Source organism: Dasypus novemcinctus, chromosome 10 (genome assembly GCF_030445035.2).
Source record: "Dasypus novemcinctus isolate mDasNov1 chromosome 10, mDasNov1.1.hap2, whole genome shotgun sequence".
Classification (NCBI taxonomy): domain Eukaryota; kingdom Metazoa; phylum Chordata; class Mammalia; order Cingulata; family Dasypodidae; genus Dasypus; species Dasypus novemcinctus.
Window position 1 is genome coordinate 21,505,283 of NC_080682.1, and position 72,089 is coordinate 21,577,371.

Below are 72,089 nucleotides of genomic sequence, written 5' to 3' on the forward strand. Positions count from 1 at the left end.
CTTTGCATCTTACTTACCTCTATGAGATCATCAATCATCTCTCTCAGCCTGGGGCTGATCTAGGATTCTGAAACATGATTTAGAATCCAGGCTTTTCCACTTCCATAGCCTTCAGTTTCCTCATAGGTAAAACAGGTCTAATGTCAGCAGACAGTGCTGTCTACACAATGTGAAAAACACAAATGAAGGGATGTGCATGCATGGATACATTGAACTGTGAAGGGCTTAACACATGGAAAGGATTATCTTTTTTAGGATCCTCCAAATACGTGTTCCCCACCTTTGCTGCTACAGATGTTGTCATTGTCACATACTTCAACCAGAACCACAAATGAGGACCTATCCACATAATTAGTTAAGACATTCATTTGTCCTTCTAACTTGTTCCACTCTACACCTCACTTTGTTAACCCCATGGTGGCCATTAGCAGGAAGAAGTTCATAGGCTCTACCCTATTATTTGACACCATCTGTTCAGAGAGGATCTCATTTGTTTTTCTTGAACTCAGCTGCCAAGTGATGCTGTAGGATCAAAACCCTTCTCTCCTAAGGAGTGGATGCCCTGGCAAGGAGTCTGGTTGAAAACCAAAGCTTATCATAAATTCATATTTTCTTGCCTCTTCCTCTTACATTTGGTTATCCTCACTCTTTATATGCCCCATACTGTCTGCTCCAGACATATCCTTGGCTATACTGCTGCTCTTCAAAGGTATATCATTTCCTGGAATGCCTTCTAGAACACTCTACCTCCTGCTTCACTTTGCTTGCCCACCTTTTACTGCTTGCCAGGTTAATTCATACTCATAATTTTAGTTTTGTTTATGGAAACGTGCATCTAGTTCTTCCCCCATTCTTTTATGACTTAGAGCCTTCGCCCTTCTTTTTCATCTCCAATGGAGCTGGGTATAGAACTATTGTTTTCCCCTATGCGCTAATTACTAATATTAATCACTTGTTTACTTTGTATGGTGAGTTCCTTGAAGGCAAACAAACACTATTTTTTTGTGTAGTTCTTCCTTGTGAAGTGTTTGGACCTAATGTTCAGTCAGGTTTTCATGGAATCAATGAAGGAACAGATATGTATGAAAGAGGCCTAACAAAATACTTTTTTTTGGTTATCACTACTGAAAACACAAAACCAAAGCCAATATTAATTATGTTTCTTGTGGCTTGCCGTGTGTTTTAATTTCCTAGTCTGGTCAAAGCAGATGCCATGAAATGGTGTGGATTAAACAATGGGAATTTATTAGCTTGCAAGCTTACAGTTTTGAGACCATGAAAATGTCCGAATCACGGCATCATCAAGGCAATACTTTACTCCCAATGACCAGCTGCCAGAGATCCTTAACTCCTCTGCCAGGCAAGGCACATAGTAGCGTCTGTTGTTCTCTCCTTTCTCTTTAGCATTTCATTTCCTTTAGCTTATTGTACCCATGGCTTTTTCCTTCCTCTCTCTGTATTCATGCCATTTATAAAGGAATCCAATAATAGGATAAGACCCAGCCTGAATGAAGTGTATCACACCTTAGCTGAAGTAGTCTCCTCAATAGGTTTCCATTATCCACAGAAATGGTTTAAATTTAAAAACATGTTTTTCTGCAGTACACATAGCTTCAAATCACCACACTGTTTCAAGCAATGGGTTCACAGGTTTCACCTGCAATGTCTTCTTTAGTTTACACTATAGCTCTGTTGTGTGGACACTCTTGTTTTCCACATTTTACAGATAAAGGAGCTGAGAGTCAGAGAGGTGAAGGGATTTGGTCATGGCCACATTAATAGTATAAGAAGAAGCTGGGATTTAAATCGATTGATTTTTAAAAAATTAATTTATTGAAGTATATCACTCGTACATAAACATACATAAATGAGAAATGTATAATAATAGTTGTGAATTGACAAAACAAACATACATAACATCATACAGGACTCTTGTAACTCACCCTAACACCAATAACTTGGATTGTTGTTAAACCTTTTTAACTAAAGATTGAAGAGCATTGTCAAAATATTACTAGTAACCAAAGTATTTTTCCCCCAACCAACCCTAGTATTATTATCTTTATCAGTTATATATGAACATACATAAAACAATTAAGTGTATAGTAAAAGTTGTGAACTTACAAAGCAAACATGCATAACATCATACAGGGGTCCCATACATCAATCCTTCACCAACACCTTGCATTGTTGTTAGACGTTTGTTACAAATTATGAAAGAATATTTTCAAAATCTTACTACTAATCATGGTCCTTTTCTTACATTTGTCTTTTTCCCCCAAACCCACCCTATTATTATTTTTTAAATACATTTTTTTATGACAGAAGTTGTAAACTTATAAAACAATTATGCACATGTGCAGAATTCCCAAACAACACCCCTCCATCTACATACCACACTGTGGTGGAACATTTGCTACAGATAAGGTAACATCATCTGATTGTTACCATGCCCATAGTGTACAATTGCCTAACATTTTCTATATTGCCTCATTAGCAATACAATACTTCTTTTGCATAAGTGCAAGTGTATTATATAATTACTGCTAACCACAGTCCATAGGTCACTCCAGTTGTATTTTTCCCATGTTTCTGCGCATTCCCAACACCCTGTAGTACTGATGTACATTTGCTCTCACCACAAAGGACATTCTTGCATCTGTACCATCCGCCACAATTCTCATCCACCTCTTGGTTTACTGTGCTACTCAGTTCCTAGAGTATTCTCTAGCATTCAGTCAATTGCATTTACATACCGAGACTACCATTTTCAGCCACATCCCCATTTATAAACTAGCTGTTACTCGCTATGTGTTACCATCCACTTTATACATTTCCACTCTTTTGCATAAAGCTAATTAAAACTTATACATACAGTAACATCAGTAGCCCACCTCAGTCCTCTTCATTCCTTTAAGAATCCACCACCTACCACCAGGTCTTAAGATATTTTTCTACAATTTCTTCTAGAAGTTTTATGGTTCTTGCTTTTATTTTTAGGTTTTTGATCCATTTTAAGATAATTTTTGGATAAGGTGTGAGCTGTGTGGGTTTGACAGGCTAGTCAAAAATCATATCACTTGACCATACATGTGAAGGTCTCTTTCTGAACCATAAATTTGGTTCCATTGGTCTATGTGTCTGTCTTTATGCAAGTACCATGCTATTTTTACCCCTATAGCTAGGTAATAAAATTTAAAGTCTGGAGATGAGGGTTCACTTTTCATTTTTATGATGTTTCTGGGTATTCAGGATCCCTTACCCTTCCAAATAAATTTGGTGATCCTGTTTTTAATTTTTTTAATGCTGTTGGAATTTTTATTGGGATTGCATTGAATCTGTATATCAATTTGAGTAGAATTGACATCTTAATGATATTTAGTCTTCAAATCCATGAGCATGGAATGTTCTTCCAGTTATTTAGGGCTTTTTTGATTTCTTTTAATATTGAGTTGTAGTTTTCTGAATACGAGTGCTTCACATCATTGGTTAAGTTTATTCCTGATTATTTGAGTTTTATCTGTCATGTTTTATTTTCACCACTCTGTTGGCACTTTTAGTTACTTATGTTGATATAATCTTTATTTCTAGACTCTCTTCCAGGCTTTTCTCTCCTGTCTCTTCTTTTCATGCTCTAGCACATCCTTTAGTATTTCCTGAATACTGAGATGGTTGCTAGTGGCCTAGAGGGAGCATGCTTTGCCTGTTTTTTCTTTACTTTTTTCCTTTTCCTTCTTTTTTGCCTTTAGTTTCTTATTTCCTTTCTTTCATTTTTTTCCCTTCTTCCATTGTTTTTCTTTCATTCCACCTTATCTTGTTTGGTCTTCATTTTCTTTCTTCTCATCTTTCTGGCATTTCATTTTATTCTATTTTGTTCCTGTTTCTTTTTTATTCCACTTTTTTCTTCTTATTCCTTTTTATTTTTAAATTATTTTTCATTCTTATTACTTCCTTTTCCTCCTGGTTTGCTTATGATTCCTTTTCCAGCTTTAAAAAATATATTAATCTCTTTTTGCTTGTTCTTCTTTCCTTTTCTATGGCTTTAATATATTTATTTTGGGAGGGAACATGGACAACTACAAGAATATAGAATAAGTGGAACCAAGTGCCAACCCTTAATGCACACACAAATGAAATAAAACCCTAGACTAGAGAGAGAATCTTATAAATGGAATAAGCCCATCAAGATAAACAGATGCATAGACACCAGCAAAAAATTATAAGCTATTCTAAGAAACAAGAAGATATGACCCAATCTAATTAATGAACAAATTAAAAAACAAGAATTGACACAGAACATGGAGAAACTATTCAAAGATGTCCAAACAAATATCACGAATCAAATTAATGACATGAAGGAAGAGATAAAGAATATTAAGAAGAAATGGAGGAACACACAGAAGGAATCATAAATATACATAAAAAGATAACATCTGATGGTGATGAAGGCACAATGCAAGAAATTTTAAAAATATGCTGAAGCACATAACAGCAGATTTGAACAGGCAGAGGAAAGAATTAGTGATGTAGAAGACAGAACATCTGAAATTGCCAGATAGTAGAAGAAAAAATAGATTAAAAAGTAGATAAAAATATAAAAAATTCAGCAGGGACTCAAGTAATTGAATGACAATAAGAAATGCACAAAAATACACATTATAGGCATCCCAGAGGGAGAAGAGAAGGGAAAGTGGCAGAAGGAGTGTTGGGGGAAATAATGGCTGAAAATTTCCCCACTCTTCTGAGGGACATGGACATACATACCCAGGGAGTGTAGCATCCTCCAAACAATATAAATCCTACCCTGAGAGACACATACTTATCAAATTCTCAAATGCTCAAGACAGAGAGAATTTTGAAAGCAGCAAGAGGAAAGACCTCCATCACATAAGGGAAGATTGATAAGATTAAATACTTATTTCTCATCTGAAACCAAGGAGGTGAGAAGGCAGTGGTATGTCATAGTTATGTTGCTAAAAGAGAAAAAACTGCCATTGTGAATTCTGTATCCAGCAAAGCTGGAATTCAGAAATGAGGGATAGTGCAAAATATTCATGGGTAAACAGAAATTAAGAGTGTATACCAATAAGAAACCTGCCCTTCAAGAAATGCTAAAGGGAGTGCTGAAGGTTGAAAGAAAAAAACAGCAGAGAGAGTGTTGGAGGAGAGTGTAGAAAAGAAAATTACCTGAAAGGAAAAAGAGAAATAAAAACAAATTTTGACATATATAAACCTAAATAAAAAATGGCTGAGTACTGCCTTGACAGTAATGACATTGAACATTAATGAATTAAACTCTCCAATCAAAAGGCACAGATTGGCAGAATGGATAAAGAAATACAGCTTATCTATATGCTGTCTATAAGAAACTCACATTAGACCTAGGGACACAAGGAGGTTGCAAGCAAAAGGTTGGAAAATGATTTTATATGCAAACAATAATCAATAAAAAGGGTGGGAATAGTTATACTAATATTGAAATTTTAAGTGCAAAAGGCTCATAAGTAGTGGCATCATTATCAAGGGCCCACCAATGGACCATCCTTCTTCACTGGTAGTTGCCCTTGCACTTGGGGATTTGTTGCTGTTCCATTGGAGAACCCAGCACCACTTTTAAAATAAAGAAAACAAAACATTCCTTTCATCATGGAATTGATGTTTGAAAATGAATTGCCCTAAATTGATCTATTTTTTCACTCTTGTTTTGCTCCATTTGTCAATTTATCTATCCTTATAACAATAGTAGACTGGTTTAGTTACTGTAGATTTATGGTTAGACTTTAATCAGGTGGTGTAGATTGTCAAACTTTGGTCTTTTTTAAAAGTTTATTTTTGTTATTTTAGCTATTTTGTAGTTTCATTTTTAGAATCAGTTTCCCAATCCCTATGGAAAACTATTGGTATTTTGATTGGGATTTCATTTAAATGTGGAGAAAGCTGGCATTTAAACAGTATTCAGTTTTCCAATACATAAATTTAAAAATTCTTTCTCTTTGTAGTTTTCATTAAAATATAGTGTACATTTTTGGTTAAGTTTATTTCATGGTTTTTCATGCTATTGAAAATGATATTTAAATTTTTTCATTTCCATTTTTTCCCAGTATATAGAAATAAAATTGATTTTCTTCTATATTTTAATTTGTTATTTTTCTGTTTGAGGTAATTATTTGTGTACATTAATTTTTGTTTAGCTGCATTATTGAGTTATCCTATTGTTTATAATGGTTGATTTTGGGATATCCAGAAAAGTCATTTCATCTTCCAATAATAATTTTTTTTAAGGTACCAGGGACTGGGGATTGAATCCAAGGTCTCACATGTAGGATGCTTGTGTTCAACCACTGAGCCAATTTGGTTCCCCCAAGTTGACCCTTTTGTCCAAACTTGGGACCTCCCATGTGGGAAGCTAGTGCTCAACTCCTTGAGCCACATCCACTCTCCCCAATAATAATTTTGTCTCCTACTTTCTGATTTACATCCTTCTTAATCACTTCTATAGTCTAAGTGGTTTGGTTAGTAGCTCTAGAATAACAGAATAATTTTGAGTAAGGCCATCTTTTTTTTATTCCTGATTTTAAAAGGAATATTTAAGTTTATTCCCATAATTATTTCCCATGAAGTTTTAAGATTGAAGCATTTTTAGTTTTGTGGCAGTTTGAGATTACTTTATGAATCCCAAAAAGGGAAAGATTATGTTTATAAACTAATCTGTTCCTCTGTGTGTGATACCCTTTGATTGCATTAAATTCAGTTGAGGGGACTTTGATGAGATTACTTGATAAGATTGATTTAAGATTTTTGAATGGACTATGTCTGTGAGGTGCGACTCAGGTTGAGTCTCTACCCTCTTGCTGGGGATGATATAAATGGATATACAGAAAGACATAGTCACTGAGACACAGGAAAAGGAAGCCACAATGTTTGTGATCCTGGTATGTATAAGAGAGGACTAGAGGATTGCTTAAGCATGAAAACCCAAGAGGCTGGACCCATGGAGAAGCTCAAGAGGAGATGAATTCTGCTCTATGCCTGATAGCTTACAGCTGAACCTGGGAAGAAAGCAGAACAGGCAAGACTGATATAGAAGGCCTGGAAAAAGAGAAGTCCTCAGCTTCAGCTGAAGTCAAACCTGGCCCAGATCGGTGGCCATTTTGCTTAACAGATGACTTTGACAAGAAAGCACCTTTGATGGTGCCTTAATTTGGATATTTTGACTTTGTTGATTTTCTCTACTGTTATTTCTGCTCTAATCTTTGTTATTTCTTTCTTCTTGCTTTGGGGTGGTTTATTCTTTTTCTACTTTCTCCAGGTGTTTAGTTAAGTTTTTGGTTTTAGCTATTTCTTCTTTTTTAAAGTAGGCATCTAGGGCTGTACATTTCTCTCTCAACACTATTAGGCTATTGGTATGAAGTCTCCAACTATTATTGTAGTGACATCTATTTCTCCTTTCAGTTTTGCCAGAATTTGCCTCATGTATTTGGGGCACCATGGTTAGGTGCACAGATTTTTATGACTGTTACTCTCTCCTGGTGGGCTGTCCCTTTTATTTATATATAATGACCTTCTACATATCTCACAGTATTTTTGCCTTTAAAGTCTGTTTCTTCCTATATTAGCATAGCTACCCCTGCTCTTTTTGGTTACTGTTTGTGTGAAATATCTCTTTGCAACACTTTGACTTTCAGTCCATTTGTATCCTTGGGTCTAAGGTGAGTCTCCTGCAGAAGCATATGGATGGCTCATGGTTTCTATCCATTCTGTCAGTCTGTATCTTTTGATTGGGAATTTTAAACCATTGATATTTAAAATTATTACTGTGCAATTATTATTTATTTCTACCATTTTATCCTTTGGCTTTCATGTGTCATATCTTGTTTTTTTCTGTCTTTTTGCCTCCTTGGTTACTCTTTCTGATATTCTTCACTTCTATACACTCTTCTAACCTTCTCACTCTTGTCTTTTCTTTTTTGGCTTCAGAACTCTCATAGTCCTTCCTTTAGAGTTGGATTCTTCTTTATGAAATCTTTTAGTTTCTGTGTATCTGTGAATATTTAAAATTCACCTTTATATTTGAAGGTCAATTTTGCTGGATAAAGAATTCCTGACTGGCAGTTTTTCTTTTTTCATATCTTAATTATATCTTATCACTGTTTTCGTGCTTCCGTGGTTTCTGATGAGAAATCTACACTAAGTCTTACTGGGTGTCCCTTGCATGTGATGTTTCACTTCCCCCTTACTGTTTTTAGAATTTTATCTTTTGCATTTGACATTCTGAACAGTATGTGCCTTGGAGTATGTCCATTTGGGTTTATTCTGATTGCAGTCTGCTCTGCTCCTTTGATATGTATATTCATGTCTTTCATGAGTGTTGGTACATTTTCAGCCATTATTTCCTCTAATACTCTTTTTGTCCCTTCTCCCTTCTGTACTCCTCTGGAACTCCCATCTCATGCATGTTGTTGCACTTCATGCTATCATTCAAATCCCTGAATGCCTGCTCGATTTTCTCCATTGTTTTCTCTCAGTTCTTCTCTCTTAATTTCAGCTATTCTGTCTTCTATTTTCTGTGTTGCTGATTCTTTCTTCTATGACTTCAAATCGGTTGTTGCATGCCTCTCTTGTATTTTTAATCTCACCTATTGTGTCCGTCATTCCCATAACTCTTATTTTTCTATTCAGCTTTCACATATTTCTTTGTGTTGGCCTAGTGTCTTCTTGATGTCTTCATCTCTTTAGCCATGTTGACTTTCAACTCCTTGATTTGATTTAGGACATTTTTCTGAACATCACTGATTGCTCATTTCAAATCCTATCTTATCTGAAATTTTGATTTTTCCTTTGCCTGAGTCATATTTTCCTTTTTATTAGAATGGCTTTTAATTTTTTGCTGATGTCTAGGCATCTGATTTTGATGGTGAGTTTTCTACAATCATCAGTTTCTTTCACTTCCCTAGGGATTTTGTATTGCATGGGTGTATGTTCTTTGACTCTTGGTTCAACTTGTTCTAGGTCTTTAGGTCTGCCCCTGTTTAACCAATCAAACCAGGGTCATGGATCCAGTGATGTGGTGCAGACCAGTTTCAGGGGACTTGGAAGGGGCAGTAGGTACCAGAAAGACTCTTTTATTTATTTACTATTTCCTTCTTTGAGTGCACTTTCCTTGTCTGCCAGCAGAGGGTGCTCTTTGGTGGATCTCTCTGCTGAAACCCTAGAGGGAATGTGTTCACTGGAACCCTGGCCTGGTGGATAATGTAGAATTAATGTCCTAGAGAAATTCCTCTCAGGGTGGGCTATTCAGAACTAAGCCTCACAAATCAAACTTGCTCAGAAGCTACTCTATTCCCTAGGACACATGTACACTCCCTTTTTGCAGGGAGGAATTAGATTTTGACTCAGCAACCAGTCCAGGGCAGTATGGAGGATGTTTGAGAAGGCATGTTCTTTTTAATTCCCTTCTGGCTCTCAGGGAAAACCATGTTGTGGCCCCTTCCAGCCTGGAAGGGAGGGATCCATGGGATGCTGCAGACCAGGTTCACTGACAAAAAGCTGGATAGGCTATAGGTTAAGTCCCCTTTTCTAAGGAGGTATGTCCTTGTGACCCCTACAGTCTAGCCACCAGCCAGGGGCCAAAGTTCCCATGGTTGTCTGCTCTGAAGATAGGGGTATGGGCACCAGCAGCTTCAGCTACAGCTTTATTCACAAATCTTCCCTACTAAATTTCCTTTTCTTTGATCCTCTCTCCTCTGGGTGGTGTCCCACTTTCCTCTCATGTCCTGAGCCCAAGAACAGTTTTTTTGGATGGTTTCTGGCTGTCCTCTACCTATTTTTCTGGGAGAGAGGTGAGTTTTGTGCCTCTCTAATCCTCCATCTTCCTGGAATTCTCCTGTATCACTTTTTTTATGTTTTTAAATTAAATAACATTTAAAAATAATTATTACTTCCTTCACCTTTCCTTATGATTACTTTCACCTCTAAAATGTTTGCTTGATTAATTTGTCCTTATTATTTGCTCTTTATTAACATGGATATGAAAAGGGTTATGAATTTTCATTAGAACACCACTTAGTTGTAATTTTAGGTTATTTATGCAATTGTTTTTAGGATTTTTATATATTGGTTTGTAAAAAATTACTTTGTATTTATTTGACAATTTTGGCTTTTATTTCTTCTCTAACCAAAGAGTTATAAATTTAGACTTCTAGATTTCTCAGTGATAGGTTTTTAGTTGTTTTTACCTTCCAATTTTATTTCTAGTCCTACTTCATTGGATCAGTGAATGTTTCTTATACTCTTTCTGCCTTTTGAGTTTATTGTAATTTATAGAATTCTTCCATGGGCACATTGAAAAAGAGAATGATAGAAAGAAAAAGAAGAAGCAAATGCTTTCCTATTTTCCATTACTGGGAATATAAAACTCAGCTCTGCCAGTATTCAGATGTGCCCTTTCTAACATTATGTCAATGGTTGCTGAAAAAAACAAGTGTTTCTAACTGGGTCACAAGAAAACTATGAAAAGAATGCTGTTTTCTTGCCAATGACATTACCATTCTTACTGTATTCTTACCACCATGTGAGCAATTGCTGAACAGTCCCAGCTCCTTGACAGTATCCATATCTTAAAAGGATCCCTGTTCCTAACCCTTACTTGTTATTTTTCTGCAAGTCTCATATTTTATAAAAATACCTCTCCTCTTGGTGGTTTGAAGTTGTCTGTGCCTTAGAAAAACACATTCTTATATTTAATCCACTCCTGTGGATATGAACCCATTGTATGTAGGATCTTTAGATGAAGTTACTTCAGTTAAGGAGTGGCCCTGTCCCATTAGGATGGGTCTTAATCCTAATATTGGAATCCTTTAAAAGCAAAATGAAATTCAGACAGAGAGAGAGAGAGAGAGCCAGAAGCTGGACACTGACAAGAAGAAGCTGGGAGAGAAGGGAGATACTGGGAGATGCTACCATGTGCCTTGCCATGTGACAGAGGAGACAAGGACTACCAGTAGCCACCACCATAACACTGGTCTTTGGGAAGAATGCATCATCTTGATGATGCCTTGATTTAGACTTTATTTTAGCCTCAAAACTGTGAACAAATAAAATACAATTGTTTAACCTGACCCACTTCATGGTATTTACTTGAGCAGCCTAGGATACTAAAACACCACTTCTTACAGAGATGCCCATATCTTCTCTGAAGAAAGTATTTTCCTTATTGCAGTAAGCATGATGGACCTAAATTTTTGACTCCAGATGTGTTTCATTGATGTTTTTTTTTGTTTATTTTTAAAGATTTATTTATTTATTTAATTTCTCCCCCTCCCCCGGTTGTCTGTTCTCTGTGTCTATTTGCTGCATCTTGTTTCTTTGTCCGCTTCTGCTGTCGTCAGCAGCACAGGAAGTGTGGGTGGCGCCATTCCTGGGCAGGCTGCACTTTCTTTTCGCGCTGGGCGGCTCTCCTTACGGGGCACACTCCTTGCGCAAGGGGCTCCCCTACGTGGGAGACACCCATGCGTGGCAGGGCACTCCTTGCGCGCATCAGCACTGCACATGGGCCAGCTCCACACGGGTTAAGGAGGCCCGGGATTTGAACTGCGGACCTCCCATGTGGTAGACGGACACACTAACCACTGGGCCAAGTCTGTTTCCCCATTGATGGGTTTTAACAATGTAGAATTCCTATGTATGGATTCCACTCATCTTTTTAATTGTGTCAAATTAGCTCTCTTATAAATTTATTTATTTATTTTGAGGTACCCGGGATCAGGGATTGAATGTGGGACCTCATATGTGGGAAACTGGCACTCAACCACTGAGTTACCCTGGCTTCCCTTAGTTGAATTTTTTCATTTGTTTCGCTTGTTATTTGTTTTTGTTTTTTCAGGAGGCACCAGGAACCAAACCTGGGACTTCCTGTGTGGGAAGTGGGAGCTCATCCAGTTGAGTCACATCTGCCCCCTTATAACTTTATTTTTAATTTTTTGTCAACTTGATCTGTCATAGCCTGGAAGAGTTAAATTAACATTTACTACTACTATTGTGTTTATTTTGTCTATGTTTTTCATTTTTTTCATTTATGAATGTTAATGTCATATTGTTTGGCCCATAGATTAGCTATGAATATCTCACATTTCTGCACAGTACTACCCTTCTTAGCAAAGGCATTTACTGTAAATCGAAGAATGTTTATATAATGAGTGTTACCAAGATAGTAAAGCTTAAAGATAATTCACTTCCTAGACAAGGATGAAGATTTATCCTCCCCCTTTCTGGATATGATTTATTTATATACCAGAGTAAAGTTAAGGTTTTTCTCTCCAGATGGGAGGATGAACATGTTGCCAGCAATCATGACTAAGATCACTGATTCTTAATTTAAGGATTCCTCTCTGGTAATGCATTCTACTTCATATACAGGTACTATCTGTTTTCTTTTGGTATCAGTGGGTTGATTGTTTCCCTATTTTAGGGTTCCTTCCTCAATCCAGAGACTTGGAAATTTTGAAATGTTGGAAGACATTATGATGGCTCATCTTTAAATTCTCCCACTCATTTCTTCCTATGGGTTATCTTATTAATGAGACTGAGAGAAGAAATGGAGTGTATGAGCTCAGCCTCTTGTTTACCCTACCTGTACACAGGATGGAGGCTCAGTTTTGAGATCTGGAGGTAAGCCTGGAGTCTAGCAGCTCTCCCAAATTCTTGGAGATGGAGGGTTATTTGGCATCAATTTGGGGGTACATGAGTCTAATCTATGTCATCAAACCATGCATTGGATTTTGTTTTATTAAGATGTACACCTGCAAGGAGGTATAGCTGCAGTTTCAAGTTATATTTACCAATGCCACATCCTATTTGGTTAGGTATCTGATAGGATAGGGAGGGATTCATCCCTAATACCTCAGTATCTATGAAGATTCATTCAGTTGTCCTCATCTACTCTTCTTTTCTGTACATTTTTTTCCAAAGAAATTGATCTTTCAGAAATTTCTCTAAAACAACAAGTGAGCTTAGCTATAGAGAAGTGGTAAGTATAACAGTACCTACAAGGAAGGCCAAAAATGATTTTTGTCCTCTTGAGATTTTTTTTTTCCTCAGGTACCAGGATGGGGCATTGAATCTTGAATGTTGTATGTAGAAAGCTGCACTTAACCACTGAGCTACACTGGCTTCCCACCTGTTGAGATTTTATATTCTAGCTTTTGTGGTGACTCATACAAGATTGTGCCCTTCTCTTTTTGTTTATTTTTAATGACTACTATTTGATAAAAGGGCTCATAAAAAATGTACAAAAGTAAACTTGACAATCTTCTCAGATGTTTTTTCTTTAAAAAACACATGAATTATAACCTTATTTATGCACTTGAGAGATTTTTCACTATCTTTCAGATGCTGTTGATTTAATTAAAGAGCATCTCTGTAACTCACACATTTTTGCCACATTTTCTAAAGTTCAGTAATAATAGAGCACTGTTTGCCTGGTTGTTCAACTACACTAGAAGTTAGAATCAAGGTTCAAACTAGAAACACTTTCTTCCTATCCCTTTTACAGTTTCTTTCACATCTTGGTTTCTCAGGCTGTAGATAAGGGGTTTTAACATGGGAATCACAATTCCATAAAACACAGAAGCGGCCTTTTCCTGCTCTTCAGACCTATTGGTATCATGATGTAGGTACATGTAAGCTACTGTCCCATAGAAAATGGCGATGGCTGTCAGGTGGGAGGCACATGTAGAGAAAGCTTTTTTCCTCCCTGCAGTAGAAGATATCTTCAGGATGGCAGCCAGGATATATATGTAGGAAAGGATGACAACCGATACAGTGAACATCAAGTTGAAGCCCACAAAGATTGTCAGTAGCAGGATGTTGAAGTCAATGTTGGAGCATGAAAGGGCCAGAATTGGGGGTTCATCACAGAAAAAGTGGTTAATTGCCCTGGATTTGCAAAAGTTCAGTGAAAAAGTAAAACTTGTGTTCACAGAGCCATTTAGGAAGCCCATGAGATAAGAGCCAACTAAGAGTTGAATGCAGACTCTCCGGGACATGACTACTGGATAGTGTAGTGGGTTACAGATGGCCACATAACGGTCCACTGCCATAGCAGCCAGGATGTAGCAGTCACTGGTTGCGAAAGTACCATAAACTAGTAACTGTACCATGCATCCTATGAATGAGATGGAGTTTTCTGTCCCTACTAAGTTTTGCAGCATCTTGGGAGTGATAGCAGAGGCATAACAGAAATCAACAAAGGCCAAGTGTTGGAGGAAAAAGTACATCGGGGTGTACAGGCAAGAATTAATCTTGATGAGCAGGATCATCCCAATATTACACATGACGGTGGCCACATAGATGACTAGAAATGCTGTGAAGAGGATATACCAGAACTTGTCTTGACCAGCAAATCCCAGGAGAATGAATTCAGTCCCTTCAGTACCATTTTCTTGTTCCATGGCTAGCGAAAGTTAAATGTCAGCTAAAAAGTTGCAAAGAAAGAATAGTAGAGAAAGCTAAGATCCTTGTGAACTTTTACCAAACTGCAGGCCTGTAAATGGTTTAATATTTGGTTTCATGGTAGGATGAGATGATATTTTTAATGACATAATTGATTTGAGTCTTTTGTTAAAAAATTATTTATTTTTAAAAATTACTTTCAAAAAATATGAGGTCCCAATCAACCCCACCACCCCCACCCCCCACTCCCCCCACAGCAACACTCTCTCCCATCATCGTGACACATCCATTGCACCTGGTAAGTACATCTCTGAGCATCATTGCACCCCATAGTCAATGGTCCACATCATAGCCCACACTCTCCCACATTCTGATTTGAGTCTTAAAGCAAAGTTGCACATGTCTGAATCCTGACCCTTGACTTAGATAACTTCATTTTTTTGGATCTCTAGTGTTCTCGGGGTATACACTGATATGCCACTCATAAATGTATCAATTAAGAAACACATAAACATGGAGGTGAAGAAGGTCAACCACCACACCAGGGAGCCAAGAGTGCCTACAACTGAAAGCAGGAGAATTGCATCCAGCATCCATGTGGAATCTAAGCCTCCTCTTGAAATAGGTGTGGAGTGGACACAACCATTCCAAGGTCCACAGGTTGGAGGAATAGAGAATGGATTAGAGTGGACTTACTGATACTCTATTCATGAACTATTGTGATTAGTAATCGAAGAAAATGTGGCATTGGTGTGGAGAAAGTGGCCATGGTGGCTGCTGGGGGTAGGGAGTGGGAGGAAGAGATGTGATGTGGGGACATTTTTGGGACTTGGAACTGTCCTGGGTGGTGCTGCGGGGACAGGTACCAGATATTTTATGTCCTCCCATGGCCCACTGGGTGGACTGTGGGAGAGTGTGGGCTATGGTGTGAACCATTGACCATGAGGTGCAGTGGTGCTCAGAGATGTATTCACCAAATGCAATGAATGTCTCATGATGATGGAGGAGGTTGTTGTTATGGGGGGAGGAGTGGAGTGAGGGGGGTGTGGGGTATATGGGAGCTCATATTTTTTGAATGTAACATTAAAAAAATAAATAAAGACAAAAAAGAAACATATAAAAACCTCTTTTTATTTTATTTTGCTTTATATGCATTCTATATTTAATTAAAATATGCCAACCTTCATACGAATCATTACTATCTCAAAATCAACACACCTAGTGTGTTCTATATGATCTTGCTCCAATTTATGTCCCTAAACACATCTTTGATAACTCTCTGGTCTGGCCATCATGGTCTCATGGCCTTGCAGAATGCTTTAATGATAGTTTTTCTATGGTAAAAGACCAGTTTCTTTTTAAAAATTTCCAGTCTGTTGCAGAGAAATCCTTCTAAAAAGTACTAAAAAGTTCTCAGCACTGTTAAAATTCTGTAAAATCTGAAAAATATTCAATATCATTTTCTGTACTTATTTTGTCTTGTATTAGTAACAGCTGGTCCACGGTGCACACTTTAAGTATCACTGCTGTATGGCATCTATCCACCTTTATTTACCTATTTGTTCTCCTGGTGATTGTTACCATCGTGCCTGCAACTTGCCCCCACTACAAATGTGAATATTTCTCTAATGTATCTGACTAGGGATAAAATGGTTGACTCTGAGTGTATGCACAATTTAACTTGACCAAGAATTGCCAGATCACTTTTCAGAATGGATGCACCATTGCACGCTCCTACTAACTGTAAGTGGGAGTTACCATATCCTCACATCCTTGTTAGTAATGGCATTATTCTATTTTGTTTGTGGAGTCAGGAAAATAGATGTAAAGCACATCTAATTTTTATTTATTTTTCTATGATTACTAATGAATTTGATTATTCTTTAATATTCTTCTTGGAATTCTAGGATTCTACTGTTTTGTAAATTGCTTGTTTATATTTTTGACAATATATCTATTTAGCTTATTTATAGATGCTTTGTTTATACTAAAGTTTAGTCCCTTCTCAGTTTAACCTCACAAAGTTTTCTCACATTCTGCCATGTATTAATTTCTTCTATGACACCTTTACTGACTAGAAATCCTTCAATGGACTGTGTCCATCATTGAGTGTCATTTCAAATAATTTCATTGTCCCCCAAATGCCCCATGTTACACCTATTCTTCCCTCTCTCCCCCTCAGAAACTTTGGTGACTACTGCCTTTATATCAGTGTTACAAGTTCTTCCATTGCTATTAATGGAATAATAATAAGTCTATATTAATTATGGACAGGAACACTATGATGGCACGAACTATGAAGATACTTGTTGGAAGATACTCTGGAAAAAAGGAAAAGTAAGGCAATTAAAGGAAAATATCTCAGTCAATCTGATATTAAATAGATTTGTCAAGTGATGAATGAGGCTGAATCCATGGAAAAATTAAGCATGGTGTCTAGACTTCGCCATTTATAGCTGGGAGTTCAGCTATGGACATTAAGAATTAATGTCATACATGAACAAGAGACAAAATCAAATAGATATAGAAGTTATAGCTTCCAAACCAGAAACTGAAAAACGGGAATATAGAATTTTTTATTGCAACAGAAGGTAGGAAAAAGATGGGAGCAAAGTGAAAGGGTCGTAAGTAAAAACCCATATATAATAGAAATAATTAAAAAATATATCTGTATTCCTAACAAATGTAAATAAAGGGAAATAAAGATGAGTAGAAGTTAGTGAAATATAAAATAAACAACAAAGCAAAAAGTTGATTTATCGTAAGGTTGTTATAATTAATTAACTTCTGGCAAGACTGAGCAAGAAAAATAAAAGAAGACCCCAATTATTAAGAAAGAAGAAGAGGACATACTATCTTAGAAAACAGATATGAAAAGGATAGTAAGTGGCTACTATGGACTACTTTGTGCCAATAAATATGAAAACTGATCAATTGGATAATTTTCTAGAAAAATATAACTTCCCAAATCATACTTCAAAGGTACAAAATACAAAAATATTTTTAAGTCATTAAATGATTTAAATTGTTATTTTAAAAAAAATCCTCACTAAACAGCAGGACAAATTATGTTACTGGAAGGTTCTACCAAACATTTATTGAACAACTAATTCTGATAGTTTACCAAAAGGAACATTCCCACCTCATTTCATGAGGCTAATATAACTTTGACATCAAAACAAAGAAGAAACGAGTAAAGGATATTAGAGAACCAATCTTATTTTTGAATATAGATGCAAAGAGCCTTTTTAAAAAAATGCACCTTTACTAAATCCAGCCCTGTTTTAAACATAAATTATTGCTGGGGCTGCCAAAAAGTCTCCAGTAAATAGCTATTCCACTCCTTTCCCAGGATTTGGACAAGTTGAGGGGAAAAAATGGTAAGTATGGGGTTTAAAATATCACCATTAAACACCAGGGAGGCAGGTCTTTAGGTTTGTCAGGCAAGGTTGTCTGCTACCACGGAACATGATAATCGGCAAGGCTTACCCACCCAGTCTTGGCAGCAAGGGCTGGGCATGCCTCCTCTACATTGTAGGAGAGAGCTTCTGAGTGCAGGGAGCATGGACTTCCTGAAGGCTGGCTGCTCCCAAGAGGATAAGGGCAGAGCAGGACATGCCACGCTGTTATTCTAAGATAACCAGTCAGATAAATCTCTTCTCCTTTCTAGGAAGAGTGAATAAAATGACAAGAGAGAGATCTGGATTACACATTATCCCAGGAATGCAAGGAATTTTTAACATTGGAAAGTTTATTATATAATTTTCCATATTAAAATATTAAAGGAAAAAAGCCATATGCTTTTCTCATTAGATATAGAAAAGTTATTTGGTAAAATTCAATAAACTTTCATTTTAAAATATTAACAAAATGAATATAGATGGGTATTGCATCATAACTTGAAATCTGCCCACTTCCCTAGCAACAGCTAACAGCACAAAACGACAAGTCCGCCCACAAGTTTCTGCCAATCCCCAGCCGCCCCGTAGCCCTCACTCCTCCTTCTCTACCCCGCCCTCCTCATTCTCTATATAACCCACTGCACTTCCTTAATAAACCGGACTTGCGTACCAGACCTGGTCTCCGCGGCATTCTTCCTCCCCTCGCCGCGCGTCCTCCACGCCTGAGAGCCCCTCTGAGGCTGTCTGCCGCAGCCTCAGACGCCTTTGCGGCCAGCTGACCCCTCCAAACCCCCCCGTCAGCGTCGGGGTGCAAGCCGCCCCAGCCGCAGATGGGGAACTTTTTAACTTGGTAGAGGTTATCCACCACATTTCTATACCAAACATTATGCTTACTAAAGTCTCATTCCTGAATTTATAGGCACTGTAAATTCAGGAATGAGACAAGGATTCCTGGTGTGCCTGAATCTATTCAATATTGTTCTCAAAGTCCTAGTCTGTGCAGAAAAACAAGCAAAAGAAAATAAAGGTATTATGATTATAAAGGAAGAAACATAACTATTATTATTTTTAAATTATGTAATTGTCTCCATAGAAAATCCCACAGAATTGACAGATAAATTCTTAGTGAGTCTAGCAAAATTGCTTGAGCTTAGGTAATTATTTAGGAATCAATTGCATATTTGTTCACTGGCAACAGTTAGAAAAATGCTATTTTAATATTTATATTTACAATAACAATAAAAGCACGTGTTACCTGGACATAAATTGAACAAAAAATGTTGACTCATTGAGAAAATGCAACTATATTTAAAGGCTTGAAGAAAACCAAAACAGAACGACCAGGTTCACAGGTGACAACTCAATATTGTAAACAATACATTTCTCTCAGATTAATCTATAAATTCAATGCAATTCCAGTCAAATGCTTGAGAGAATTTTATGTGCACCTTGATAAGTTTATTCTAAAACTTTTATGGAAGAGAAGAGAGCTAAGAGTAGCTAAGGCAAATTTAAAGAAAAACAAGGTGAGAACTTGTCCTACTAAATACCAGAATTTATTATAAAGCTATAATAATAATAAAGAGAGTGGAACTAGTGTGAAGATAGACAAATAGATCAGTGGAACTGAAAAAAGTTCTTAACAGAACGATGTGTCTATGAAAATTTGATACATAAAAGGATTAGCATTGCAGGTCAATGGGGAACTGTGATGCTAAAATGCTTATACTTGTGAAAAAATAATATTGTATTCCTACTTCAAATTTTATAAAAATTGATTCCAAATGTATTAAAGCTTTAAATAAGAGAATCGAAACTGTAAAGCCTTGAAAGTAAAGCATTGCAGGATATCTTTATGACAGTTATCCAGAAAAATTTTAAAAAGACAAAAGCACAAATCAAGGAATATTGGATATTGAGCTACATTAAAATTTAAGACACTAACATTATAAAAAGAAATATCTGGATATTGACAGGAACAAGTTATTTGCAACACAGATAAATGTCAAAGAATTAGTATCCAGTATATAGAAGGAATTACTGTTATCAATCTACTGGAAAAATGTGCAAAAGAAATTCATAGAAAGAAGTCTAAATTGTCATCAGGAATATGAAAAGTTACACAACTCAGTAGTAGTCAGTTAATCGAATATTAATATTGCATTGAAATATAATTTTGCACTCATCAATTTGAGAGGTGAAGTTTTACTGAGTATGTGGAGCCACAGGAAATCATACATTCCTTGTGGGAATGTAAATGCACAAAGTCATACTGGAGACAATTTTGGAAATATTTAGTAAAATTAAAGATGTATTTCCCTAGAGTCCATCAATTCCATTTTAAGTGTATTCTAGAGAAATTCTTGACCCCACAAACAGGCACACATACACATGTATGCACACATGTACACACATACACGTATACATATGCAAATTTGTGTATATACACACATCATTGTTAGTCATGGAAAAAATGGAAGCTATTAAGTCTGAAGATCAGTGAACAGGTGGCTACAAAATCTTCATGGATAAATCTCTCAGAGGATGTTGAATGGATAAAGGCAAGTTGCAGAATTATGTGGTGACTAGTCAATTAGTTCCTACATTAGTCTCGACATATTTTTATAATGTTAAATATTGTATAATAAAATGAGAAATAATAAAAGAAGTTGCTCATAGAGGAGAGCCCATGTCCCCAAGAAATCAGTAGAGGCTCCTGTACTCTGCTATCAGTAATACCAGGCAGAATTTTTCCTGCTTAGATGGGATGATTGATTTTAGATAAGAATATGCCTTGACTGGAAGGATGTGTAATAAACAAGCCTGTTGTTGATACGGGCTTCTCTGGTTCTTGGAAATATCTTGAGAAATAAACACAATATTTGTCTGTACTCTGTAGGGCTGAGGAGCAGCAGTAAATTTGTGCAAGTTGCTCCCTCAAGTAAATTTGCTGGAAAATAGATGAACTGCCGTCCTTTCAAGAAAACTTCCATTTAGTGGGAAAAAGCACATATCAGAAGAGGTTAGAATAGTCCGGGGCTCCACTTACACTAGAGTCTTAATAGAGTGATGACATTTAATGTATCAATTTGACTTTAATCATTCTGAGTTTAGATAAAATGATGTGACACAACAGGAACAATTCTCAAGAGCTAAGGAAACTTGTACAACACACTAACACACAAAACAAACTGTATATATTAAGAGTGACCTGACTCAGTATGAGATTCTCTATTGCATCAATGATAAAGGTGTTTTGCTAATCAAATGACTGCTATAAAGAAGATTACCAAATACGTGAGTGTTTTGAACTTGATTAACCTATACTGAGTTCCAGGGTTTCCAACGCTTCATTTTCTTTTAGCGTTGTGCCATGGAAAGGAAAGACCTAGGTTTGAATTCTGTTCCCACTACTCCTTAGGGACAAAGGATGTAACTCCCCTCAGCATCAGTCCTTTCTCTGTACAATGGGGGTCACAGGTCTTACTTAAAAGGTGATCATATTCATTGCAACACTGTTTACATAATAGCATAAGTTTCTAAGCAGGGCTAAATAAATCACAGCAGATTTATATTATAGCTCAATACACAATCCAAAAAGAACACAATTGATATTTACTCATATGGAATGGTGTTCATGTTATATATTAAACGAGAAAAGCAAAGTGCAGATAAATATGTAGTGTGTGGCCCTTTTAAAAATTAAACTTTCTTTCTCATACTCTTACTCAAGCTCTCATTCTCTTTATTTACCCATGGGAAAAGGTCAGGAAGGATATACATTAATGTGTAATGTGTCAAATGGTTATCCTTTGACATGGTTTTGGAGAGAGAAAACTTTAGACTTAGAAACTTCTTACTTTTTCTTGACTTTGTATTTGCTTTAAAAGGATAAAGGAAGAGAAAAAACGTAAAGCCTGTTTTGCAGTGAAGTGAAGTTCAAATGAGCTGATTTATGTAAACTTCACAGCACCGGGCCTGGCATAGAATGCCCAACAGTTAGCGACAGTAACATACGCAAAGAACACATTATGGGCATATACTATTCAATTATCCATTCATTCAATAATTCAATGATTTATTCACTCATAGCCTTTCCCAGGAAATGCTAAGCCCAGTTTCTTTACTCCCTTTCCATTCCATCACCAGAAATTAAATGATTCTTCCTGGACCTGTGGTGAGACCTGCTGGAACAGACTGTGACCCTTTCACTTGGCCACTTCCCACATACACTGCAGGCTCACAGCGACTGTGAAAAATGGCTATGTTTTACTTACACTGGAGATGCCTCCAGATGCTTTTTCTACAACAGATGCAGGTTGATTTCCCACCAAGACCTCTTCTGTGTTTCTTTCCCATCAGGGAATTTATAGCTGGGACCTAAGAAATCAGTGCTTTCCCCTTGAGAATCTGAGGTTTCTGGGGCTGAGGGAATTGGAAAAGACAACGTTCATTGTTATTTTTTGCTGAAGAAAAGTTAAGCTTTCCAGAGAGGAAACATTTTATTTCCACTTAACTGCCATTAGAGACTTGCTTTCTTTTTTTTTTAAAGTTGCCCTGTTATAGAACAGCTGGGTTTTTCCTCTTGTTATGAATCAGATTGAACATGTTTTATATATGTCTAGGAACCTGTGTTTAGGTTCAGATAATAATCTCTGTTACTATAATCAGTCAAAATGTGGTTTTCTGAAAAAGAAGAAATGCAAAAATATACATCTTCTCCCTGAGAAGACAATGGGGAAATTTAAGGGTATATGGACTCTAGTGTGACAGAGTTCCTTCTATTTGAACAAATTTTATCTTATTACTGTAACCATTACTCATTTTTAAAAAATTCCTCTTAATCCCTTATTTATTTATAAAATTTTTATAAATCCTTTCTTTTTCTTTCCCAAATCAGCCTGAGATAAAGACACCATTTTATTTCAGTTGCACTTTACAACATTGGTATACAAACAATCTGTAGAAAAAGAGGGTTTGAATTTTGTTTGGATATATAGCTGCAAGAGTTATATCTTTGATTAGTCTGAGGAGAGAGCTAGATCTTTTGATTAACAAACGGGCACATGAAAGAGAGTTCTCAAAAGTTATTGTTAAAAGGCTGATAAATTGACATATGTTACTTATTGCAAGGCAGGTGTCTTTGTTATAATGTGTTGAACTAATAGTAATAGAAAACCCAACTTACATTAAAAGAGGGATTTATTTTTACTTCTTAACATTAGGTGTTGAAACTAAGACCAGCACTTGTGATTTGCTTAGTCTTTCTCACATGCTAGTTGCTTTATAATCTAACATGTACACGCGAGCTCTAGATGGCACATCTTCTTTCAAGGCAGGAGGAAGTGAGCAAGGAGCGCAAGGTAAGAAACACATATATCATCTTTGATCAGGAAAACAGCAGGCTTCTGCTTCTGTCTCATTGGCTAGAAGTGTGTTACATGGTGTAGCAGTTTGATATTATTGATGAATTCCAAAAAGAAATACTGATTGTGTTTGTAAACTGGTCTGTTCCGCTGGGCTTGAGATACACTTTGATTGGATTACATTCAGAGGGTTCACTTTTACTTGATTAAGTTTATATTAGGGCTTTGATTCAGCGAATTCAGTAGGACATTGAGTCCCTGCCCCCCATGGTGGGCAGTTATTTAAGAAGTAAATACACAGGAAGAGGGCAGAGGAATAGAGATAGCTCATTAGACACGGCAGAGGCCCTGGGTAGAGAGATGAGCCTAATAGTCTACAGCTGACCTTGTGAAGAGACCATAGCAGCTGAGCCTGGAAAGAAAGGAGCCCTGGGGAGAGAGATGAGCCCTCCAGGCTACAGCTGAGAACAGAAGAAGCTGGGACTATGGAGCCTTAGGAGGGAGAGGAAGGCTGAAACCTCACAGAGGCTGTCAGCAATCTTGCTCCAACACATGGCAACGGACTTTGGTGAGAAAAGTAAATTACTCTTTTATGGTCTTGTGGCTGTAAGCTTCTATCCCAAATAAATACCCTTTATAAAAGCCAACAGATGTCAGGTATTTTTATTCGCACCCTTTTGCCTAATACACATGGTATACCAGAAACCTTTGTATCTTTTACCACTTCTCACCTATTTGATTTCAGTTCATCTGTGTAGACAGCTCTGTGTGTGCTACTAGTGGCTCAAATCCCATGGTATCTTTCTACTTGAAAAAAGTTTGTCAACTCCTGCTCTAAAACTCACAACCCTTTCTATTCAGGCTTGCAAAGATGCAACATGGTGTTTTTCCACCACAGATACCTCTCACACCATGGGATGTGGTAAACCTGAAGGCCATGGTAGTCAGAGCAGCTCTCATACTTTCTTCAGAGCCCTCCTTTGTTCTGTCCCTGCCTTTCAAGTCATCTGATAAATGCATTGGAGCAGAATTCTCAAATGTGATTATACTGTCTCTAAAACTCAAAGAGGCCTACCAAGCATTGTGCCTCTTCCGTAGTGGTAGGAATTTTAAGGTGTATGATAACCTGTGCTGTCCTAAGAATAGGTCTGTACATGCTCCAAAGCCCTAAATCCATAAAATTTTCATTACTCTGGCCAGCTCTGAATCTTTGAAGGTTTATCTCCAACTAGCAGATGTACAGAAAACTTAGCTGAGTGAGCAAAGTTTTAACTACTCTATGTAGCCCAGATAGAATGATGTGGAGACTATAGTGGGTTAGAGAAATGTTCTGTAAGTTTCCGTATAGGCAAGACTCCACAGACTATACTGACCATGGAGAATTAACAGGGAAGAGTCTGTAATGTATACTGATGTCCATACCAAGATAACGTGCCTTGCTTCCAGTTTTTCTGGATAAGTGTTGAAAAGAATGCATTCCTGTATCAGTTCCAGTGCATAGTGCCAGAGGCTGGGCTTGTTTTACTAATAATACCACATCAGGAACAGCAACTGAGATTAGTGCTACCATTTTGGCTGAATTTGTGGCAGTCCAGTATCACCTGCCATACTTCATTGGGTTTTGCCAGGCTCAGACATGTGAATTTAAGTTTGATAATATTAGAGACACCAGCTTAGCATAATGTAAATAGACAGTGGTGCCATTCCACCTGGAATGTTTCTGAGATATTGCCATGTTTATGCCCACTCAAACCACACCCTTTTTCACAATGGTAGTGGGTGGTCATTATCTTCTGCCTCCTTGAACTAATATCCTTGGCAGTTATCTGATTATCTTTTTCTTAGATGTCACATTCAGTTAACTACACAAGGAATCATATAAGCTATTGGAAATTAATCAATAAAATGTATGACTGGATTGGTGAGAAACAGTGGAGACACTCCTCCTACATCCACTGCCACAAGTGGCCATGGTTCCTCTGGGTTAAATGACCCTCTCCCCACACTTTCTCTAGTGCCCATAGTCCCCGTATGTCATTAGACATTTCTATCTATGTATTCTATGTGACACACACACACAGACACAGAGAGACACATCCACCTGACCTAGAAAACAAAGCAAAGCAAAACAACTTTAATAATAACAAAAGAGAAGCAAGACAATCTGAAATAGGTTTTGGAAAGAAATCCTCAATAACTCAGGCTACCAAGCTGATCTCACCTTTTTATTCTATGAAATGTGTATGAAAACTTTTAACTTCAAGATACAAAGGATCTGAGGGAATGAGTACTGGCTGTTGCTACTTTTCAATGCAGGAATTGCTGTCCTGGGTTGCAGCTTACTATAAGTCATGTGTGAGTGTTTAGTCTAGATTTCAGGTCTTTCTTCTTTCATTTGTCCATTTATTCGACAAATATTTCTTGAACAATTATAATATGCTAGGAATGTGTTGGGTGTTAGGGCTCCAATGATGAGCAAGTTCTATTCTTCACCTCTCTGCTTCTTCTTTGGTAGGGACATTTATCTGACTAGTGGCAGGATGAATGACACTACAATTAGGGAGCCAACAACAAGGATGTTGCAGCATTTCCAGTGCAAATAGGTGTCTCCCAACTATGCTTATGGAATGTCTCCTTTAGTCCTTACATGCCCAATATGGTATAGTCAGTGACTCCACTTGTTCTTTCTCTCAGTTAGCATGATTATCTGTCAGATTCAGGTGGGGCTTTCCATCTGAAAGTTATCTATGAGCACATTTTCTTCTTGATTCAACGTACTCTTGAGCTTCCTAGGACTTCCCACTAGATTGTTCAGTTTAAATTATTTGTGTGCACTAAAATGAATTTTATGCCTTTTATAAATGAATTTCCACCATTTGGATTTTAGATCCATCCACATTCTAAATTCTCTGTTCTTACTCAAGAGAGACATAGAAAATGTTTGCAAGAATTTCCTTTCTCCTGGCAAGAAAGAGATGGGTTCAGAATATTGTGGGCAACTAATGACAGAACTATTTTTAAGTGTTAGGAAATGTCATTAGCATGGGAATATTGGAGGGAGATATTCTAAGTCACAAGACGATTTTAAAAGTAATAAATTTATTTACATTTAGGTTTGTGTAATAATTAGAATAGAGTTAGTAGTAGTGTCAGAAAATTTTGGGACATGCTGAAATAAATGGAAAATAATAAACTTTAAATAATAATTACATATGAATAAGGATTTTTGTAGAGTGTAGGAATATATTTAAAAAGTTAAATATTTTTAATATTTCATATATATTTCTTAATATTTTAAACAATCTTGACAAGGCTTTTCTTGACAGGTTGTAGAGATAAATTTTTCGATTACATTCAGGAAAAATTAGTTCTAAGAGATGTTTACTGAATTTCCCACATTCTAAGATCTTGTCTTTTGAGAAAAATACCACTGATATAAGATGTGAAAATGATCTAAATTTCAGAAATTATAAATTGTAATAAAATATACCTACTGGTTATTTTTGCATGCTGAATATTAATAATTTGGGTCCAGTCTAGAAGAACTTCTTCTCTATCACTTTTAGGGCTTCTTTTATCTCCTTATTTCTCAAGCTATAGATCAAAGGATTCAACATGGGAATCACAATACCATAAAATATGGAAGCAACCTTCATATTCTCCTGGGAATTACTGTTTTGAGGCTGTAAGTACATGTAAAAGAGGTTTCCATAGAAAATGGTGACTGCTGTGAGGTGGGAGGCACAGATGGAGAAGGCTTTTTTCCTCCCTGCAGTAGAAGGCATCTTTAGGATGGCAGGCAGGATGTATATGTAGGAGAAGATGACAATTGACACAGTGAACATCAAGTTAAATCCTAAAAAGGCAACAAGCAGGATGATGTTGATGTGAACGTTGGAGCATGAAAGGGCAAGAATTGGGGGGCCATCACAATAAAAGTGATTGATGGTGTGGGATTTGCAAAAGGACAGTGAAAATGTAAAGCCTGTGTGTACAGAGGAATTTCCTGAGCCCATCACATAAGAACCAGCTACCAATTGTATGCAGACTATTCGGGGCATGACGATAGGGTAGTGAAGTGGGTTACAGATGATTTCATAATGGTCTACTGCCATAGCAGCTAGGAGGTAACAGTCACTGGTGGCAAATCTTACATAAACCCATAATTGCATCGCACATCCCACAAATGATATTGATTTATTTTCTGAGATGAAGTTTTGCAACATCTTGGGAGTGATAGCAGAGGTATAACTGATATCAATAAAAGCCAAATGTTGTAGGAAAAAATACACAGGTGTTTGAAGTCTGGAATCTGTCCTGATGAGTAAGATCATTCCGATGTTACCCACCATAGACGTTGTATAGATTAGTAGAAATACAATGAAGAGGACATGCCGAGACTGTGTTGGACACCAAATCCCATAAGGAAGAATTCATTTACTTCAGTGCCATTTCCTTGTGTCATGGTTACCAAAGTCTGGAGGGATGAAGAAAAGAAGGGAAATCCTCCTGACTTTTTTTTTTTGTCATCACCACAATCAATTTTATTTTTATTTTTTCTTTGTTTTTTTAATGACTTTAAATTAAAGTTAATAGATCACAAAGAATTCTATACTGAAAAACATAAAAAAAGTAAAAGCATTAAGAGTTTCCCATATAACCCACTCCTAACCCCCCACCACATCATTTTTGTAAATTGTGTTTTTTTGAAGGTATATCCATCACAAAAAAATGTTACATTAAAAAACATAATAGGTTCCCTTATATCCCCCACCCACTCCACCCCACTGCCACACCAACAACCTCCTCCATCATTGTGGCACACTCATCCCAACTGTAGTTCACACTGTCCCCCAGTACATTCAGTGGGTTATGGAAGGATATACAAAGTCCAGTATCTATCCCTGCAATATCACTCAGGACAACCCAAAGTCCTCCAAATGTCCCCACATCATGTATCTTCTTCCCTCTTCCTGCCCTCAGCAACTACCACAGCCACTTTCTCTACATCAGTGCTACAATTTCTTCCATTATTAGTCACAATAGTTTTATAGTTTTCAGTAAGTCCACTCTAATCCATATTATATTCCTCCATTTTGTGGACCCTGGGATGATGATGTCCACTCCACCTCTATATCAAGAGGGAGCTTAGATTCCACATGGGTGATGGATGCAATTCCTCAGCTTGCACTCTTGATTTTCTGGTGTGGTGGTTGACCATATTCACCTCTCTGTTAGCTGGCCTGTGTAATTCCAATGAACCAGAGAGTAGGAGTTGCAACTTGGTAAGGCTCAGGGCCCAGTTGGCACATGGGCAGTCCAGAGATTCAAGTCCCCCGAGTATGCACCATCCCTAGCGACAACTGTAGGTTCAGTAAAAGTGACAGTAGACGCATGGGTAGAAAGGTTACATCTGAGTCCAGCTCCATCATACTCAGGAGAACAGATTCCAAAGCAGGGCCCTCTGACATGGCACATAATTCCAAATCCATCTGCCATGACGATATAACCTGTGGATCTCCATAGCCTTCAGGACAACCAGCACCTAGGGTTGTATCTACTTTGGTCTCTCTGGGTTCCTGCTGAGCTGTGTGTAAGCATGACCCCTCTGATGACCTCTGGCTCTTTTTGGAAGACTCTTAGCCATATAAACTCATTTGTCTTTGCCATCTCTCCCTTTTATTCAAGGTCAAAAAGAAGTTTTTAACACTTGATCCAACATGTAGGCTGAGATTTTCTGCTGGTCTGAGTTGACCCTTTAATTCAAGGTCTCTTTCTAGTTGCATCATGAGTTAGTGATAGGTAGCAATCCCTTGGTGCTAGGGAGGCTCATCCCCAGGAGTCATGTCCCATGCTGATGGGAAGGTAATACATTTACATGCTGAGTTTGGCTTAGAGAGTGGCCACATATCAGCAACTTGGAGGCTCTCAGGAGGTAACTCTTAGGCACCCTGCAACTCTAGGCCTTTTTCATATTTCAGGCACACAGGCTCATAAGCATAGTCATCAGTATCAGGGGCTCATTATTGGACTATCTCTCCTTTGCAGTTGCACTTGGGGGATTATTGTTGTTCCATTGGGGAATGTGACAGAGCTCCCTTGGGTAGGAACTCAGCACTCCCTCAGTTGATGTTTGTAACTATATCTACTATAAAAATACCCAACATATATCAGAACATTTTTATGTCCTCTATATAAATGCCCTGGAGAACTCCCCCCATCAATAACACCCTACACCAGTGTTCCTTCCCTGCCGTAGTTGAACTTCTCTGTGGTACAAAACTTCTCCAACAGGGCGGGGCAAGATGGTGTCTGAGTGAGTGCACCTTATAACCTTTCCTGCAAAGAAGCGGCTGAGTAGGGTTGGAATCCTGCTAGACCAGGCTGTTTTGGGTGTTTGCAGGGCAGAAGGTGTCTGGACGTCAATTTAGTGGGACGGTGACAGAGAAGATTCTTGTAAAAGGTAGAATTTTGGGTCTCTTTTATGGAGATTGGGGCTGCATGCGGGACGCTTCCCCCTGGGGCTGGCGGCCCAGTGGTGGCGATTCCTGGAGGCTTTGCTGCACTGGGGAGTTCCCAAACCCTGAGTGGGCTATTCAGGGGCTTGCAGGGTGGGAGGTGTCTGGAAGTTGATTTGGTGAGACAGTGACAGAGGAGATTCTTGCGAGACATGGAATTTTGGGTTTCTGACATGGAGATCAGAGCTTCTGGTTAGAGCCCCTCCCCCTAGGGCTGGCGGCCCAGCTGCAGCGGTTCCTGAATGGTTTGTAGTACAGCAGCACCCCAGCAGGCTGTTTTGGGGGCTTGTAGGGCAGGAGGTGTCTGGAAGTTGATTTGGTGAGACAATGACGGAGGAGATTCTTGTGAGACATGGAATTTTGGGTTTCTGACATGGAGGTCAGAGCTTCTGGCTGGAGCCCCTCCCCCTAGGGATGGCGGCCCATCTGCGGTGGTCCCTAAATTGTTTGTAGTGCAGCAGCACATCCAGAAGGCTGTTTCAGGGGCTTGCAGGGAGGGAGGTGTCCCAAAGTCGATTTGGTGAGACAGTGACAGAAGAGACTCTTGTGAGAGGTGGAATTTTGGGTTTCTGACACAGAGGTCAGAGTTTGTGGGCGTGACCCCTCCCCTTAGGGCTGGTGCCCAGCTGCGGGGATCCCTGAGGGCTGTGTTGCACTGCAGTGCTTCCAGGCCTCCTGTTAACCGAATGCGTGGTTCCCAGGTCTGTGTCCCCTAAACTCTGGTGGCCCACACTCCAGAGACTCACACCTCTTGAGCCTGCAATATCACAGACTTCCCATCCCTGAATCCACCATGCCCTGAGGTCCATCTGAGGTCCTTGAATGTCCTAGCCCTAAGCATTTGTGTGTTTTTTTTTCTCTTTCTCTTTTTTCTTTTTTTTATTGTCTTGGTTGCTAATATTGCATTATCTCCTGGTCTTTTCTCCCATTGTATCCCCCAAGGTCCTTTCTCGTTTATTTAGGTTTTTTTTTCCTTTTCTTTTTCTTGCTTGTTTCCCTACCTTTTCTTTGCCCACCCACCTTTTATTCTTCTCTCTTTTTCCTTTTCTCTCTTTTTCTTCTTTTTTATTTTATTTTATTTGTGGTCACCCCTCGGGCTGAAGTGCGGTTTGCTGGCCTGGTGGGGGAGCAGCCGCGGCAGGCCAAGCCGCTGCCCCCATAATAGGGTGGCTGGTCGGACTCACCGCCACCCCTGAAGGAAGCTCGGCATGGGCGCAGAGTGCCCTCGGGTCTCCCCTTCTCGGCAGCCATGCTTCCGCGGCTGCCCCTCCTCCCGGATGGCGCCACACGATGCCTGTGGGGTGGCACCCTTCTTCTTCTTTCTCCCTGCGCAGGCACAGGGCGGAAAATTCCAGTCTGTCCTTTTTCCCTCCCCCGACAGCAGCAACAGCCAGGCGTGGGCGGGAAACTCCAGTCTGCCCTTTTCCCCTCCCCCGACAGCAGCAACAGCCAGGCGTGGGCGGGAAACTCAAGTCTGCCCTCCACCCCAGCAACAGCAGCCACCAATCCCTAAACCCTGCCCCTTCCCCCAGCAACAGCGACAGCCAATCCCTAACCACCACCCCTCCCCCGTCCAGTACCGCCCACTGACCTTTCGCCGGCAACCAATCAGAACAGGGCGTGGCTTCGACCAATCAGCCTTCCCCAGCCCCTATAAAACTGTTGCCTCTCCCTCAGTAAAGTGGACTTGCGTGTTTACCTTGTCTCCGCGGTAGTTCTTCTGCCATGCGCCCTCCAGTCCTGGGAGCCCCGACAAGGGCCTGGCCTCCCTTGTCCCCAGTTCGTCGCCTGCTTCTCCGGGCGACCCCTTCGTCGCCTGCTTCTCCGGGCGACCCCTTCGTCCCCTGCTTCTCCGGGCGACCCCTTCGTCGCCGGCTTCGCCGGGCTACCCTGTCAGCCGAACCGCGCAACCCCTTGTGAGACCGCAGCCAGACCCCACCTCTACCGACCGAGCAAGCCGCCGCATTTATTTATACTATAGGTGCTGCAGGAAGCGCCCCACATTTGCTGTGCTACCTCATCCTCCATTTCCTCGTTTCTGTGTGAATTGATTTTGGCCACTTACACTATCCCCTATCCCCCACATCTTGCTATCGTCCATCATCTACTGCCTCTCTTACATTCCACCTCCCTTTCTTTGGCCCCCAAATTGTCTAACTTTTAATTTCTAATCCCTTTGTTCTGTTTTCTGTCTTTTATCCACTCTTGATATTCTTGTCTTTCTTTTCTCTTTCCCTCTCTCATGAAAACAATGGCTTTTTAATTCATACAATATTCCTCCCCATATTCAGTTGACTATCTTATTATAGGTACTCTACTTACTTCTATAACTCTACACAACTTACATGAATCTAATATCCATTCTCACAGATCTCACATTGTTGCTCTGTTAACATTTATTACCAATACTACTTTACACACTTTCTTTTCTTACACATTTTCCTTTCCCTGGCCCTATTATTTTCCCTCAAAGTGAACTTAGTCAGCAACAAGAAACTAGAGTGAGAAGAACAAAGTGACAAAGAGAAGACATAACACTTATGCAAGAACAACAACTAATTAATCCCCAAGACTAGACAAAGAAGCTAAGGAACTGATTAAACCCATCAAGGTAAAATGATGACCAGACAGCAACAAAAATCTACAAACCAAGCCAGTAGTAATCAGGAAAACATGGCTGAATCCAATGAACAAACTGAAAACCAGGAAGGGGAGTAGAACATCGGAAAAGTAATTAAAGATCTCAAAACATATATTAGAGACCAACTTAATGAAGTAAAGAAAGAGATTAACAATATGAAGAAAACATTTGGAGAGGAAATTGTAGACATACGCAAAAAGATAACAGATATGATGGGAATGAACACCACAGTTCAAGAAATCAAAAATACACTCTCAGCAAATAGCAGCAGATTAGAAGAGGCAGAGGAGAGAATTAGCAACATGGAAGACAGTACATCTGAAATCAAACAGATAGTAGAATTGATCGATAAAAAGATAGAAAAAATCCAGCTAGGACTTAGGGACCTGAATGACAATGCAAAAAGCACAAACATATGTATTATAGGCATCCCAGAAGGAGAAGAGAAGGGAAAGGGGACAGAAGGGATGTTGCAGGAAATAATGGCTGAAAACTTCTCAAATCTACTGAGAGAGATGGATGTACATGTCCAGGAAGCACAACGCACCCCAAACATCATAAACCCAAACAGGCCCACCCCAAGATACATACTTGTCAAAATACCCAATGCTCAAGACAAAGAGAAAATTCTAAAAGCAGCAAGAGAAAAGAAACCATCACCTACAAGGAAGGCTCCATAAGATTAAATGCTGATTTCTCATTTGAAACCATGGAGGCAAGAAGGCAGTGGTATGATATAGTCAAGGGACTAAAAGAAAAAATTTCCAACCAAGAATACTCTACCCAGCTAAGCTAGCATTCAAAAATGATGGAGAGTTCAAAATATTCACAGATAAACAGAAATCGAAAGAATATGCCAACAAGAAACCTCCCCTTCGAGAAATACTAAAGGAAGTTCTGCAGGAAGAAAGGAAAAACCAGGAGAGGCAGAGTTGGAGAAGAGTGTAAGAGCAACAAAAAAGACAAAGAGAGAAGGAAAAAAATGAACAAAATATGACAAACACAAGTCCAATAAAAATATGGCTAACATAAATAATTACTTGGAAGTAATAACACTGAATACCAATAGATTAAACTCACTCATCAAAAGATTCAGACTGGGACATTGGATAAGGAAATATGACTCATCTATATGCTGTCTACAGGAAACACATCTTAGACCCAGGGATTCATGGAGGCTGAAAGTGAATGGTTGGAAAACAATCTTACAAGCAAACAATAACCAAAAAAAGGCAGGAGTAGTTATAGTAATATCAGACAAAATGGGCTTTAAATGCAAAACAATTGTGAGAGACAAAGAAGGATACTACATATTAGTGAAAGGGACACCCTCTCAAGAAGAATGAGCAATCATAAGTATTTATGCTCCTAACAAGGGCATCTCCAAATACGTGAGGCAAACACTGGAAAAACTAAGTGAAAGAATAGATGCCTCTACGATTATAGTGGGAGACTTTAATACACCACTATCAACTTTGGACAGAACATCTCAAAAGAGAATCAGTAAAGAAACAAAATATTTGAACAGTATATTAAAGAAGCTGGACCTAATAGACATATACAGATCATTACACCTGAATACAGCAGGATATACATTTTTCTCAAGTCTGCATGGATCATTCTCCAAGGTAGACCATATGCCAAGCCACAAAGAAAGGCTCAATAAATTCAGAAAGGTTGAAATCATACAAAATAATATCTCTGACCACAGTGGAGTGAAACTGGAAATCTGCAAGGGCCAGAGGCCCAGATTTCACACCAAGATATGGAAATTAAACAGCACAGTATTAGAAAAACAGTGAGTCAAAGAGGAAATCTCAAAAGAAATTAATAACTACCTTGAAACTAATGAAAATGTTAACACAACATATCAAAACATACGGGATGCAGCAAAAGCAGTACTGAGAGGGAAATTTATAGCCATAAATTCATATATCAGAAAAGAAGAAGAGCAAAAATTAAGGAACTAACAGCACATTTGGAGGAATTATTTAAAAAATAAAAAGTAACACCACAGGAAGAAGGAAGAAAGAAATAACAAAGATAAGAGCAGAACTAAATGAAATAGAAAATAAGAAAGCACTTGAAAAGATAAACAAAACCAAGAGTTGGTTCTTTCAAAAAGATCAATAAAATTAACAAACCCTTAGCTAGACTAACAAAGAAAAAAAGAGAGAAGATGCAAATACACAAAATAAGAAATGAGAAAGGAGGTCTCATTTATGAAATAAATAAAGACTATCCTAAGAGGATACTTTGAAAAACTATACTCTAACAAAAATGACAATTCAGAGGAAATAGACAAATTCCTAGAAATACATAAGCAGCCTATATTGATGAAAGAAGAAATTCATGATCTCAACAAATCAAACAATTCACAAGTAAAGAGATAGATCAGTCATTAAAAACCTCCCAACTAAGAATAGCCCTAGGCCAGATGGCTTCACATGTGAATACCACAAAACTTTCTGGAAAGAACTAACACCAGTCCTTCTGAAGCTCTTCCAAAAAATTGAAACAGAAGGAACATTACTGAACTCATTCTATGATGCCAACATTACCCTCGTTCCAAAGCCAAACAAAGACACTACAAGAAAGGAAAATTACAGACCGATTTCTCTAATGAACCTAGACACAAAAATCCACAACAAAATACTTGCTAACCATATTTAACAACACATTCAACGAATTATACACCATGACCAAGTGGGATTCATTCCGTATATGCAAGGATGGATCAACATAAGAAAATCAATCAATGTAATACACCATATAAACAGATTGAAGGAAAAAAATCACATGATTATATCTATAGATTCAGAAAAAGCATTTGACAAAATACAGCTCCCTTTCTTGATAAAAACACTGCAAAAGATTGGAATACAAGGAAATTTTCTGAACATGATAAAGAGTATATATGAAAAACCCACAGCCAACATCATTTACAATGGTGAAATCCTAAAATCCTTCCCTCTAAGATGAGGACAAGGCAAGGATACCCACTCTCTCCCCTTCTATTTAACATTGCCTTAGAAGTACTTACTCGAGCACTCAGGCAAGAACCAGATATAAAAGGCATTCAAGTTGGAAAGGATGACATGATCCTATACATAGAAAACCCTGAGAGGTCTACAACAAAGCTTCTAGAACTCATAAATGAGTTTGGTAAAGTCTCAGGTTATAAGATCAATGCACAAAAATCAGTAGCATTTCTGTACACCAATAATGAGCAAGCTCAGGAGGAAATCAAGGAACAAATACCATTCACAATAGTAAATAAAAAAATCAAGTACCTAGGAATAAGTTTAACTAAAAATGTAAAAAACTTATACACAGAGAACTACACAAGGCTGTTCAAGGAAATCAAAGAAGACCTAAATAAATGGAAGAATATTCCCTGTTCATGGATAGGAAGACTAATATTATTAAGATGTCTATCCTACCAAAACTGATCTACACATTCAATGCAATCCCAATAAAAATCAACACAGCATTCTTCAAGGAACTAGAAAAACTAGTTATGATATTTATTTGGAATGGAAAGAGGCCTTGAATAGCCAAAGACATATTGAAAAAGAAAAACAAAATTGGAGGAATCACACTACCTGATTTCAAAACATACTACAAAGCTACAGTAGTGAAAACAGCATGGTACTGGCACAAGGAGAGACACAGACCAATGGAACCGAATTGAGAGTTCTGATATAGATCCTCATATATATAGTCATGTAATAGTCGATAAAGCCACCAAACTCTCTCAACTGGGAGAGAATAGTCTGTTCAACAAATGGTGCCTGGAGAACTGGATATCCATATGTAAAAGAATGAAAGAAGATTACCAACACACACCTTATACAGAAATCAACTCAAGACAGATCAAAGACCTAAATATAAGAGCCAAGACCATCAAGACTTTGGAAAGCAGTGTAGGGAAGCATCTAAAGGACCTTGTAATAGGAAATGTCTTCATGAACTTTACACCACAAACACGAGAAGCAAAAGAACAAATAGATAAATGGGACTTCCTCAAAATTAAAGCCTTCTGCATCTCAAAGGAGTTTGTCAAGAAAACGAAATGAGAGCCTACACAATGGGAGAAAATATTTGGTAACTTTATATCTGAAAGGAGACTTATAACCTGCATATACAAAGAACTCCTATATCTCAAAAATAAAAAGACAAACAACCCATTTAAAAAATGGGAAAAAGATTTAACAGACACTTCTCCAAAGAAGAAATACAATTGGCTAAAAAGCACATGAAAAAATGCTCCAAATCTCTAGCTACTAGGGAAATGCAAATCAAAACTTCAATGAGATACCATCTTGCTCCCATAAGATTGGCAGCTATGAAAAAAACAGAAGACTACAAATGCTGGAGTGGACGTGGAGGAATGGGAACACTCATCCACTGCTGGTGGGAATATAGAAAGATCTAGCCATTCTGGAGGACAGTTTGGCAGTTTCTCAAAAAACTAGCTATAGATTTGCCATATGACCCAGGAATTCCACTGCTGGGTATCTACCAAGCAGAAATGAAAACAAGGACACAAACTGATATATGCACACCAATGTTCATAGTAGCATTGTTCACTATTGCCAAAAGTTGAAATGAAACCAAATGCTCATCAACAGATGAATGGATAAGTAAAATGTGGTATATACATACAATGGAATACTACTCAGCATTAAGAATGAATACACTACAAACACACGTGATAACATGGATGAATCTTGAGAACCTTATGTTGAGTGAAGCAACCCAGGCATTGAAGGACAAGTACTACATGACCTCATGATATGATATAAGTAAACCAAGCTGTCTCAGAGAGCTAGAGAGTGGATGATAGACTTAAAGAAAATTGGGGAGTAAAGGAAGGATGTAAGCTGACACCAACATGGGTGAAATCTATTATAAACTGGAGGTAAGTATGTGTACTAGGAAGGGATAAAATGGGAGCATAGGGTTACCTTTGGGTGGGGCTTTGTGGGCTTGAGAGGGGCTAGGGATGGGCAGATGGGTAATATTGCCCAAGAAATTGGGGGGAGGGTGGGGGAACATATGAATATAGGAGATTACCAGGTATTTGGTTGAGAGCATAATGCTGAGAAAACTTTTTCAAAAACATAATAAGGAAGGTTACCTGTTTAAGATGCTTAAAGGGGATAATCTGATGCTGGTCAGGCTGCTTGGGAGTGTGTGAGTGCTCATTTTGCCATAGTGGATTATTCATTGGACAGATACCCATATAATGAGATTTAAGGTATACCCACATCCTGGGGAGGAGTGATACCATGGAATAGAGGAAATTGTATCTCTTGAGAGAAATGGTGGCTCCCAGTGCGTTAGGGCAGTTGAGCATGTCAAGCCCTCAACACTGTGGCAAGTATCTCTGAACATGGCCCTTCAAGCAATGAAGATTGACTGTCACTGTGAGCCCTGAGGGGAGGGGGAAAGAGGTATTGAATAGATGGAATCAATATAACTGTGTGGACAATAGAAGTGTTCCACAAGACTACACAAGAATGGATATAAGGCATGTTAAATTACACCAAAAATGTGTAGGGGCTGGTAGGTTAACATATAAATCATAATATAAAACATAAGATAACTAAAAATTTAGAAAATTGTATACTCTAAAATATAAACCACAATGTAAACCCAAATGTTATCTTTTTTGAAAGCTATTGTCTCAATATCTGTACATCAGTTTCAGTAAATATGGTATGAATATGTTAAAAAATTATTGCTGTGGAAAGGGAAAAGGTTTTATGTTGGATATGTGGGAGTACTGTATATTGTATATATGAATTACTGTGATCTAAAACTCTTTGAAGATCAACTTAATAATTAGAAAAAAGAAAAGAAAAAGATAGGATGTAGAATTTTTCCAAACTAATATGTATTCTATATCTAACCTTTAAACTCATTGTTATATTCCATTTTACTATTAAGGGAACCTGGCAATATATTGGGCTTCACTTTTCAGGAAGTTCTGGATCACAGGGAGGTTCAACAATGGCAGCGGAGGATTACTGGTGTGGGATGTTATTGACAGGGACACATGGTTGGCAGGGAATTCTACAGGGCATATATCCAGGGCACATAAAAATGTTTGGATATATTCGTAGTGGAAACAATTAAAAACAACAACTGAAGGAGTGCTGAGTTCCTAGCCAGGGGATCTCTATCACAGTCCCTAAAGGAACAGCAACAATCCCCCAAGTGCAACAGCAAAGACCAAAAAAGAATGAAGGTCCAACAATGAGCCCCTGATACTAATGACCATGCTTGTGAGCCTGTGCACCTGAAATAAGAACAGGGCCTAGAGCAGCAGTGTGCCTAAGAGTGACCTCCTGAGAGCCTCCATGTTGCTCAAATATGGCCAGTCTCAAAGCCAAACTCAGTGTGTAAATTTGTTGCTGTCCCCCCAGCGTGAGACATGACTCCCAGGGATGAGCCTCCCTGATGCCGAGGGATTACTACCAAGTATCAGCTGATGATGTAACTAGAAAATGACCTTGAATAAAAGGTTCAACTCAGACCAGCAGAGTATCTCTGTCTACATATAATAGCAGGAGTTAAAAATGCTGTTTGACCTAAATTAAGGGGGAAATGGAAAGGACAAATGCGTTTATATGGCTATGAGTCTCTAAAAAAGAGCTGGGAGGTTATCAGAGGGGTTGCCCTTATGCACACCTGAGCAGAGTCCCAGAGACAGATAAAGTAGATACAGCCTCAGGTATTGGTTCTTCTGAAGGCTACAGAGACCCACAGGTTTTATGGTCATGGCAGATGGAGTTCACTGCCATGTCAGTTGACCCTTCTTTGGAGTTGGTGTTTCTGCGTGATTGAGCTGGACTCATGTGATCTCTTTTCACAAGCCTTTCCTGTTACTTTACCAGAATTGTAGTTGGTGCTGGGGTTTAATATATACTCAAAGTATCTGAATCTCTGGACTGACCATATGATAGCCAGGCCCTGAGCCTCAACAGTCTTCAGCTCCTACACTCGGGTTTATTGGACTTACCCCACTCAGCTAACATGGAGTTGAAGGTCAACCACCACACCATGGAGCCAAGAGTGCCTACAACTGAAAGCAGGAGGATTGTATCCAACATCCATGTGGAATCTAAGCTCCCTCTTGATATTGATGTGGAGTGGACACAACCATTCCAAGATCCACAGGATGGAGGAATAGCATATGGATTAGAGTGGACTTACTGATATTCTATTCATGAACTATTGTGATTAGTCATTGGAGAAAATGTGGCATTGGTGTGGATAAAGTGGCCATGGTGGCTGTTGGGTGTGGGGAATGGGAGGAAGAGATGAGATGTGCAGGGGTTTTTGGGACTTGGAGTTGTTTTGGGTGGTGCTGCAGGGACAGTTACCAGACATTGTATGTCCTCCCATGGCCCACTGGATGAACGTGGGAGACTGTGGGCTATGACGTGAACCATTGACCATGAGGTACAGCGGTGCTCAGAGATGTATTTACCAAATGCAATGAATGTCTCATGATGATGGAGGAGATTGTTGCTATGGGGGGTGGAGGGGGGTGAGGGGGGTGGGATGTATATGAGGACCTCATATTTTTTGAATGTAATATTAAAAAAATAAAGACAAAAAATAAAAATAAAAAAATAAAAAATAAAAAATAAAAACAAAACAAAACATAAAACAAAAAAACAACAAAATAGGATTCCTACTCTGAAGGTCTTATTGTTTATTATGCTCAATTATTTACACTACTCATGAGAAGACACATTAATAATATTTCCAGTAAAAGAGGATAGATACAGGATGTCAATAGTGGGGGAGGTTACTTCCTGGTCAGGCATGTCTCTGTAAGATAATTTATGCCAAGAATAGACTCATACTCTATTCTTGGTGTAAGGAGATGAGCAGGGCCTCAGCAAAGAGCATTTAGAAAGTAGTGGTGAAGAGGCAGGCGAGGAAAGGTAGAGGGCATCTAAAGTAGTTTTGCCAAGTTCTGACTTCAGTTTAGCTGCACACTAAAGAAAGCTCCAGCTACTTATATTTGTTGCAAATGCTACCACAAGTCTGCCATTTTGGAGGGATCAGGTTAGGTGTGGATTCCACAAAGGAAACAGCACTGATTGACAGTCCATTCCCATAGATCTACTCATGGTGTATCAACATTGCTCCCAATGCTCTAATTCTGGAATGTAATAATTTTGTGGAGAGACTCCTGCAATAAGGGAATACTTTTTCATTAAGAAGGAGACGCTTGTCCTTTTCAGCTAAAATATCTAAGGAAAGATAACTAGGTAGTCCAGTAATTTAGGTTGAAAGGATTGATCAGTGCTTCAGGGCTTTCTTCCTACTAGAGTTAACATTTCACCCTCTTTTTTTTTCAGCAGCCTGAGTTCCAAGTTGATTTTGTCTATGATTTGTGACATTAGTTGAAGAAAGAAAGGAAACTTGGAGTCACAGCTGCAAACTTCCCTTTTCTTGACATTCTAGGCAGGCAATGCTTATCACACTGGGTACATAAAATTGAATCATTATGTTTTGATATGACTTGGCCTGAATGTACTGATGAGCAACATGTCTGACCAGAGAATTTTGTTCCTTTCCTCCTAACCAACTTGAAAGCAAAGTCATGCCTAATATATTGCTAAATCCATTGATGTTCCCAGAATAAGTAGCACTTTGTATTTCTTCTCCATATCCCCATGTGACATCAGCTTAAAAAAATTAGAAGTATCAAAAGCAGTTTTGAAGGGAAAAAAAAAAAAAACCAAATAAAGTTTGAATCCTGGAAAAAGGAAGAGTGGAGCAGGATCCTTGCTGGGATAATGCAAATAAATCTACCTCGGAGACTTGAATTCCTTTTAGAAATGATCATTTTTTATTATAAGAGTATTAAACACATTTTTTTCCCTACAGAGTTGTGTGGGAGAAAGTGTAACTACAATGTAAACGACAATCCATGCTTAGTGGCAATGCTCCAAAGTGTGTTCATCAATTACAATGAATGTACCACACTAATGAAGGATGTTGTTAATGGGGGTAAATATGGGGGATGTTGGAGCTGGGCAGATGGGAATCCCCTATATTTTTAGTGTGAAATTTATGTAATCTACATATCTTTAAAAATAAAATATTTAAATAAAATTTTAAAAAGGACTGTTTTATTTATTTAATTTAATTTTACTTTTTAAAGATATATAGATCACAAAATATGTTACATTAAAAAATGTAAGAGGTTCCCATATACTCCACACCCCATAACCCCACTCCTCCCACATCAACAACTTCTTTCATTATTGTGGCACATTCATTGCATTTGATGAATACATTTTGGAGCACTGCATCACTGCATGGATTATAGTTTACATTATAGTTTACACTCTCCTCCAATACATTCAGTGGGATAATGGCAGGATATATAATGTCCAGCATCTGTCCCTGCAATATCACTTAGGACAATTCCAAGTCCCCAAAATGCCTCCACATCACATCTCTTCCCTCTCCCTGCCCTCAGCAACTACTATGGCCACTTTCTCCAGATCAATGCTACAGTTTCTTTTTTTTTTAAAGATTTATTTATTTAATTCCACCCCCCACCCGGTTGTCCATTCTCTGTGTCTATTTGCTGCGTCTTGTTTCTTTGTCTGCTTCTGTTGTCGTCAGTGGCACGGGAAGTGTGGGCAGCACCATTCCTGGGCAGGCTGCACTTCCTTTCACGCAGGGGGGCTCTCCTTACGGGGTGCACTCCTTGTGCTTGGGGCTCCCCTACGCGGGGGACACCCTGCGTGGCACGGCACTCCTTGCGTGCATCAGCACTGCACATGGGCCAGCTCCACATGGGTCAAGGAGGCCCGGGGTTTGAACCACGGACCTCCCATGTGGTAGACAGATGCCCTAACCACTGGGCCAAGTCCGTTTCCTACAGTTTCTTCCATTACTAGTCACAATAGTTCTATAGTAGAATACCAGTAAGTCCACTTTAATCCATATTTTATTCCTCCATCCTGTGTACCCTGGGATGGTGATGTCCACTCCACCTCTATATCAAGAAGGGGCTTAGATCCCACATGGTTGTTGGATGTGATTCTTTTGCTTGGAGTTGTAGGCACTCTTGGTTCCCTGGTGTGGTGGTTGGCCATCTTCACCTCCTTCTTAGTTGATCTGGGTAAGTTCAATGAACTGAAGAGTAGGAGTTGCAACTCTGCTGAGGCTCAGGACTCAGCTGGCACATGGTCAGTCCATAGATTTAAGTCTCATGAGTATACAGCAACCCCAGTGCCAATCACAGGCTCAGTAAAAGTGATAGAAGAAGCATGTGTAGAAAGTTCACATCTGAGTCCAACTCCATCACACTCAGGAACAGAAATTACAAAGTAGGGACCACTGACAAAGGCACTGAACTCCAGAGCCATCTGCCATGACCAAAGAACCTGTGTGTCTCCATAGCCCTCAGGAGGACTAGTACCTGGGGTTGCAACTACTTTGGCTGTCTCTGAGATCCTGCTGAGACTTGCGTAAGCGCGACCTCTCTGATGAACTCCTGACTCTTTTTTGAAGACTATTACCGTATAAACTCTCTCTTTGCCTTTTTCTCCTTTTATTCAAGGTCTTTTTCTAGTTAAATTATCTGATAGTGATTGGTAGTAATCCCTTGGTGCCAGGGAGCTCATCCCCAGGAGTCGTGTCCCTCTCTGGGGAGAAGGTAATGCATTTAACGCTGAGTTTGGCTTAGAGAGTGGCCACACATAAGCAACATGGAGGCTCTCAGGAGGTAACTCTTAGGCACCCTACAGCTCTAGGCCTCATTCAAATTCCAGGCACACAGGCTCATAAGCATGGTCATCAGTACTGAGTGCCCATCATTGGATCATCTTTCTTCACTGGTCTTTGCTCTTGCACTTGGGGGATTGTTGCTGTTCCATTGGGGAATTGTGACAGAGCTCCCCTGGCTAGGAACTCAGCACTCCTTCAGTTTCATTTGTAACTGTAACTACTGTAAAATACCCAACATATACCTGAACATTTTTATATACCCTATATATATGCCCTGGATAACTCCCTCTCAACCATATGTCCCCCATCAATAACACCCCAGACCAGTGTTCCTCCCCTGCCATAGTTGAACCCCTCTGAGGTCCAAAACTTCTTAAAAAATGAAGCCTATTAATAGGAATTCAATTAATAGGAAAATGAAACAGTAATAATAGGTTTAAAGATTTGAAATAGAATACATACTAATCTAGAAAAACTAAAATAAAGTAGAAATGAGCCTCAACAGACTCTAGCACCTACAATCTGATTTATTGGACTCACCTCACTCAGCTAAGATGGAGTTGAAGAAGGACAACCACCACACCATGGAGCCTAGAGTGCCTACAACTGAAAGTGGGAGGATTGCATCCAGTATCCATGTGGAATCTGAGCCTCCTCTTGATATAGAGGTGCAATGGACACAACCAATCCAATGTTCACAGAGAAAAGGTGGCATTGGAGTGGGAAAAGTGGACATGGTGGCAAATGGGTATGGGGAATGGCAGGAAGAGACGAGATGTGGAGGCGTCTTTGGGACTTGGAGCTTCCCTGGATGGTGCTTCAGGGGCAATCACTGGACATTGTAAATCCTCACAGGGCCCACTGGATGAATGGGGGAGAGTATGGGACATGATGTGGACCATTGACCATGAGGTGCAGAGGTGCCCAGAGATGTACTTACCAAATGCAATGGATGTGTCATGTTGATGGGAATGAGTGTTGCTGGGGGGGGGGGGGGGAGTGGTGGGGTGGGGGTGGTGGGGTTGAATGGGTCCTCATATATATTTTTTTAATGTAATATTTTTACAGAATAAATAATAAAAAAATAAATTAATTAAAAAAACACCGAAAAAAAATAAAGTAGAAAATTGGGGTATTAAAAAATGAAAAATATAAAACTTTGTTTTTTTACATTTGTGTTTCATCACTGTAATACATGTTGCCCTTTATGTACAGTGGCAAGGCACTTTCTTTTATTTCTTCTTCATTGTCTACATCCTTTTCTTAAAATTTTTAATTTTGTCTTAAAAAAGTTTTAAATCACAGTAAAGTCACATATACATTATAGGGGACTCCCCTATATCCAACATCAAACCCTTTTCCCCCTTTCCCAGCATTGATCTTTTTACATGTTCATGTTATATTTGCTGCAGCTGATGTACAGATATTGAAACATAGCTACCAAACATTTTGGTTTACATTATGGTTTATATTTTAGACTGTACAATTTTCTAAATTTTTAGATAGATTATGGTTTACATTTTAGCCTATATACTTTTATACATTTTTGGTGTAATTTAACATGTCCTATATCCATCACTGCATAACCTTGTGGAAAACTTCCATTGACCCCAGTAACCCTGCTTCCATCTATTCTATTCCTCTCTCCCCCCCAAAAGGACTTTATTTTTATTTTTTAATTTTTCAAATTTTATTTTATTTATTCATTTTTTAAAAAAAATATTACATTAAAAAAATATGAGGTCCCCATTCACCCCCACCGCCCCCACCCCACCACTCCCCCCACAGTAACACTCTCCCCCATCATCATGACACATCCATTGCATGTGGTGAGTACATCTCTGGGCATCGCTGCACCCCATGGCCAATGGTGCACACCATAGTCCACACTCTCCCACCTTCCATCCAGTGGGCCATGGGAGGACATACAGTGTCCGGCAATTGTCCCTGCAGCACCACCCAGGGCAACTCCAAGTCCCAAAAATGCCTCCACATCTCATCTCTTCCTCCCATTCCCCACACCCAGCAGCCACCATGGCCACTTTTTCCATACCAATGCCACATTTTCTCAATTATTAACCACAATAGTTCATGAATAGAATATCATTAAGTCCACTCTAATCCTTACTGTATTCTTCCTTCCTGTGGTCCTTGGCTTGGTTGTGTCCATTCCACATCTATGTCAAGAGGGGGCTTAGATTCCACATGGATACTGGATGCAATCCTCCTGCTTTCAGTTGTAGGCACTCTAGGCTCCATGGTGTGGTGGGTGACATTCTTCAACTCCATGTTAGCTGAGTGGGGTAAGTCCAATAAATCAGAGTGTAGGAGCTGGGGTCTGTTGAGGCTCAGAGCCTGGCTATCATATTGTCAGTCCAGAGATTCATATCCCCTAGATATATCTTAAACCCCAGCACCAACTGTAATTCCAGTAAAGTAGCATGAAAGGCTTGTGAAAAGAGATCCTATCTAAGTCCAGCTCCATCACGCAGAAACACCAACTCCAAAGAAGGGTCAACTGACATGGCAGTGAACTCCACCTGCCATGACCATAAAACCTGTGGGTCTCTTTAGCCCTCAAAAGAACCAATACCTGGGGTTGTATCTACTTTATATGTCTCTGGGACTCTGCTCAGGTGTGCATAAGGGCAATCCTTCTGACAACCTCCAGACTCTTTTTTAGAGACTCATAGCCATATGAACTCATTTGTCCTTTCCATTTCCCCCTTAATTTAGGACAAACAGCATTTTTAACTCCTGTTATTATATGTAGACAGGGATATTCTGCTGGTCTGTGTTGAACCTTTAATTCAAGGTCATTTTCTAGTTACATCATCAGCTGGTACTTGGTAGTGATCCCTTGGCACCAGGGAGGCTCACCCCCAGGAGTCATGTCCCACGCTGGGGGGAAGGCAGTGCATTTACATGCTGAGTTTGGCTTTGAGACTGGCCACATTTGAGTAACACGGAGGCTGTCAGGAGGGAATTCTTAGGCACAGTGCTGCTCTAGGCCTTGTTCTTATTTCAGGTGTATAGGCTCACAAGCATAGTCATTAGTATCAGGGGCTCATTGTTCGACCTTCATTCCTTCCTGGTCCTTGCGTTGCACCCGGGGGACTTCCACTGCTCCCCTAGGGACAATGACAGAGACACCCCCCCCCAGCCAGGAACCCAGTACTCCCCCAGCTGTTGTTTTTAATTGTTTCCACTATGAGTATATCCAAAATTTCCATGCACCCTGGATACATGCCCTGTATAACTCCCTGTCAACCATATGCTCCCTGTCAATAACATCCCATACGAGTATTCCTCCACTGCCATTGTTGAACCACTCTGTGATCCAAAACTTCCTGAAAAGTGAAGCCCCATATAATGCCAGGTTCCCTTAATAGTAAAATGGAATATAGTGATGAGTTTAAAGGTTAGATCTAGAATACGTATTGATTTGGAAAAATTCTACATCCTATCTTTTCCTTTTCTTTTTTCCTAATTATTGAGCTTCTCTTCGCAAGAGCTATAGATCTCAGTAATTCACATATACAATATACAGTACTCCCACATATCCACTATAAAATCTTTTCCCGGTTTTATGGTGGATCTGGGGAAATACTGTATATTGTATATATGAATTTCGGTGATCTAAGACTCTTCTGAAGCTGACATTATGTTGGGATTCACTTTACAGGAAGTTTTGGATCACAGAGTGGTTCAAAAATGGCAGCTGAGGAATACTGATATGGGATGTTATTGACAGGATATATATGGTTGACAGGGAGTTATACAGGGCATATGCCCAGGGTATATGGTAATGTCTATATATACTCATAGTGGAAACAATTAAAAACAACAGCTGGGGGGGTACTGGGCTCCTGGCCGGGGGGTCACTGTTGTGGGACCTGGGAGAGCAGCGGCAATCCTCCAGGTGCAACGGCAAGAACCAGGAAGGAAGGAGGGCCCAACAGTGGGCTCTTGATACTAATGGCTACACTTTTGAGCCTATGCACCTGCAATAAGAACAAGGCCTAGAGTAGCATTGTGCCTGGGGGTTTCCTCCTGACAGCCTTCATGTTACTCAAATGTGGCCACTCTCACAGCCAAACTCAGCATGTAGATGTGATGCATTCCCCCCAGCGTGGGACATGACACCCGGGGATGAGCCTCCCTGGCACCGAGGGATCACTACCACATACCAGCTGAAGAAGCAACTAGAAAATGACCTTGAATTAAAGATTCAATGCGGAACAGCAGAATATACCTGTCTACATATAATAACATGACTTCGGGAAGCGGTTTGACCTAATGTAAGGGGGAAATGGAAAGGAGAAATGAGATTATAAGGCTGTGAGTCTCTAAAAAGGAGTCTGGAGGTTGTCAGAAGGAGTGCCCCTATGTACAACTGAGCAGAGTCTAGGAGACAGATGGGGTGGATGCAACCCCAGGTGTTGGTTCTTTTGAGGGATAAAGAGACCCACGGGTTCTATGGTCATGGTGGAGGGGGTTCACTGCCATGACAGATGGCCCTTCTTTGGAGCTGGTGTTTCTGCGTGATGGAATTGGACTCAGAGGGGATCTCTTCACAAGACTTATATGCTACTTTATTGGAATTGTAGTTGGTGCTGGGTTTAAGATATATGTAGGGAATTTGAATCTCTGGACAGATAATATGACATCCAGGCCCAGAGCCTCAACAGACTTCAGCTCCTACACTTTGATTTATTGGACTTACTCCACTCAGCTAACATGGAGTTGAAGAAGGTCAACCACCACAACATGGAGCCTAGAGTGTCTACAACTAGAAGCGGGAGGAGTGCATCCAGTACCCATGTGGAATCTAAGCCCTCACTTGACATAGGTGTGCATTGGACACAACCAATCCAATGTCCACAGAGAAAATGTGGAATGGGTGTGGGAATGGTAGCCATGGGGGCTGCTGGGTGTGGGGAACGGGAGGAAGAGATGAGATGTGGAGGCGTTTTCGGGACGTGGAGTTGTCCTGGATAGTGCTTCACGGACAATTACAGGACACTGTAGATCCCCCCAGGGCTCACTGGATGGAACGTGAGAGAGTCTGGGCTATGATGTGGACCATTGACTATGGGGTGCAGTGATGCTCAGAGATGAACTTACCAGGTGCAATGGATGTGTCATGATGATGGGAGAGAGTGTTGCTGTGGGGGGAGTGGGGGGCGGGGGCGGTGGGGTTGAATGGGACCTCATATTTTTTTTAATGTAATTTTAAAAAAATAATAAATAAATAATTAAAATAATAAAAAAATAAAACCTTTTCCCTTCCACAGCGATAATCTTTTAATATATTTATATCATATTTACTGAAACTGATGTACAGATATTGAGACAATAGCTTTCAAACAAGGTAACATTTGTGTTTACATTGTAGTTTATACTTTAGGCTATACAGTTTTCTAAATTTTTAGTTATCCTATGTTTTACATTATGGTTTACATTATTAGTCTGTCATCCCCTATCTGTTTTTGGTGTAATATTACATGTTTTATATCCATCCTTGTGTACTCTTGTGAAACACTTCTATTGCCCTCCCAGTTATGTTGGTTCCATCTATTCAATATCTATTTCCCCCTCCCCCTGGGGCCCACAGTGACAGTCAATCTTCATTGCTTGAGGAGCCATGTTCAGAGATACTTGCAACAGTGTTGAGGGCTTGACTTGCTCAACTGCCCTAATGCCCTGGGAGCCACCATTTCTCTTGAGAGATACAGTTGCCTCTATTTGATGGCATTAGTTCTCCCCAGGATGTGGGTCTACCTTCACTCTCATTATATGGGTCTCTACCTAATGGTATAGCCCACTCTGGCAAAAGGAGCATTCGGATATTCCCTAGGAGTCTGTCCTGTGTCAGATTATCCCCTTTGAGTATCTTAAACAGGTAACTTTCCTAATTATATTTTGAAAAGGTTTTCTCAGCATTATACTCTCAACCAATACCTGACAATCTCCTATGTTTGTATGTTACCCCACCCTCCCCCCAATTTCTTGGGCAGTATTACCCATCCACCCATCCCTAGCCCCCCTCAAATCTGCAAAGCCCCACCCAAAGGTAACCCTATGCCCCATTTTATCCCTTCCTTGTACACATACTTACCTCCAGCTTATCATAGATTTCACCCATGTAGATGTCAGCTTACATCCTTCATCTACCCCCCGATTTCTTGTAAGCCTATCTTCCAGTCTCTAGCTCTCTGAGGCAGCTTGCTTATTTTATATCATAGAGGCCATGTAGTATTTGTCCTTCAATGCCTGGGTTGCTTCACTCAACATAAGGTTCTCAAGATTCATCCATGTTATCACGTGTGTTTGTCGTGTATTTGTTCTTACAGCGGAGTGGTATTCCATTGTATGTATATACCACATTTTATTGATCCACTCATCTGTTGATGGGTATTTGGGTTGATTCCAACTTTTGGCAATAGTGAACAATGCTGCTATGAATATTGGTGTGTATATATTGGTTTGTGTCCTTGTTTTCAGTTCTGCTTGGTAGATACCCAGCAGTGGAATTGCTGAGTCATATGGCAAATCTATGGTTAGTTTTTTGAGAAACCACCAAACTGTCCTCCAGAATGGTTGGATCCTTCTGCATTCCCACCAGCAGTGGATGAGTGTTCCCATTCCTCCATAACCTCTCCAACATTTGTATTCTTCTGTTTTTTTCATAGCTGCCAATCTTATGGAAGTAAGATGGTATCGCATTGTAGTTTTGATTTGCATTTCCCTGATAGCTAAAGATTTGGAGCATTTTTTCATGTGCTTTTTAGCGATTTGTATTTCTTCTTTGGAGAAGTGTCTCTTTAAATCTTTTTCCCATTTTTTAAATTGGTTGTTTATCTTTTTATTTTCAAGATATAGGAGTTCTTTATATATGCAAGTTATAAGTCTCTTATCAGATATATGGTTGCCAAATATTTTCTCCCATTGTGTAGGCTCCCTTTTTACTTTCTTGGCAAATTCCTTTGAGGTGCAGAAGGCTTTAATTTTGAGGAAGTTCCATTTATCTATTTGTTCTTTTGCTGCTCGTGCTTTTGGTGTGATGTTCATGAAGCCATTTCCTATTATAAGGTGTTGTAGATGTTTCCCTACGTGCTTTCCAAGGTCTTTATGGTCTTGGCTCTTATATTTAGGTCTTTGATCCATCTTGAGTTGATCTTTGTATAAGGTGTGAGGTGGTAATCCTCTTTCGTTCTTCTACATATGGATATCGTGTTCTCCAGGCACCATTTGTTGAATAGGCCATTCTATCCAAGTAGAGAGGGTTTGGAGGCTTTATCGAATATTATATGGCTATATATGTGAGGTTCTATATCAGAACTTTCAATTTGATTCCATTGGTCTGTGTGTCTCTCCTTATGCCAGTACCATGCTGTTTTCACTACTGTAGCTTTGTAGTATGTTTTGAAATCAGGTAGTGTGATTCCTCCAATTTTGTTTTTCTTTTTCAATATGTCTTTGGCTATTCAGGGCCTCTTTCCTTTCCAAATAAATTTCATAGTTAGTTTTGCTAGTTCCTTAAAGAAGGCTGTGTTGATTTTTATTGGGATTGCATTGAATGTGTAGATCAGTTTTGGTAGGATAGACATCTTAATAATATTTAGTCTTCCTATCCATGAACAGGGAATATTCTTCCTTTTATTTAGGTCTTCTTTGATTTCCTTGAACAGTCTTGTATAGTTCTCGGTGTATAAGTTTTTTACATCTTTAGTTAAATTTATTCCTAAGTATTTTATTTTTTGATTTACTATTGTGAATTGTATTTATTTCTCGATTTCCTCCTGATATTGCTCATCATTGGTGTTCAGAAATGCTACTGATTTTTGCACATTGATCTTATAACCTAAGAATTTACCAAACTCATTTATGAGTTCTAGAAGCTTTGTTGTAGACCTCTCAGGTTTTTCTATGTATAGGATCATGTCATCTGCAAATAATGAAATTTTGACTTTTTCCTTTCCAATTTGAATGCCTTTTATATCTGGTTCTTGCCTCAGTGCTCGAGCAAGTACTTCCAAGATAATGTTAAATAAGAGCGGAGACAATGGGCATCCTTGTCTTTTTCCTGAGTTTAGAGGGAAGGATTTCAGGATTTCGCCAGTGTAAACAATGTTGGCTGTAGGTTTTTCATATATACTCTTTATCATGTTCATAAAATTTCCTTGTATTCCGGTCTTTTGGAGTGTTTTTATCAAGAGAGGGTGCTGTATTTTGTCAAATGCTTTTTCTCCATCTATAGATATAATCATGTGATTTTTTTCCTTCAATCTGTTTATATGGTGTATTACATTGATTTATTTTCTTATGTTGAAACATCCTTGCATACCTGGAGTGAATCCCACTTGGTCGTGGTGTATAATTTGTGTAATGTGTTGTTGAATATGATTAGCAAGTATTTTGTTAAGTATTTTTGTGTCTAGATTCATTAGAGAAATTGGTCTGTAATTTTCCTTTCTTGTGTTGTCTTTGTTTGGCTTTGGTACTAGGGTAATGTTGGCATCATACAATGTGTTAGGCAATGTTCCTTCTGTTTCAATTTTTTGGAAGAATTTCAGCAGGATTGGTGTTAGTTCTTTCCAGAACGTTTTGTAGAATTCACCTGTGAAGCCATCTGGCCCTGGGTTCTTCTTAGTTGGGAGGTTTTTAATGACTGATTCTATCTCTTTACTTGTGATTGGTTTGTTGAGATCTTCAATTTCTTCTTTTCTCAATATAGGCTGCTTGTGTGTTTCTAGGAATTTGTCCATTTCCTCTGAATTGTCATTTTTTTGGAATATAGTTTTTCAAAGTATCCTCTTATGATAGTCTTTATTTCTGTGGGGTCAGTGGTGATATCTCCTTTCTCATTTCTTATTTTGTGTATTTGCATCTTCTCTCTTTTTATCTTTGTTGGTCTCGCTAAAGGTTTGTCAATTTTATTGATCTCCTCAAAAAACCAGCTTTTGGTCTTTTTTATCTTTTCAAGTGCTTTCTTATTTTCTATTTCATTTAGTTCTGCTCTTATCTTTGTTATTTCCTTTGTTCTTCTTCCTGTTGGATTACTTTGTTGTTTTTTTCCCAATTCCTCCAAATGTGCAGTTAGTTCTTCAATTTTTGCTCTTTCTTCTTTTCTGATGTATGAATTTATGGGTATAAATTTCCCTCTCAGTACTGCTTTTGCTGCATCCATAAATTTTGATATGTTGTGTTATCATTATCATTTGTTTCAAGGTAGTCATTGATTTCTTTTGAGATTTCCTCTTTGACCCACTGTTTTTCTAAGAGTGTGCTGTTTAATTTCCATGTCTTGGAATGAAATCTGGGCCTCTGGCCATTGCAGATTTCCAGCTTCACTCCACTGTGGTCAGAGATATTATTTTGTATGATTTCAATCTTTCTGAATTCATTAAGCCTTTCTTTGTGGCGTAGCATATGGTCTATCTTGGAGAATGATCCATGTGTGCGGTCACCCCGTGGGCTGAAGTGTGGTTTGCCGGCCTGGCGGGGGGGCAGCCACGGTAGGCCTAATTCCAAGCCACTGCCCCCATAATAGGGTGGCTGGTCGGACTCACCGCCACCTCTGAAGGGAGCTCGGCATGGGCGCAGAGTGCCCTCGGGTCTCCCCTTCTCGGCAGCCATGCTTCCGCGGCCGCCCCTCCTCCCGGATAGCACCACATGATGCCTTATGAGGCAACACCCTTCTTCTTTCTCCCTGTGCAGGCGCAGGGCTGAAGATTCCAGTCTGCCTTTTCCCCTCCCCCCGACAGCAGCAACAGCCAGGCACAAGGCGGGAAACTCAAGTCTGCCCTCTACCCCAGCAACAGCAGCCACCAATCCCTAAACCCTGCCACTTCCCCCAGCAACAGCAACAGCCAATCCCTAACCACCACCCCTCCCCCTTCCAGTACCTCCCACCGACCTTTCTCCTCAGTAACTGCTTGCGGCAACCAATCAGAACATGGCATAAGCTTCGACCAATCAGCCTTCCCCAGCCCCTATAAAACTGTAGCCACTTCCTCAATAAAATTGGACTTGCGTGTTTACCTTGTCTCCGCGGTAGTTCTTCTGCCATGTGCCCTCCAGTCCTGAGAGCCCCTGACAAGGGCCTGGCCTCCCTTGTCCCCAGTTCATTGCCTGCTTCTCCGGGCGACCCCCTCGTCGCCGGCTTCACCGGGCGACCCCGTCAGCCGAACCGCGCAACCCCTGTGAGACCGTCCCCTCGTCTGCTGCCGGACCGACCCCTCGTCCCAAGTGGGACCGACCCCTCATCCCAAGCAGGACCGACCCCTCGTCCCAAGCTGGACCGACCCCTCATCTGCAGCCAGACCCCACCTCTACCGACCGAGCAAGCCGTCGCAGCTGGCGCCCAACGTGGGCCAGTGCAACCCCACCACAGCCTCACTCCATAACCTGGCGGCCCCCCCCCCTTCTTCTCACCGTGGGGCTTCTCTTGTGCAACATTGCTGCTACCTGAGCCTTGGCTACCTCATATGATCCACGGCGGTCTGGGAGAATCGCTGGATGGCTTTCTCCTTCCATGTCGGGGGCTTATACCGACCCGCTATGATTAAGAGGAGCCTTGGATTTCTCGGGAGCGCATGCTCGCACGTCTGAAGTAACCCTACCACAGCCCTACGCCCTCCTCTCTTCTCACCCCTATCTTTTTGCTCTGCATTGCTGCTCCTGAACCTTGGTGACCTCATATGATCCACAGCGGTCTGGGAGAATCGCTGGATGGCTTTCTCCTTCCATGTTGGGGGCTTATACCGACCCGCTATGATTAAGAGGCGCCAATAAAACTCTCAGGAGCGCGTGCCTGAGCACCTCCACTCCTGCCTTCACCTCTGCCTCCTCCCCTCCGCACTTGCTCCCCTTTGCCTTGCTCTACTGCTCGTCGTTCTGCCTTCCCCTCGTCGGGGCCTTCCTTTGGCCCGCGACCACCGTCAGAGTCCCATTGGCTCCAACCCCTCGTCTCACTGCGCACCTCGGCTCCCATCGCCATGCTCTCAAGGTAAGGGCCCCTTTTCTTATTGGCTCCAAAAGGCCATTAGCAATGGGTAACATCCTTTCTGCTAAGCAAGCCCCGCAAGTTCGGGCCCTTGCCGGTCTCCTAGACACTCACCGGTGTAAGATCTCTTTGAAACAGCTCCAAGTATATTGGGACCTTCTTCTCCCCTTTAATCCGTGGCTTACCACGTGTCAGCTCTGGGACCCGGATACCTATACTCGCCTTATAGATAGGGTCACTTCTGCTGTGGAGCAGGAAGGTAAAAGATTCCCTCCTGGCTTATTACCGGCGCTTTTTACCATCCGCTCCTGCCTTCAAGGTGCCCCTACCATCAACTCCCCCCGGCCGCGCCACCGCCGCCGCCGTGATTGTCAGGACGGTGACTTTAACCGGGATCCTGATCGGGATCCTGATGCCGGCTCCGACTCCGACTCTGAGTCGCTTGTTGAGTGCCTTAATAACGCGCTCGAAGATTGTCCCCCTAAACAGTGTAATCTTGCAGTGTTGAGCGCCGGTGAAGATGGCGAACCTCTGCCTTCTTCGCCATCCGAAAAGGGGAGGCACTCTCAAGATGGCGGACTTCCACCTTCTTCCTCGCTTGAAAAGGGGAGGTCCCTTTACCCCTCCCTCCCTCCGACGACTTCCTGCCTGGGTGGGCCGGAAGCTCCCTCCCCGCCATTTTACCCCTCCACACAGGGAAGCCTGTGGCCATCTTGTGGCACCGTTTGGGCACTGGAAGCTTCCGCCCCGCCATTTACGCAAAGTGGTCCGTGGCCATCTTGTAGCCCACGACCATTTTGTGGCCTGCTGCCATTTTGTAGTACCACTGGGGACGGCCCGCAGCCATTTTGTAACACCACATGGGCAATGGCTCCTCTCGCGCCCTCCATGCCAGCGGCCCCCCCCCGGCTCCGCCTCCCCCGGGCAGCCCCCTCCATCTGATCCGTGGCAAGCTGCTGCACGCACGGCCCCCTCTAGCCTATTTTTGGACCCGTATTCCTCCCCTGCCAGGCACGAGTTCTGTGAGTCCCATGCCCGGGCTGCTGCCCTGGACTTTGCCCGCTGTTTCCGCCTCTACCTGGCCTCCCACCCCCAATATGCGGGGCCGGGGGCTGAGGCTGCCTTCTCCCGCCGTTTTGCTGAGGTCTTCCTGCAGCACTTTGAAGCTGAGGTGGCCCGGGCCTCTGACTCCCTCTCACCACCTGTCTTGGCTCCCCTGAGTCCTGGAGCGGAGATCCCACCACATGACCTGTCCCTTGAGAGCTGCAGGGTGGGTGGGCCCCTGGCAGTGCTGGGCCCTTCTTGGTCATCTGAGGACCTGGCCAGCCCCCTCCCTTCCTCAGTCTCTTCCTCTTCTACGACCTCCTCGAAGCTGAAGCTAAAGAAATGCTTCTCCCTCCGCTCAGTGGGTTGCTCCGTCCGCAGTTCAGTCCGTGGAATCCTGCAGTGGCGGGGGACCGTTGACCCACCCTCTCCAACTGGGCCCCTGGAGACCTCCTCAGGCCCCCCAGTCTTAGGAGGAAACAGCAACTCCAACTCCTCTGGTGGGGCTGGGACCATTGGTAGGGGACTGGTTGGTGATGAGACATTCCCTGGGGAAAGATGGACTCACTGTTTTGAGAGGCTGAGACTAAGTTGGAGAGGGGGGGCCTTGAAAGATGGAACAGGGATGGTGCAGAGGGAAGAGCTGCTGAGTTTCATGGGGGCTGAAGAGGCAGCCCCTGACCCAGCTGGAGTGAGCTGGAGAGGAGGGGCAACCGGGCCTACCTCAGGGGGAGGAGGACAACCTCAGTGGCAGAAGTGCCGCTTACTGCTTCGGAGTGAAGGAGAAGGAGGAGGAGGAGGAAGTTGCCTGGAGTTCTTTGTACCACCCAAGGCTTTTCGGCCCCGACTCAGCATTCCCTGCTCCACTATAACAGACGTCCGAACGACCACAGCCCTGGAGATGCCTGACCGGGAGAACACATTCATGGTTAAGGTAGAAGGCCCCTCAGAGTATATCCTGGAGACAGCTGATGCGCTACATGTGAAGGCCTGGGTGTCTAATATCCAAAAATGCCTGAGCCCAGGACCTTGCCCTGCCACCAGCCCCCACCCCATGACCCTCCCTCTGGCCTCTGGGACCTCATTCCTTGCAAGGGAGAACACAGACAGCCTGGAGCTGCCCTGCCTGAATCACTCAGAGAGTCTGCCCAGCCAGGATCTGCCACTGGGACCCAGCGAGAGCAATAACCGCCTGACACAGGGGCCATATGGAAGCCTCTCAGACCGTCCCTCCACATCCATCTCCCCCAGTTCTGCCTCCATTGCTGCCTCCCATTTTGACTCAATGGAACTGCTTCCCCCAGAATTACCCCCTTGCATCCCCATTGAAGAGAGACCTCCAGCAGGGATAGTTCATCCCCTCTCAGCTCCCTACCCTCCCCTGGACACTCCAGAAACGGCCACAGGGTCATTTCTGTTCCAGGGAGAGTCAGAGGGAGGTGAGGGGGACCAGCCCCTCTCAAGATATCCTTGGTTCCATGGGAGGCTCTCTCGACTCAAGGCTGTCCAGTTAGTGCTGGCAGGAGGTACTGGCTCCCACGGCATTTTCCTGGTAGGTCAGAGTGAGATGAGGCAGGGCGAATATGTCCTCACTTTCAACTTCCAGGGTAAGGCCAAGCACCTGCGTTTGTCACTGAATGAGGAGGGCCAGTGCCGAGTCCAGCACCTGTGGTTCCAGTCCATTTTCGATATGCTCAATCATTTCCGGGTGCACACCATCCCTCTGGAGTCTGGAGGCTCCAGTGATGTTGTCCTTGTCAGCTATGTCATGTCCTCCCAGCGGCAGCAGGCGGATGTCCCGCAGGGAACGGCGCCAAATGCGAGTGATCCAGCACCAACTGAGCCAGCTCACCCTCCACCCCGAGAGGCAACCATCCAACCCTGAAGTCCGTTCGCTGCTCGCACTCTACCATCAGTGCAGACGCTGCAACCCTCACCATGCTGGCGAGCCAATTAACATAGTCTCTCTCCCTTCGTACAGGTCAGCTATCAGCGACTCGCCACTGCCGAGGACACCCCCCCCAATTCATCTTCTCGGCCTCCTCCTACCCGACCTCTTCCTGCTCACTCTTCCCGCAGGTGCCCCAAGTCTTCTGTAACAGCAGCCCCCCCATGCCGCCATCGCTCTCAAGCAGCTCCAGCCCCGCTAAACGGCCCGCAACCCGCTTTCCCCGGCCCGCGGCCTGCCTTCTAGCATCCAATAACGTTTCTGCTTTTGCCTCCCCATACTTCTGCGGAGCTTCCTCCTGTCTCGACCTCACTTCTCTTCTCAGCCATCCAAAGCGTCCTTTCTCGTCCCCCGCCCCCCTCCTTTTTTTGCTTGAACCCCCATTGAGTTGCAGATTGGGCCGCCCCATGTTGGCCCGCCCCATTAACATCGGCCTCTCTCGCGCCCGTGGAGACTTTGGCCTTCTTGTTGTCCTCACCTACATCTCCACCACTCCCGACGCTGCCACCACCACCACTGCTGGTGCCCTGACACGACTTGTCCTCACAGCTGCGATCCTCCAGACCATCACACAGTCTGCCTCTGCCGCTCTTCACCGCCAAGAAGAGATCAACTACCTGTAACGCGCTGTCATCCTGGACTTTTAACAGCAGATGGACTTTATAGCTGCTGAGATCAACGAGAATTGGACATTGGCCACCCTTGCTTGCAACGGCAAGATACCGCCCCCCAAATTGTACATTTATATCCCTGTCATACTCACCTCCCTCTTCAGCCCTGCTTCCCTCATTGCTTACTGCCTCTTGGGCCTTGGCTACTTCTTGCTGCTGCCATCCTGGCCCTTATTTGAAAAGAAGGGGGAAATGCGATCACCCCTCGGGCTGAAGTGTGGTTTGCCGGCCTGGCGGGGGGAGCAGCTGCGGTAGGCCTAATTCCAAGCTGCTGCCTCCATAATAGGGTGGCTGGTCGGACTCACCGCCACCTCTGAAGGGAGCTTGGCATGGGCGCAGAGTGCCCTCGGGTCTCCCCTTCTCGGCAGCCATGCTTCCGCGGCCGCCCCTCTTTCCAGATAGTGCCACACGATGCCTTATGAGGCAACACCCTTCTTCTTCTTTCTCCCTGCGCAGGCGCAGGGTGGAAGATTCCAGTCTGCCTTTTCCCCTCCCCCCGACAGCAGCAACAGCCAGGCACAAGGCGGGAAACTCAAGTCTGCCCTCTACCCCAGCAACAGCAGCCACCAATCCCTAAACCCTGCCACTTCCCCCAGCAACAGCAACAGCCAATCCCTAACCACCACCCCTCCCCCTTCCAGTACCTCCCACCGACCTTTCTCCTCAGTAACTGCTTGCGGCAACCAATCAGAACATGGCATAAGCTTCGACCAATCAGCCTTCCCCAGCCCCTATAAAACTGTAGCCACTTCCTCAATAAAATTGGACTTGCGTGTTTACCTTGTCTCTGCGGTAGTTCTTCTGCCATGCGCCCTCCAGTCCTGAGAGCCCCCGACAAGGGCCTGGCCTCCCTTGTCCCCAGTTCGTCGCCTGCTTCTCCGGGCGACCCCCTCTTTGCCGGCTTCGCTGGGCAACCCCATCAGCCGAACCGCACAACCCCTGTGAGACCAACCCCTCATCTGCTGCCGGACCAACCCCTCCTCCCAAGTGGGACCGACCCCTCGTCCCAAGCTGGACCGACCCCTCGTCCACAGCCAGACCCCACCTCTACTGACCGAGCAAGCCGTCGCACATGTGCACTTGAGAAAAATGTATATCCTGCTGTGTTTGGGTGTAATGATCTGTATATGTCTATTAGATCCAGCTCCTCTATTATACTGTTCAAATATTTTGTTTCTTTATTGATTCTCTTTTGAGATGTTCTGTCCAGAGTTGATCGTGGTGTATTAAAATCCCCCACTATAATTGTAGATGCATCTATTCTTTCACTTAGTTTTTCCAGTGTTTGCCTCATGTATTTGGAGGTGCCCTTGTTAGGAGCATAAATATTTATGATTGATCGTTCTGCTTGAGAGAGTGTCCCTTTCACTAATATGTAGTATTCTTCTTTGTCTCTCACAATTGCTTTGCATTTAAAGTCTATTTTGTCTGATATTAATATAGCTACTCCTGCCTTTTTTTGGTTATTGTTTGCTTCTAAGATTGTTTTCCAACCATTCACTTTCAGCCTCCATGAATCTCTGGGTCTAAGATGTGTCTCTTCTAGACAGCATATAGATGGGTCATATTTCCTTATCCAGTGTCCCAGTCTGAATCTTTTGATAGGTGAGTTTAATCCATTGACATTCAGTGTTATTACTTTGAAGGAATGATTTATGTTAGCCATATATATATATATTTTAAAGATTTATTTTATTTTTTTATTTAATTCCCCCCCTCCCCCAGTTGTCTGTTCTCTGTGTCTATTTGCTGTGTCTTGTTTCTTTTGTCCGCTTCTGTTGTCGTCAGTGGCATGGAAAGTGTGAGTGGTGCCATTCCTGGGCAGGCTGCACTTTCTTTTGCGCTGGGCGGCTCTCCTTATGGGTGCACTCCTTGTGCATGGGGCTCCCCTACACGGGGGACACCTCTGCGTGGCATGGCACTCCCTGCGTGCATCAGCAATGCACATGGGCCAGCTCCACATGGGTCAAGGAGGCTCGGGGTTTGAACCGTTAACCCCCCATGTGGTAGATGGATGCCCTAACCACTGGGCCAAATCCGTTTCCCTATGTTAGCCATATTTTGATTGGACTTGTGTTTGTCATATTTTGTTTGTTTTTTTTTCCTTCTCTTTTTTTTCTTTTTGTTGCCCTTACACTCTCCTCCAACTCTGTCCTGTTTTTTCCTTTCTTCCTGCAGAACTCCCTTTAGAATTTCTTGAAGGGGAGGTTTCTTGTTGGCATACTCTTTCAATTTCTGTTCATCTGTTAATATTTTGTACTCTCCATCATTTTTGAATGCTAGTTTAGCTGTATAGAGTATTCTTGGTTGGAAATTGTTTTCTTTTAGTACCTTGACTATATCATACCACTGCCTTCTTGCCTCCATGGTTTCAGATGAGAAATCAGCACTTAATCTTATGTAGCTTCCCTTATATGTGATGGTTTTCTTTTCTCTTGCTGCTTTTAGAATTTTCTCTTTGTCTTGAGCATTGGATAATTTAACAAGTATGTGTCTTGCAGTGGGTCTGTTGGGGTTTATGATGTTTGGGGTACGTTGTGCTTCTTGGATATGTACATCTGTCTCTTTCAGTAGATTTGTGAAGTTTTCAGCCATTATTTCCTGCAACACTCCTTCTGACCCCTTTCCCTTCTTTTCTCCTTCTGGGATGCCTATAATATGTATGTTTGTGCATTTTGCATTGTCATTCATGTCCCTAAGTCCTAGCTGGATTTTTTCTATCTTTTTATCGATCAATTCTACTATCTGTTTGATTTCAGATGTACTGTCTTCCATGTTGCTAATTCTCTCCTCTGCCTCTTCTAATCTGCTGCTATTTGCTGAGAGTGTATTTTTGATTTCTTGAACTGTGGTGTTCATTCCCATCATATCTGTTATCTTTTTGCGTATGTCTACAATTTCCTCTCCAAATGTTTTCTTCATATTGTTAATCTCTTTCTTTACTTCATTAAGTTGGTCTCTAATATATGTTTTGAGATCTTTAATTACTTTTCCGATGTTCTACTCCCCTTCCTGGTTTTCAGTTTGTTCATTGGATTCAGCCATGTTTTCCTGATTACTACTGGCTTGGTTTGTAGATTTTTGTTGCTGTCTGGTCATCATTTTACCTTGATGGGTTTAATCAGTTCCTTAGCTTCTTTGTCTAGTCTTGGGGATTAATTAGTTGTTGTTCTTGCATAAGTGTTATGTCTTCTCTTTGTCACTTTGTTCTTCTCACTCTAGTTTCTTGTTGCTGACTAAGTTCACTTTGAGGGAAAATAATAGGGCCAGGGAAAGGAAAATGTGTAAGAAAAGAAAGTGTGTAAAGTAGTATTGGTAATAAATGTTAACAGAGCAACAATGTGAGATCTGTGAGAATGGATATTAGATTCATGTAAGTTGTGTAGAGTTATAGAAGTAAGTAGAGTACCTATAATAAGATAGTCAACTGAATATGGGGAGGAATATTGTATGAATTAAAAAGCCATTGTTTTCATGAGAGAGGGAAAGAGAAAAGAAAGACAAGAATATCAAGAGTGGATAAAAGACAGAAAACAGAACAAAGGGATTAGAAATTAAAAGTTAGACAATTTGGGGGCCAAAGAAAGGGAGGTGGAATATAGGAGAGAAAGTAGATGATGGAGGATATCAAGATGTGGGGGAAAGGAGATAGTGTAGGTAGCCAAAATCAATTCACACAGAAATGAGGCAACGGAGGATGAGGAAACCCAGCAAATGTGAGGTATTCCCTGCAACACCTATTGTATAATTAAGATAAAATAAAATAAAAAGGAAATGAGGGACAAGAGAAAAGAGAGAAAAAAAAAGAGAGAGAAGAAAGAAAGAAAAAGGGGGAGTGGGTAAAGAAAAGGGAGGGGAATAAGTAAGGAAAAGAAAAGAAGATATAGAACATCAACAATAGCAACAACAAAAAAACCCTAAATAAATGAAAAAAAAAAAAAAAGACCTTGGGGGATACAATGGGAGAAAAGACTAGGAAATAATGCAATAGTAGCAACCAGGACAATAAAAAATAAAAAATTAAAATTAAAATTCAAAAAACAAAACAAAAATGCAAACGTTGAGGGCTAGGACAATCAAGGACGTCAGATGGGCCTCAGGGCATGGTGGATTCAGGGATGGAAAGTCTGTGATATTGCAGACTCAAGAGGTGTGAGTCTCTGGGGGGTCGGCCACCAGGGTTTAGGGGACAAAGACCTGGCAACCTCAAATCCGGTTAACAGGGAGCCTGGGAGCACTGCAGTGCAACACAACCTTCAGGGATCCCCACAGCTGGGTGCCAGCCCTATGGTAGAGGTCACATCCACAAACTCTGACCTATGTGTCCGAAACCTGCAATTCCCTCTTTCACTAGGATCTCTTCTGTGACTGTATCACCAATTTGACTTCAGGACACCTCCTGCCCTGCAAGCCCCCAAAACAGCCAGTTGGGGGTGCATCTATATTGCAGCCAATTTAAGGACGCTGCAGATCCGCAGCCAGGCCCAGGGAGCGGGGCTTTAGCCAGAAGTGCTGTATCAGTGTCTGAAACTGAAAATGCCACACCTCGCAAAAGATTCCCCTAATCAGCTTCCAGACACCTCCCACCCTGCAATCCCCTGAAATAGCCTCCTGGTGATGTCTCTTTACTGTGAGCGATTTAAGGCTGCTGCAGATCAGCAGCCGGCCTTGGGGACGGGGCTCTAGCCGGAAGCGCTATTATTCGTGTCCGAAATAAAAAATTTCCCGCCTCGGAAATAACTCTCATTTGTCTCACCAAATCGGTTTGCGAAGGCCTCCTGCCCTGTTAGCCTCTTTATAGCCTGCACAGGGCTTATGAATTCCCCAGTACCACAGAGCCTCCAGGATTTGCCGCAGCAGTGCCGGTGTCCTGATTCCGCCCGCTCCAGGGGGGAGTGTCCCGTACGCAGCCCCTAATTCCGTGTAAGAGAGCCTCAATTTTATCTTTAACACGAATTTTCTGTTACCTTCCCATGAAATCGATGTCCAGACACCTCCTGCCCTGCAAAATCCCAAAACAGCCTTGTCCTGAAGAATTTCTAACACTGCCCAGCCACTTCTTTGCAGAGAGACTATCAGGTGCACTCACTCAACCACCATCTTGCCCTGCCCCCCAAAAGGACTTTAGTCCTTCAGTTTCCTAGACTGCTCAAGCAAATGCCATGAAATGGGTTGTCTTAAATGGTGGGCATTCATTAGTGTACGTTTTCGAGGCTAACAGAAAGTCCAAATCAAGGCATTATCAAGGTGAAGTTTTCTTCCCAAAGACTGGCTACCGGTGATCTCTGGGTCCTCTTCCACATGGCAATAGACATGGCCGCATCTGCTGGTCTTTCCCTTCTCTTCTGGGTTTTGTTGACTCTAACTTCTTACTTCCTGTGACTTTCCCTCTCTCTGAATTTCATTCTCTTACAAAGGACTTCAGCAATAAAATAAAATTCATTTTGGTTGAGGCCGAACACCCTTAACTGAAGTAACCTCATCAAAAAACATACTTGTAATGGGTTCACACCCACAGGAATGAATTAAATTTAAGAACATGCTTTCTGGGGTACATATATCTTCAAATCACCACAATGATTTATTTTAGAAAATATGGAAAATGTTTAAATGACCAAAACGAAAATTAAAACGTTATCCATAATTCTAAAAAACACACATTTTTGCGTATTTCAATTCATTGTTATGTATATGTGTATGTATTATTAAAACATTGTCCACTTTCTGTAAATACATGTTTGAAATCTTGCTCTTCTCACAGTTATATTGATAAACATTGCCCCTTATTATTACATTAATTTAAAAATGATTTTAAGTTTGTTTTCATTATATACCCAAAGTTGTTGGACAGTTCAAGTTTCATAATTTTTCATTTAAAAAAATGTGATAAATAGCTTGTGGTTTTAGTTTTGTTTAACCCTCTATTTCCTGAGATTATGTTTCTAGAATAGGAATTATGGGATCAAAGAATTGAAATATTATCAAGACCTTTGGTATACTTATCCAAATTGACATTCAACAAACTTATACCATTTCTTAGATCAGTTTTAAAACCAACAGACAGAGGCTCTTGCTCTCTCTCTAGTGTTACTAACTAGAATTGGCTGTATGGGTAGATCTAGGCCCTTATCTGATAGGTTCTACCTTCCCCTACCTGTTTCTGGGAAAGGTAATTCCTGATAAGAACTGCCCTCTTCACTTCTCAGTTTCCCAGAGTTTCTATAACAAATTATAACAGACTAGGTGGCTTCAAACAGCAGAAATGTATTGTCTGACAGTTTTGGAAGCTGGAAGTCTGAAATAAAGAGAGCAGTAAGTTCATGCCAGACCTGAAATCTGTAGAGGAGACATGTTCCTTTCTTATTCTAGTTTCTGGAGTTGGCTGGCAATCCTTGGCAATCTTTGGCTTGTAGATGCATCACTCCAATAATTCCTTTCTCATCTTCACATGATCTTCTCCCCAGTGTCTGCCTTTGTCCAATTCTCTCCTTATAAGAACACAATTGTATTGAATTAGGACCCACTCTAATCCTGTTTGGCTTCATCTTAACTAAACACATCTTCCAAGATCCTATTTCTATTAATAAATAGGGCCACATGCATGGGACTGGGGGTTAGGACTTGAACATATCTTTTTGGGGGACACAATCTTTAACCACCTCATTCTTCCTCAAGGTGTAGATGACATGTTTTAGCAACAGGGTGTCTGCTATGCACAACAGAAAGAGAAGCTAGTATTACTTGAGGGTGTATCTGGAGTCAGGGAGCAGGTACATGAAGATGCACCAGCCATATTGAAGCAAGGCTGCAGTAAGGTGGGAGGAATCATGGTACCATCTGTAGGGTGATCTATGAGCAGCAGTCTTTATGAAGACACAGGAGGTAGTGAGGAACGGGGTACAGCAATAGCTGGCATGAGTGTCATCAGCACAGATGGCTCATACTGGTAGCTGCTGACATCTTGATATAGTTATTGATATCCAAGCATGGCTGGCACCTAGTAGGTGTTAAGTCAATGAATGCTAATTCCTGTCCTTCTCTGGGCATGGCAGGATGACAGAAAATGGAGACAGCCATCTAGGAAGCATTGAACAAAAGAAATTGATGCATTAAATAAGCTATTATTGCCTGCACTGACAACTACAGCAATAATAAAATGTATTTCTTTGAGTAAAGTGTCTTTATGAATATTTATTTATTTTTAAAAAGATACTTAGATTACATAAAGGTTACATAAAAAAATATATGGGATTTCCATATGCCTTGCTCTCCACACCTCCCACATTTCCCCACATTAATAATATCCTTCATTAGTGTTCATTCATTGCAATTGATGAACACATTTTGGAGCACTGCCACTAGGCATGGATTATAATTTACACTGTAGTTACACGCTCTCCTGCACAATTCTGTTGGTTATGGCAAGAAATATAATGGCCTGTATCTGTCATATGTGATTCATGATGATCCCCAAGTCCCAAAGTATTACACCTCTTTTTCCCTCTCCCTGACCTCAGAAGCTCCAGTGGCCACAGCCTCTACATCAGTGATAAAATTTCTTCCATTGGTAGAATAACAATAAGTCTAAAGCAGAACACCAGTAAGTCTACTTTAGGTCATAGTTAATTCCCCAATCCTGAAGATTGCTGCATGGTGATGCCCACACCACCTCTAACTGAGAGGAGGCTTCGATCCCATAGGGCCCATGGGTGGGACTCAACTTGCTTGCAGTTATTGACTCCTTTGGTTCCTTGGTATAGTCGTTGTCCATCATCGTCTTCTTATTAGTTGTCCTGGGTGAGTCCAATGAACTAGAGAGTAGGCGTTGCAACTCCATTGAGATTCAGGGCTCAGCTGGTACAAGGACAGCATAAAGATTTAAGTCTCTTGGACATACACCTATCAACTCTAATACTAACTACAGGTTCAAATAGAAAGGTCAGAAGAGCCATGTGTAGGGAAAACACAACTGAGTTCATTTATAAATATTTCTTAACTAAGGCACCTTTTACAGAATAAATTAATATCATTGCCTCCTCAGGAGACAGCATGGCTAAAGTTTTCAACTTATTCCCAGCTAGAAAAGGGGTTCACTGATAGAGCAGTTGCCTCAGGTGAGCAGTGAACCTTTGAAGAAGGGGTTGAGTAGACTAAAACTGCCTATATTGGAAGTTACGGTCCAAATCTTCAAATCTAATTTGAACTATTTCAAGAAAATAAGTGTGGATTACAAAAGCAGACAAATATGCCCAAAGAGACTTATTAAGTGCAAAGTATGGGAAAGTCATTGTTATAATTCTTTAACCGTCACTTAGTTAGTAGCAGTAGCAACCAGCAGACACCCACACAGTCACTTTAATCGATGTCAGAGGCTGCTTTGCCAGTGACAGCCTTCCACAGAGCACCTTTGACATCTTTGTTCCTAAGGGTATAAATCAGGGGGTTGAGTAAGGGGGTGACAAAGGTGTAGACCAGGGCGATTTGGCGGTCCTCATCCTCGGAGGTGCTGGATCGGGGTCGCAGGTAGACCAGGCTGCAGCAGCCGTACTGCAGCAGGACCATGGTGAGGTGGGAGGAGCAGGTGGAGGAGGCCCGGCGGCGGCCCGCGGCAGAACCGATGCGTAGGATGGCGGAGGTGATGAACCCGTAGGAAACAGAAATGAGGCTGAAGGGGACGGTCAGCACGAGGATGCCCACGACGTAGAGGACGGCCTGGTGCACGTGGATGTCCGCGCAGGCCAGGCGCAGGACGGGAGGCACGTCACAGAGGAAGTGGTTGATTTCCCGGCGGTGGCCGCAGAAGGGCAGGGCGAAGCCTAAGGACGTGAGCGGCAGCGAGAGGAAGAGCGCCAGGCCCAGGGCTCCGAGCGCCATCTGGACGCACAGCCTCCGGGTCACGATGAGGGCGTAGTGCAGAGGGTGGCAGATGGCCACGAATCGATCATATGCCATCACTGCCAAGAGAAAGCAGTCCGTGCTGCCGAGGGTGACAAAAAAGAACATTTGGGCCCCACAGCCAGCCAAAGGGATGGGCTTCTGGGCCCCCAAAATATTGGAAAGCATCAAGGGCACCACGACGGAGGTGTAGCAGATTTCCAGGAGAGAGAGATTGGACAGGAAGAAATACATCGGGGTGTGCAGGGCGCTATGTGTGCACACCACCCAGATGATGGCACTGTTGCCCGAAAGGATCATCAGGTAGAGGAGGAGGAAGAGAAGGAAGAGGAGGGCTTGGAATGCCGGGACAGCGGTGAACACACGGAATACAAACTCAGTGGTGTCGGATTGGTTGAGGACAGCGTTCCAAACAAACATTTCCCCTGCAAAAGAAGAGCAAGCGCTGAACCTTCATTTGCTGAGTTGCCTAACTGCCTGATTAAAAACAGAGACTTTAAATTTAATTTTCGACTTGGAATGCCCTATTTGGTCTCTAGTTTCCAATCGTTATGCTTGGGAATGAATTGGCAATAGAGGTTATGGCATTAGTGATTCAAGGCTGTCAGATTTACAAGGGCTGAAGAAATATTTAACTGCAATGAAAAAAAAGTACCTCCACAAAGACTCTGGCTCATTCAGTGATTAATCAGAGTATATAATTCAAGGTTGGGGAAATTTAATATAAAAAATATGTTGTGAAAAACGAAATAGTGAAATATGTGCTTAAAATTAAATAGTTAATGCAGATATAATTATAAGCAGAAAAAATTCCAAGAATAATTTTCAAAAAACTATACAAGCATAATTCAAAAATTAAAATAATCATGCATATATCATAATAGAAAATTATATAATTGGGAAATTGATAAGGAAGGATTGGAGAAATGAAATCATGCTAATTTCTTCAAACCTTATAGGGTGGGATTAGGGAGATAACATTTCACTTTTGTTACTAGTCAGGGACATATCTATCCAAACATGCATTTCTGAATTATAATTATCAATAGAATAAAACCTAGCATATCTCTTACAAATGATCAGAGGATTAAAAAAGTAAATATAGTACAGAGAGCCAGAGGCAGAAAACAAAGGAAAATGTGAGCAAGCCTTTAAAATAATATGGCTTAGAATAAGTTGATGAAAGTAAATATTTCACTTTTGAAAATTATAACAGGCTTTATGTTCTACTAAAGTTGGTGTTGCACATTCACATAAGACACAAAATCCAAATTGGGGGGAGGGTGGGGCAACATACGAACATAGGAGATTGTCAGGTGTTGGTTGAGAATATAATGCTGAGAAAACCTTTTCAAAACATAATTAGGAAAGTTACCTGTTTAAGATACTCAAAGGGCATAATCTGACACAGGACAGACTCCTAGGGAATATCTGAATGCTCATTTTGCCAGAGTGGGTTATGTCATTGGATAGAGACCCATATAATGAGAGTGAAGGTAGATCCACAACCTGGGGAGGACTAATGCCATCAAATAGAGGCAACTGTATCTCTCAAGAGAAATGGTGGCTCCCAGGGCATTAGGGCAGTTGAGCAAGTCAAGCCCTCAACACTGTTGCAAGTATCTCTGAACATGGCTCCTCAAGCAATGAAGATTGACTGTCACTGTGGGCCCCAGGGGGAGGGGGAAATAGATATTGAATAGATGGAACCAAAGTAAATGTGAGGGCAAAGAAGTGTTTCACAGGAGTCCACAAGGATGGATATAAAACATGTAATATTACATCAAAAACATATGGGGGATGACAGACTAATAATGTAACTCATAATGTAAAACATAGGATAACTAAAAATTTAGAAAACTGTATAGCCTAAAGTATAAACCACAATGTAAACACAAATGTTACCTTGTTTGAAAGCTATTGTCTCAATATCTGTACATCAGTTTCAGTAAACTTGATATGAATAAGTTAAAATATTATCGCTGTGGAAGGGAAAAGGTTTTATATTGGACATGTGGGAGTACTGCATATTGTATATATGAATTACTCTGATCTATAGCTCTTGTGAAGAGAAGCTCAATGATTAGGAAAAAAGAAAAGAAAAAGATAGGATGTAGAATTTTTCCAAATCAATATGTATTCTATATCTAACCTTTAAACTCATCGCTATATTCCATTTCACTATTAAGGGAACCTGGCATTATATTGGGCTTCACTTTTCAGGAAGTTTTGGATCACAGAGTGGTTCAACAATGGCATCAGAGGAATACTGATATGGGATGTTATTGACAGGGGACATATGGTTGACAGGGAGTTATACAGGGCATGTGTCCAGGGTGCATGGAAATGTTTGGATATACTCATAGTGGAAACAATTAAAAACAACAGCTGGGGGGATACTGGGTTCCTGGCCAGGGGGGCTCTGTCATGGTCCCTAGGGGAGCAGTGGAAGTCCCCCGGGTGCAACGGCAAGGACCAGAAAGGAATGAAGGTCCAACAATGAGCCCCTGATACTAATGACTATGCTTGTGAGCCTATACACCTGAAATAAGAACAAGGCCTAGAGCAGCACTGTGCCTAAGAGTTCCCTCCTGACAGCCTCCGTGTTACTCAAATGTGGCCAGTCTCAAAGCCAAACTCAGCATGTAAATGCACTGCCTTTCTCCCAGCGTGGGACATGACACCCGGGGATGAGCCTCCCTGGCACTGAGGGATCACTACCAAGTACCAGCTGATGACGTAACTAGAAAATGACCTTGAATTAAAGGTTCAACATGGACCAGCAGAATATCCCTGTCTACATATAATAACAGGAGTTAAAAATGCTGTTTGACCTAAATTAAGGGGGAAATGGAAAGGACAAATGAGTTTATATGGCTGTGAATCTCTAAAAAAGAGTCTGGAGGTTGTCAGAAGGATTGCCCTTATGCACACCTGAGCAGAGTCTCAGAAACAGATTAGATACAACCCCAGGTATTGGTTCTTTTGAGGGCTAAAGAGACCCACAGGTTTTATGGTCATGGCAGATGGAGTTCACTGCCATGTCAGTTGGCCCTTCTTTGGAGCTGGTGTTTCTGTGTGATGGAGCTGGACTCAGATGTGATCTCTTTTCACAAGCCTTTTATGCTACTTTACTGGAATTGTAGTTGGTGCTGGGGTTTAAGATATATCTAGGGGATTTGAATCTCTGGACTGACAATATGATAGCCAGGCCCTGAGCCTCAACAGACTTCAGCTCCTACACTCTGATTTATTGGACTTACCCCACTCAGCTAACATGGAGTTGAAGAATGTCACCCACCACACCATGGAGCCTAGAGTTCCTACAACTGAAAGCAGGAGGATTGCATCCAGTATCCATGTGGAATCTAAGCCCCCTCTTGACATAGATGTGGAATGGACACAACCAAGCCAAGGTCCACAGGAAGGAGGAATACAGTAAGGATTAGAGTGGACTTAATGATAATCTATTCATGAACTATTATGGTTAATAATCGAGAAAATGTGGCATTGGTATGGAAAAAGTGGCCATGGTAGCTGCTGGGTGCGGGGAATGGGAGGAAGAGTTGAGATGTGGAGGCATTTTCGGGACTTGGAGTTGTCCTGGGTGGTGCTGCAGGGACAATTGCCGCAGCAATTGTATGTCCTCCCATGGCCCACTGGATGGAATGTGGGAGAGTGTGGACTATGGTGTCGACCACTGGCCATGGGGTGCAGCAATGCCCAGAGATGTACTCACCAGATGCAATGGATGTGTCATGATGATTCGGGAGAGTGTTACTGTGGGGGGAGTGGTGGGGTGGGGGCAGTGGGGGTGAATGGGGACCTCATATTTTTTGAATGTAATATTTTTTAAAAAATGAATAAATAAAATAAAATTAAAAAAAAAGACACAAAATCCAACCAAGTATAAAATAGAGTGATACGGAAAGACTAGCATCACTTTTGTTTAGTATTGTGTTTTATGTTCCAGCCACTGAAGTAAGAAAGGGTCACAGAAGATTTGATTGTCTAACTGAAAACACAATGGACCCAATTGAAAAATTTGGACTAACTAGATAATTATGGTGGTCGTTTCCACCTGAAATATAGTACAGTGTTTTTTTAAATCAATTTTCCCTTAACTTATTTGTTAGATTAACCAATGCTTCTCTTTCCCTCTGTACAACATACTACAGGATGCCCATGAGACATTGAATGCCACAGACCTATAGCCTACTGTTTACTCTCTAGTGTTCTTGGTAGTCTTACTACTACAAGTTGAGTTTCAAGCTTACAAGTGAATGGATTTTCCCCAAACCTGCTCATACCATTTGCATTTATATTTGTAATTTAATTAACTAACATTTGTAATTATATAATTTAATTAACTAACGTTTGTTATAATCTAACAAAATATTACTGTGATTGTGAATATAAATGCATTTTAATAAAAAATAAAAATTGAGTGCTTGGGAAAGCTTGATAAAAGTAACTAAAAATTGCTGTAGAATAAGATATGGGCCAGATCACTATAAAAGACTCTGAGGAAAAATGGTAAAATTTTGAAGGATTATAGATTTACGTTTCAACACAGATGTAAATTTTCATTCCGTGTTAAGAAAGTTAAAACTGGAATTCATATATGATGCATGCAAGAAAGAGTTTGGCTTAGGGTTTGACATGAACTTAGCAGACCTATTCTCAAAGTACAGCCTGTGGCTTTATAGGAAATGATTGGTGAATGAGTGTATATTAGTATGTTTTAAGTTAAAATAAAATGATTAAGGTAAGTATGTAGTTTCTGCTTTGGATAACAGGGATTTTTCTTCTTTTTTAAAAAAATCAATGATACCATTAAGAAAATGCCCTTCCCCCAAATACCACCACCCAAAATTAATGAACAAATTAATAATGAGTGAATGAATACACCACTAAATTTTTCACATAATGTTAGAATGGAGACCTTTTAAAATGTTGAAAGACTCTGAAATAATATTTAAATTCAATGAAATTCCTATCAAAATCCCTAGAAGAACAAACAAGTGAAAAGAGCAAGAAAGTGTTAAAAAAAGTGCCACTAGACAATGAAACTTGAATCACAAGACATTAAAATGTATAAACAGGTAATATATCATAAATCCATCATAGAGCATTAAAGATAGAGCACAATAACATCTCATGCCATATAGAACTTATTTTGTGTCAGACATTATTGTACAGACTTTACATTTATTATATCTCATTAATAGATGAGGAAATTGAGGCACAGAGAGGTTAAGTAATGTGCCCATTATTACACAGCTGACCAGTGTTGAAATGGAAATTTAAACTAGCCAGTTCTGCCCTAGAGTTCTTTGTCACAACCACTAATATATATTGTTTCTGTTTATT

At 41.0% G+C, this 72,089-nt stretch overlaps 2 protein-coding genes and 2 pseudogenes across 2 annotated transcripts; 1 reads left to right on the plus strand and 3 right to left on the minus strand.

Annotated features, from left to right (window-relative positions):
- Positions 1 to 13,517: 13,517 nt before the first annotated feature.
- LOC101425312 (olfactory receptor 5AK2-like) lies at positions 13,518 to 14,447 on the minus strand. Its single transcript, XM_004471074.2, has one exon. The coding sequence runs from the start codon at positions 14,445 to 14,447 to the stop codon at positions 13,518 to 13,520; it is 930 nt and encodes a 309-aa protein (XP_004471131.1).
- A 12,304-nt stretch (positions 14,448 to 26,751) lies between these two features.
- Positions 26,752 to 27,680, minus strand: LOC101424866 (putative olfactory receptor 5AK3; annotated as a pseudogene).
- Positions 27,681 to 54,678: 26,998 nt separating this feature from the next.
- On the plus strand, positions 54,679 to 57,087 carry LOC101424410 (SH2B adapter protein 1 pseudogene; annotated as a pseudogene).
- Positions 57,088 to 66,176: 9,089 nt separating this feature from the next.
- LOC101423971 (olfactory receptor 10Q1-like) lies at positions 66,177 to 67,136 on the minus strand. The gene has a single exon (XM_004471072.2). The coding sequence runs from the start codon at positions 67,134 to 67,136 to the stop codon at positions 66,177 to 66,179; it is 960 nt and encodes a 319-aa protein (XP_004471129.2).
- Positions 67,137 to 72,089: the final 4,953 nt, after the last annotated feature.

Excerpts from the sequence above, each read along its gene's own strand:
- LOC101425312 (XM_004471074.2), bottom strand. The coding sequence starts at position 14,447 with ATGGAACAAGAAAATGGTACTGAAGGGACTGAATTCATTCTCCTGGGA.
- LOC101423971 (XM_004471072.2), bottom strand. The coding sequence starts at position 67,136 with ATGTTTGTTTGGAACGCTGTCCTCAACCAATCCGACACCACTGAGTTT.